At 36.3% G+C, this 72,089-nt stretch overlaps 2 protein-coding genes across 9 annotated transcripts; both read left to right on the forward strand.

Moving 5' to 3' along the window:
* The first annotated feature begins 2,226 nt into the window (after positions 1 to 2,226).
* LOC129745454 (uncharacterized) lies at positions 2,227 to 25,786 on the forward strand. 7 transcript variants are annotated; one of them, XM_055738555.1, is made up of 7 exons: positions 2,227 to 2,300; positions 14,303 to 14,357; positions 14,426 to 14,464; positions 14,525 to 14,708; positions 24,835 to 25,057; positions 25,141 to 25,192; positions 25,446 to 25,786. In XM_055738555.1, the coding sequence occupies exons 2-7, from the start codon at positions 14,309 to 14,311 to the stop codon at positions 25,562 to 25,564; spliced, it is 666 nt and encodes a 221-aa protein (XP_055594530.1). In that variant the 5' UTR covers positions 2,227 to 2,300; positions 14,303 to 14,308; the 3' UTR covers positions 25,565 to 25,786. The 7 variants fall into 7 exon arrangements, with proteins under 7 accessions (XP_055594530.1, XP_055594525.1, XP_055594528.1 ...); XM_055738553.1 differs by lacking the exon at positions 2,227 to 2,300 and adding an exon at positions 2,414 to 2,614; XM_055738554.1 differs by lacking the exon at positions 2,227 to 2,300 and adding an exon at positions 13,936 to 14,087.
* Positions 25,787 to 33,960: 8,174 nt separating this feature from the next.
* LOC129748936 (hornerin-like) lies at positions 33,961 to 58,356 on the forward strand. 2 transcript variants are annotated; one of them, XM_055743745.1, is made up of 6 exons: positions 33,961 to 34,193; positions 55,889 to 55,937; positions 56,107 to 56,127; positions 56,222 to 56,347; positions 56,411 to 58,058; positions 58,123 to 58,356. In XM_055743745.1, the coding sequence occupies exons 1-6, from the start codon at positions 34,142 to 34,144 to the stop codon at positions 58,276 to 58,278; spliced, it is 2,052 nt and encodes a 683-aa protein (XP_055599720.1). In that variant the 5' UTR covers positions 33,961 to 34,141; the 3' UTR covers positions 58,279 to 58,356. The 2 variants fall into 2 exon arrangements, with proteins under 2 accessions (XP_055599720.1, XP_055599721.1); XM_055743746.1 differs by lacking the exon at positions 56,107 to 56,127.
* The last annotated feature ends 13,733 nt before the right edge of the window (positions 58,357 to 72,089 follow it).

Genomic DNA, 72,089 nt, shown 5'->3' on the forward strand with positions numbered 1-72,089 from the left:
TTTCCATGGGAGAGGGGTGCTCAGATTCTTTTATGAATGATTAGAATCAGCGATGCGAATGTCATACAAAAGACAGTCGGGATCGTAACAGTCGCATAACATTGACATTTGACGGTCATCCAAAAAAAAAGTGTTTTTTTTTTTCAACAAATTGTTTATTTAAAAAAAAAGTGTTAAAGGACTGGAGAAAATGTTATTCAGTTTTGCAATGACAGTCGCTCAGAAAAATGTCATCGAATTATTCATCTCGATAATATTTTCGACTTGTAACAGTCGAAGATTCTGTTGGTCTTCTGACTGTCGGAGTGACATTTTTGGATTTTAAATTGTCAAAAATGTCATGATTTTGACGGTCATGGAGTTCATTGGCCACGGCCAATGTGACCGGTTCCGGATTTCGAAAATTCAAAATAATCAGATTTAAACTTGCGACACATGAAAAAAATTGCTCTTGATCTGTTCATAATGCGAAAAAATACATGCTTTTTTACATCAGCGACATTAAACTAGCGAACTTTTGATGCCTATGAGTGTATTTGGAAGATTTTGGCGTCCTGAATTCGAATCATTTGCCAGATTTTGTCTATCAGCTCTTGTTCCAGTTATATGGCGTGTGGAAATTTAGAAATTGATAGAACTCTGACGGCTTGAACAAACTATTTTTTGTGTTTAGGAAATAATTGAGTCCAGAGCATTGATTTCGACTTGAAATTTAGAGGAAATACACTTTGTGTTGCTATGAATCTTTCATACTTTCAATGTGTGTTTTTTTAAATTCATTTATTTTTTAGAGCCATAAAAATGGTAAAAGGACAAAAATCGAAACAAAAAAAAGTTATTTTAGAAAAAATGCATTGATTTTTGGATTTCAACAAAATCGTTATCCTTTTTATTTACCGTACGAGTATGTCCACGTGTACATGACTGAAATCCTTACCCCCTCTCCGTTTAAAAGCGGGAAAATTTGAAAACCTCCACCCCAATCAAAATTTTTCACGTGGTGTGTGGATGGCGTTTGCCTAGAAAAAGTTGCCAGAACTTTGATTTGACTTTTCACCTTAGTTCCCGAACCACTTTTCCTATCAAATCTCATCATGTACAGATCAAGAGCTTTTTATTCATGTGTCGCAAGTTTAAATCTGATAAATTTGATTTTTCGGTTCCGGAACCGGTCAGATTGTCCACTACACATGGGCAAAGTCTCACTTCTAAAATTCTCTTGAATGAAACCAATGAAACTAGCAAGGAATCCTTCTAACTGTCGTGACATTCATTATAATAACATTTTATTGAGATTCCTATGAATGTTACGATTATGATTCTGTGACATTCAAAACACGCCCGGCTTAACATTTTTTCCTATGACTATCACAATCTCGAAGTTGTGACATTCATCCCAAATGTCATTTGGGACATTTTCTCGAGGGAATTCTTAGCGATGAAATTCACAAAATCCAAAAAGGACATGATCGTTTTCATACCGATGAATGTCGCTCTAGGCTTTGGAAAAATGTCAAATGACATTCTGACAGTAACATTCCTGATTATAATAAATACGGTGAATTCAAGTTGAACAAGTCATTTGTTTTTATTAGTTAAAAAAGTTCCTAAATTATCTATGGAGTTTATTGAGACACAACTAAGTTCAAGTGCTTTTGTCTCGAAACCAGCTGTTATACCTTTATACCATACCCATATACCACCTCACATTTATACCAAGGATCTCATATAAATTTGTTAAAAAATATTTAAACAGCGCAAACAAATTTCTATAGAAAGGTACCATTCGAAATAACACAGACCGGCACTAAAAGTTTCTCATAAAAGCTATACTCCAACTAGCTTTTGCAAAATGGTACCAACGCTTTCTCCCTCTCAATTTAGTAGAAGAGAAACAGCACTTCCTTCAACAAAGCTGAATGAAGCAAGGTGGGTAGGAGCAAGTGAGTAGATACTGACTTATCCGTGTCATTCAACCGACATAAGGATGATCGAAGCTTTTTGGATCATCTTTCTATGATGGAACAATATCAATGAGAAAGTCTTTTTGTTTCATTGACTGTTTTAAGTGAACTTAACCAATTCAAAGTATATGATAATTTGTAATTTATTTTTGTTAAATTCTGTCTAGTTGGAAATGTTTCAATGAAATTCAGCCAACGTTCTCACCTTTGGGTATTTATCTTTAAGCTGTATATAACTTCCATCCATTTCACCTCTCCAGCTCATTGTAGTGTCGATCTCGATCGAGTGATCATCCTAAAGTGAAGTTTATTTTTCTTGCTATTTTGTTGCCAGAAGTAAGTCGAATCTGATTCTCTTTCAGTGTTCTCCTCCCCCTGCCAGTTGCCCATTTTTCCGGTCGGATTTCCAAACAACCAATCGTTAGCAAGTCCGTGAACTTGAACTCCTCTTTTGCTCGATCAGTCAGTCAGTGTGCGAAAGACCTTTGCCGAGAGCATATGTTTGAAAAGATCCCTCCGCGTGAGTGTGAGAAACAAAATAAAAAACTTTGCAAACGGACTGTGATCTATCAGCCCTATCTCAAAAAAGTCAATCAATCGTCATTCTGTGATTGAGTATCGTGCAAGTGATTTGTGTCCGTTGATTTGCGGTAATGTACAAAGTTGTTTTTCATACTCTTGGCTATATTTCATCTCTTGGGAACGGAAGTGGAAATGTGAAACAATGGGAGGGTGAAAATGGCGCCTGAGTTTGGCACACATTTGAATGTCCCAGCACCTGAGACTGCACAGTTGAAATCAGTGGACTGGGTTGTTTTTTTTTTCTACTTTAGTTTTTATCTTTTTGTGGCCCTCTCCGCGAACTTCTTTGAGTGGAACAAGTTTCTTGATCGTGCCCGGAGTTTAAAGTGAAGCGTCTTGTTGACCAAAGGTTGGGTTTTCTTTCACCAAACTGTGCCAAAGTTGGAAATACCCGGATTTCAAGCCGAATGACGCCGATCACCGAAAACTCTGAGGCTGATGCCAATTAACACATTTGGCAGTGGCACATGTATGCAGACATAAATTTTAATAAGGAAGCAAGAAACTTTTGATTGTGCATCGACTTATACCCACCTAGTAGTTTGATAACATTCGAATCGCTTGGTTAGTCATATATTTACCTTCCTTTGCTGTCAGATTGTTGTTGGCAGAGCAGAGCAGATCTTCGGAAGACTCATCAAGAAAGACCGGTTTGGATTCAGCAAATAGCGTTATACAACGTTCTTTGTATTCCGGATATGTTTCGGTTGACCCAAGGGAGATTTGTGTAAAATTAGCAATTTTATGCAATGGTTCGAGGAAGCTTAGTAACGAATTTACATTTTTAATATCAAGAGGAACTACATAAACGGAAATCAAAACAAGGGATAAATACACACGTTTTTTTCCCTGGCTGAAGCTTTTTGAAGAAGTGTTTGCTTTTGGACTATGGATGGAATGATTCACAAAAAATGATAACACTAATTTTCATAATTTAAAAAAAATCGTGAAGTTTATTGATCGATCTAATTTTTTATATGTCAGATAGGGCGCTGTATCCCAAAATTAAATTCATAAAAATCTCATTAGAATTTTCTCAAAATTTTCTCTGAATAAATGCTTTTTTATCATTTTTCTATCATAAATTCACTAATATCAACCGTACTGTTGATCATACGCAAAAATTAAGTTCAGATGATCGATAGAAATTAATTCAAAAAAAAAAAAAAAGATTTCAATTCAGTGTTATGCATTCCGAGATATTTGAATCAGAATACATGTATTTTTTTTAAATTTTTCCAAAACTTCATATTTAAAGCCTAACATAAAAACTGTTCTACTGAGATTTTTTTTAAATTTCATTTTCGGATTCAGCGGCCGATTTCACATTAAAACTGATCTTCAGTTTACTTAGTTGGGGCTTGTGATATAGCGCAGTTGGCAAGTCTGTTGTCTCCTGAGCCGATTTCGCGAGTTCGAGCCCAAGAGCGAACACAATTGTACCGGGTGAGTTTTTCAATAACGATCCGTCAACTGCACCGTTGATAAAGTCGAGAATGCCATGAAGTTGGTAAAACGACTATAATCGAAACAAATAAAAAAGTTTACTTAGTTAAAAAAAACTAAACTTGATAAACTAGTATAATCGATCATTTTCAACTCCTATCACTTTCTTCTAATTCTTCTATCAGTCTTTAATTTGAAAAACTTAAAACTTTCTCAATTATAATCAATTTTTCGATAAGTATGTAAAATTAAACAGGCTTTCCAACGTTTAGTTTTCTACATCACCTTTATCAAGGAATTTAGCGGTATTCTTTGAAAGGTTATATAAAACCCAAAACGCCTGATGATGTGATAATAATTGTTTCCTAAATCATCTACTTGACTGATATCATAGAAAAACAATTTTTAAACACTAACCATACTGTCGATAAATATTTCAAATTAACAAAATTAAGTTGAAAAACACTGAACCCTTTTAATACCAAACGACGATGTTGTGGTAGTGATCTCCATGCGCTATTTAGCTCTCACCAGAAGTCTTATTTTTTTTAGAAAATGAAATATACAATAAGCATTACCATTTCTTGTACTACACATTGCTTGTTTAATTTTGTAGGTAACACTTCTACTCCCGGTTTTATCAGACTTTTTTGCAAACCAGAAAGTGGGGCGATTCGGCTCGGTGTTGAAAGGTTTACCTTATCGTCAAACTAAATAAATCAAAGAAAACATCCCTCTCGGTTTAGTCACGGTTCGATTCCAAAACGAACAGTTTTCTTTCATGAATAATTGAAAATACAGTACTCGCTCATTAAACGGACGCTCTTGGGACCGAAGGTTGCGTCCGACTATCGAAAACGTCTGATTAGGGTAATCTCTTCAGAAACATTTTTTTGGTCAACACCAAACCCCAAAACCCCATTTTTTCCATCACAATTTTTGATCCCAAGTAACACAGATCAAGCCAACTAGCATTAGGAAGTTTTATTATGGTTTAATTATGGCATTTTTTGTGCAGCTCGTTTTATGACGGTTTAATTATGGTCATGAAAAATGCTTATATTTTTGTTTTGACCATATGTTTTCAGATGGTTTTAAAAACGCTAATAAAACTTTTATTAAACATACTGTTTTAGTTATTTTAAAAGAGTTATGAGTGCTCTTTTTAAACTTTAATAAAACACAAACTTAGAAGTTTGCTTCAAGCTTTCTTTTGCATGTTCTATAATAGCACTCAGTGGATGATTATTAAACCGCCATAAAACTTAGTGACAGTTCTCGATCAAGATGTCAAAACAGGACACGCTCAGGTTAGATAGTACATATTTGAATTGGAAATCTCATTTTTACACATTTTTGATAAGTTATGTAGGTTGGTTTTGAGTTGAAATAAAAAAAAATATATATATATATATATATAAAAATCTCTGAAAACTTGAAATCACCGGAAGTGGTATGAATATCTTCACAATATGAGTATTGAGTGAAAGGGCCAAAATAGTAGGAAAAAATTTGTTGCTTGACGCCGTCATTAATCCAAGATGGTGGCTTCCGCTTTTATTTTCAAAGCTGTAAATTACTGAAAATATCATGAAACCTTCACAATATGGTAATAAGGTGAAAATGATACATAGTAGAAGTCGAATTTCGTTGTCCGTCGCCATCTTAAATTCCAAGATGGCGGCTTCCACTCAACTTGAAAATACTGTATATGACTGAAAATCGCATAAAACCCTTACAATATGGGTGGGTATAAGTTGAAAGAGATCAACCGGTAGAAGTCGAATTTCGCTATCTGACGGCATCTTGAAATCCAGGATGGCGGCTTTAGATAAACTTTAAAAATGCTATAATTAATTGAATATCGAATGAAACTAAACAAAATTACCGAACTCGGTAATTTTCGTTTACTGTGTTTGGTCCTTTCACCCAATACCCATATTTTTCAAGATGGCGTCTAATAGAGCAATTCCTCTTAAACTGATTAAGCCATTTTACCGAATGACCATATTGTGGAAATTTCAAGTGACTTTCAGTGATTTCAACCATTATAATGTTCAGTGGAAGCCAGATTTGGATTTTAAGATGAAGCCTGATATCGGAATGTGTATTCTACTCGTTGATCCTTTTCAACTTATACCCATATTGTGGGAGTTTCATGAGATTTTCAGTGACTAACAGCATTTTTAAGTTCAGTGGAAGCCGCCATTTTGGATTTCGAAATGACGTCCGATAGTGAAATTCGACTTCTTCTAGTTTAGCCCACCATTATGGTTGCTGGAAAAAAAAATAAAAAAAAACTCCGAGAACGCACAGAATCGAAAAAAAAACCAAAATTGCTGACATGTTTAATATTGCTTTATAAAAGCTTTGGTGACCAACATTGTTGACCTACAATGATATGTCTTGAAGACGTTTCTAGGGTAGGGCCAAATAGCCTGATTTTGGCTTTATTAGAGTCCAGGTGATGTTATAGATTGCGCTTTAGCTTTATATGAAGATTAATGCTATAATCCAAATGAAATTTTGCTGACCATAATAAAGCTAAAATTGTTACTTGGGATGTATAATTAAAGGTTGTGTAAAAAATAGTGCGAAAAACTAGATCCAATGAGTTTTAAGAGCTAGAAACATTTGACAACAAATATACGAAAATAACAGTTTTGGCTAATATTTTAGCCGAGCACATAAAAACATTAATAAATAATCAGGAAAGAGTTTGAGGGAAGAATACCACGGTGTGATAAATTCCTGGAAAAAAAATCAGGAAAGAGCCAGATTGGTAGAGTATGAAAAAAACTTAAATTTTTGGAAGTATTTCAACAAAACGTCCGAATATTCTGTAAAATGGGCTTTAGATTCAGCTCTGAGCGTGCCCGATAACAATGCGTCCGATTAACGAGCGAGTACTTTATTATTAGCATTTGCTGGATCAATATAACTTGAGGTTGTCAGATTTTTTTCAGCAGCTATCCGGGCCAGAGAAAACCGGGCTATTTCATCTTAAAACCGGGCAATACTCGGGCCTTTGATTTCAAAATTGTCAACGTAAATTCTGGCAAAATTCGATCAAAACCCCAGGATATACTCAACAAAAATCAAGAAAAAAACTATAAAAAAAAATTATCAAAATTTGTCATGATTATTTTTAAAAGACTTGCTAAAACCTATTCGTTTTGGACGCATGAAGAAAGCACAATAAGAGTTTTATTGTTTAATTTGACAAACAAAGTGAATAAAACCGGGCCTTATCCGGGCTTTTTGACGAATTTCGAGCAATCGAGTCGAACCGGACTTTTCTCAAATTTTGGGCAATCTATCAACCTAAACATAACTTTTACATACACCAAATATAAGTGTTAAGTATCAAAAATATGACGTAGTAAATACAGACTCCTTTCGATTTTGACAACATTCGATTTTGGCAACATCCGTGCTAAACCGTTCGTTTTTGGCAAAATAAAAAAAAAATGGTACCAACTTTTTAGTTTTAATTTTTTATAAATCGAAATTAATGTAAAACATAATAAAAGCATCTCAATTTTTTTTTCTCAATTATATTACTTTCTAACAGTAATTCTCTTGTGAGCTTTCATTATGTCGTATAAAACATCTCAAGAATTCACAGAAAACTGCTACAAAAGTTATCAAAGCAACTTTAAAATTAGTATTTCACATATTGTATACGTTGTCCAGCCAGGCTATAAATATTCTAAATGGAAAAAAAGATGAAACTAGTTCATGTCTGATATTTTCTCGTAATAAAACTGTTTGTTACATTTTGTTTCATACGACGAAATGAAAGTTCACGAGAGAATTATGCATTTTATTACTGTTTAAAATTAATATTATTGAGCCCATTAAATAAAATTAAAGCTAATTGTTCTAGCCGATTGGTCTTCAGCTTGAAGAATTTAGTGTTTCCAGAATATTCCACAAGTTTTTTTTTTGTTTCGATTATAGTCGTTTTACCATCTTTATGGCATTCGCGACTTTATCAACGTTGCAGTTGGCGGATCGTTATTGAAAAACTATCCGGTACAACTGTGTTCGATGTTTACTCTTGGGCTCGAACTCGTGGACATCGGCTCAGGAGGCAACAGACTTGCCAACTGAGCTATATCTCAAGCCCGTATATTCCACAAGTAATGACTCTAGAATGTTCCAGAAGTTCTTCCACGTGCTTTTGAATGTTCTGGAATTATTCATAATCGATTGTTCGAAGGTTCCAAAACAATCTGATTTTTTCTTACCTTCGTGTTCCCGTTCCTTCCAGAACATTCGATGCACTTATAAAGGATGTTTGCGTAGTGAGACGAGTTAGTTATCTTTCAAACTCCGTGCGCATTACATTATCCGTTTAAGAACAAATCCGTGAATTTAAGTAAATATCCACCTTGTTAAGACATCATTCCTACAAATTTGAAGTGTGATAAATTCCTAATAACCATTGGAAATCGAGTGATTGAGAAAATAAAAACCCTTTTAAGTTAGAAACCAGTGCGTTTCCTTTCTCCGGAAAAAATACAGTCCACTCGGCCTAAATACTAATGTTATGTTTTACATCAGAAGGCTCTTATTATAGTTTGAGACCTCTTCCCTCTCTCTGGAAGGAGGGAGGGGTCTCACTGAAAATAATAAACATGTTGAAATAATGAAGCAAACGGAACCAAATTTGGCTTGCGAAGGTATGTGGGTAGACATAATATTTTAAAGATGGTTTGTTACCTCTCCCTACTTCCACTGTGAAGATAGAAAAGGGAGAGGGCTCCCATACATTTTTTGCACAATTCGAGAACCAATCAAGCAAATGGAACCAAATTTGACGTGAGTGGTCTTTTGAGTGCGAAAAACGGCTCTATGATTATTTGGGACTCCTCCCTATTTGGTTTGGGAAATACAAAGGAGGAGGGGGTCTCCCATATAGTTTTATGCATCCCTCGAGAACTTATCGAAAAAATGAGACCAAATTTGTAATGGAAATATATTTGAGTACAAGAAAGAATTTTTTTTAAGGTTCTGGGACCCCTCCCACTCTCCAATCAGAAGAGGGGAAGGAAAAGGGAAGCTTTCATACAATAGTTCCTCAATTTTCACCAACATTAAAATTTTTAATTTTTCACTATAGGTAATCAATTTTAAAACGCGTTTTAACATTAGCTTGTTGACTCGGGGCGAACTGAGCACCATTGATCGGGACACGATGAGCATTTTGGGCTAGTTTACAAACTTCAGCCCGTGTTTGCATGAACAAACACAACGTTACTTAGGAAACGACAATGTGAAGTGTACATTCAGTTCCGGAAGAATTTTTTATCAACTTGAAAGTGGGAATGAAGTAGAAATTAAGAACCGGAAAGTCGTTTTGAAGAAAATCATCACATCAAGTAAAACCCTTGTCTACTCATGGTGTTCATGTAGAGCAGCAAGTATGTAGCTCGATTTTGAAGCGGTGAGTTCGAGTTCGAGGCTTGGTAAGAACATGTCATTTAAAAGTGAGTTTAGTACAAATATGATTGATTAATTTGAATCAAATAAAGCGGACTTTGAGAGAACTTCAAGCCATATGCGGGAGCAAAAAAGTATTTTCTTCGATTTTTTTTACTGCTTATAAAAGTTTTTTTTGAAGCTAGTTGGAAGTTATTTAGCAATGTTTATGAACTCTTTGTCAACTTTAAAGTTTGTTTAGCAGCAGAAAAGTTTCACGGATCTTTTTTACAGCTCTATGTGAACTTATGAGTTCGTTCCAAAAGTTGTATTCAAACTTATGGTTGCTGGGGTAATTACTTCAGTGAGAATCTTAAAAAGGTCGCACACAAGAGTATTTTACTACAAACCTGACCAAAAACTCAAAATTTAAATTTTTCAAAAATCTGAATGTTTTTGGATTTTGGTTTGTTAGATATACTTTTGCATATAAGTATTTTTGGATTTTACTTTCGGCCATGTGTGTCAACAAAAAAAGGGTTGCATTTTTTCAGATACAGTCCTTATACTATTTTTTAAATTATAAATTCTACCCCATTTTCCTTAATTCCCTTGCTTAAATAATTTCTTCTATTAAATTATTATGCATTGCCACCGCATAAGAAATAATTAATTTTAATTACTGCAGAGTTCATAAAGAACGAAAAAAGCATTATCGATTGATTCGTTCATCCACTTTTTTGTAGAGAAATTGTAAAGTAAAATCATAGTACGTTTAAATACTGAACCCGGTACCCTTTTTTCTTCTATGGCGACCGTCAAAAATTGGATCAAGTATGTAAACAGTCAAAAGAATGGTGATTGGGAATAGCAGCTCATTCTCGTTGCACAAAATTGATGCTCTCTCTTTGAACATCTACAACGACTCCGGCCACGTCCTAGTAATCAAAAGGTAGTGAAGAAATGAAAAAAAGAGATGAAAGATATGGTGCTTTAACACCCAGATCACCTCTGAATCCTAGTGAAAATTTTGTTGTTGGAAGTATGGAAGTGAAAGAATATGAACGATTTTACCACATGGAATCTTGATTTACATTGATCGTACCCAAAAGTATCTGTCTAGAGTGTTGCAATCCTCAGAATAAAGTCATGACTCATAAGATTACTTGATTCAGAAGACGTGATTCTTAAACATTTTTAAGCAAACAAAACTGAATTCTTAATCTGAAACACATAGGAAAAAGTGTTCCTTAATGCGCCTCCGGCCGTTTGACGAAATGACTGCCTAGACAAAATATCTAATCAATGCATTTTTTGGATGGTACGCTTTGAACAAAAAGAAATTTTATGAATTTACCAACTAAAATAAAAAAAAAAATTCATACAAGGTTTCTTAATGATTAGAAAGTGGAATAAAAAAGTGTTTTTCTAAAATGTTTGTAAAATGCCTCTCTCCTAAAATAGCAGATTAAATAGAATGAATATATGATTTTTGATAAATGATTGAACTTTTACAATGCGTGCAGAACGTGGCCATCTACTATCCAGCTTCCATTTACTGTATTTAAAAAACATCCGTTACTTCACAGATTGACTTGATCCTTGAAGTTTGCTGTGTCTCGGATTAAAAACCTCGTTAGCAAAATTTGAACCTCGGCATAATACAAGGCAAAAGTAATAAAAACACTTCTTCGGTACTTTGTGTTAGGCATCATGCAATCGGGCTTAAAATTTTTGGATTTTTGAGATGTTTTCTGTTTTATGAAAAATCATGGCCTTCTCTAAGAGCCAATTCGTGTTGGGAAAAAGTGGTAAAAACTTTGACACTAGTAGCAAATTTTAAAAATTTTATTATTTTACTACAACACTGATTCAATTTCAGCCATGTGTGATAAAAATCGAGCTATTTTTGCATCACAGCATGCGAAAAAAGAACACGTGTTGAAAAAAAAACTTGAAGGCCGCAGATCTTGAAAATGTTTTGCATGGTGAAGTTTTCAAAATGTGCTACAAGTGTCAAAATTTCTATCACTGTTTCCCAACACAAGTGAACTTGCTCTAACAGGGAGGGCAGTTGTAAAAAAAGCTTTGGTTTTTAAACATATAAACAAGACCAATTGGTTTCTGGACAATGTCTCAGGTGGAAAATTTTGGATTAGTCACCTTCTTATTCATGGTCAAACTGAAGGCATTTATATTTTATTCTATTCTATCACCATCAAAAGTTCAGCATGGCTCTGACTGTTATAATAAAGCTTTTGAATGTGCCGCCACATGTGTATCACTTTTGACTGGTGTTAATTGATGTTAATCACACCGTTACCGATAATCAATTCGAAGGTCAGCGAGTGATGATTAATTTTGGATTCTTCTGAAACAAGTTTGATTTGTGACGTTTATTCTTATTAAAAATACACCTTACACTTTTCAAGTAATTACACTAGTTTACAGCATTTTTGAACTCAGTAAACTGAAGGTCATTTTTAATGTGAAATCGGGCGCTGAATCCGAAAATAAAATTCAAAAAAATCTCAGTAGAACCGTTTTTGAGTTATGCTCCAAATATGAAATTTCGGAAAAATTAAAAAAGTTCTTGTACTAAGATTAAAATATCTCGGACGGCATAACAGTAATTTGAAATCCCTTTTTTGAATATTGAAGGTGAATAAATTTTCTATCGATCATCTGAACACTGTTTTTGCGTTTGACCAACAGTATTGTTGATATTAGTGACCTTATGAGAAGAAAAATTATAAAAAACGCATTTTTTGGAGAAAATTTTGCTTCAACGAAAGTTTTAGACTCGATGGTAGCATTTAAAAAATCTGATTTTCTTTTGCGCTTAAATGTCAATTTAAAACAAAGATTTCAAGTGGTTATTTATCAAAATCGGTTGAAAATTGAAGAAGTTATGGCTACTTTACCATAACTGAATTTTTTGTAGTTTTTCCTAATTTAACGAACCGCAGTACACTTATCACGGTATGGGAAGAATGAAACATGATAAATCTCTCTCGCTTCAAGTCAAAATTATTTGTTAGCTTACCAGAAGGTCACATGCCAAGTTTCAGGAAGATCTGACCATTGGGAGGGGTTGCTTAAGTCTCAAACGTTAATAAAATTTTGAGGTATTTTGCCCGGAAGGAACGAAAAATACTGGTTTTTCATCAATAACTTTTTTCATCACTAGCCGATTGTTTTTTATGGTTGATTTTCTTAAAGTCTAAGTTGAGACAAATATTTCACCCGAAGACTGTAACTCGATTGGATTTGAAACACAAAAGTTATTGCGGTTCAAAGATTGTATTTTGGTCGAAAATTCTCGTATAAAACGCAATGCGTAAAAAGTACTCATTGCGTGTTGGACAAAATTTGCGGCCTTTGAACTGCAATAACTTTTTTACTTCAAGTCCAATCGTGTTGCAGTTTTCGGGTGAAATATTTGTCTCAACTTAGGCTTTAAGAAAATCAACCATAAAAAACAATCGGCTAGTGATGAAAAAAGTTATTGATGAAAAACCAGTATTTTTTGTTCCTTCCGGGCAAAATACCTAAAAATTTTATTAACGTTTGAGACTTGAGCAACCCCTCCCAATGGTCAGATCTTCCTGAAACTTGGCATGTGACCTTCTGGTAAGCTAACAAATAATTTTGACTTGAAGCGAGAGAGATTTATCATGTTTCATTCTTCCCATACCGTGATAAGTGTACTGCGGTTCGTTAAATTATGAAAAACTACAAAAAATTCAGTTATGGTAAAGTAGCCATAACTTCTTCAATTTTCAACCGATTTTGATAAATAACCACTTGAAATCTTTGTTTTAAATTGACATTTAAGCGCAAAAGAAAATCAGATTTTTTAAATGCTACCATCGAGTCTAAAACTTTCGTTGAAGCAAAATTTTCTCCAAAAAAATGCGTTTTTTATAATTTTTTTTCTCATAAAGTCACTAATATCAACAATACTGTTGGTCAAACGCAAAAACAGTGTTCAGATGATCGATAGAAAATTATTCACCTTCAATATTCAAAAAAGGGATTTCAAATTACTGTTACGCCGTCCGAGATATTTTTATCTTAGTACAAGAACTTTTTTAATTTTTCCGAAATTTCATATTTGGAGCATAACTCAAAAACGGTTCTACTGAGATTTTTTTGAATTTCATTTCCGGATTCAGCGCCCGATTTTACATTATAAATGTTCGTCAGTTAATCAAGTTCACGATTTTTTTTTTAAATTTTGTAAACTAGTGTTACCAACCTGAAGATGGTACCATTACCCTAAAGTCTCATTCTTATGGTTGTCGTTTGTTTCGAATGGAACCGGTAATAACAACAAATTTAATTAGTACAAGCCACAATGAAGAAGGATGACGATTTAGCCAGGCTATAATGGATGAAAACATCTTACCACAAAAACGATGACATCATCTGCTTTTGAAAATGTGGAAGTGTATGTTCTTTTTTTTATTGACCAGCCACCACAAATGAATGAAACCGGTGTTGAAGCTCAGTTGCGACTTGATTTTGAGTCAGCTGAGACGTTTTTGAAGGTGGAAAAATTGTGAACTGTCATTTTCTGTTTTTGTGACACATAAAGTTTGTTTTATATAAGCATAAAGTTTTTTGGAGGCGGTCGTCGATTACGATGGATCGACATTTTCAAAGGTGAAGTTTTTAAATCAATCTTTTGGAAATTAACGTTTATAGATATGTGAATGTATTTTTGTCAACAATCAATAAAAATTGTCATAATTTTTAATTGTTGTTGTTTTCTTTTTCCGGGATATTCATCCTTGCGGATGATTCATCCCATATCATTTTTTTTTAATTTCTGACTTGTTAGAAAAAACACATTAAAATAATTTATTTTCTTTTCACAGGTAAACATGTTAAAATTTGTGTTACTATCAGTGCTCGTAGCTGGAGCTAGCGCCGGTAAATTTGAAACTTATCTATAAAAAGGATTCTTTCTAATTTTCATTTTATTAATTTCTCTCTTCCAGGCTACGCCAGCAGCCAGTACGCCGGTACGTCCTCGAACGGTCTGTATAATCAGATCAACGCCGATTCCTATGCTGACAAGTACCCCTACACCAATACAGGTTTCAACGGGGGCTTCGCCCAGAACTTCGCTGGCCCCAATGGGGTAGTGGGTGCGGCAGCTGGAGTTGGAACCGGAGCCGGAGCTTTTACGCCCGGATTCGCTCCCTACCAGCCGGTTCCGGCCTTCCCGAATGCTTTCGATTTCAACGGTTTCTTCCAGGGGCTGCAGAACAATTTCGCAAAGTAATGCGCTGTGTTCCTCTTTTTCTAAATTAAAGCTGGTGGTGGTAGGATTTGTGCTATTCGTGGATCAACTTTCATCCCTTCTCTTGCTTTCTCTTAACTTTTGCTTTAAACTCGCTGTTTCGGTTTTTGGTATTCTTCCTAAGCATTGGTGAAATTTTATTGCTTCATCCTTTTATAGTGTCTGTAATAATTTGAAATAACTACTCGGGAACCTGTTTCTGTATAGAAGATTAGCTTCAGCACTGCTATGAAAATCGCTGACATTAGCTGATTTTATTTGCTTTTTTTTTCTCTCGCCATTCGACAAACAGAAAGAAAAAACTTAAGATGAGTGCATTCGGATGGTTTATTTTTAGTCTCATCCTGATTAGAGAAGTTCAAGGTTGCAGTTGATGCAGACGTTTTTCGCCAATCATCATAAATCTTTCAAAGCGTTTCATAGGGTTTTCATGAGACATAAAAATATTTGACACAAAGAGCGTATAAAATTTACAGCCGATGACACGAAACCGACTAATAGCGTTCAGTTCAGCTACGCAGGCTCACGCGACGGGAGGATCTTTTGCGACCGCAGCCTCCGGATCGTACGCGTACCACTATCAACTTCCGGCAACTTCTTCACAGCAGCAGCAACAGTTGCAGCATCCGTATCCGGCACCGTACACAGTCCAAACTAACTTGCAAGATTTTTACAACAGCTTCCACAAGTAATTTCAGTAATGATTGCATGTGCTAGTTTAGTTCAGAAAATTTTACGACCTTAAATATCGGGGCTTGAAATTAAAAAAAAAAAGCACAGAATGTCTAATCATAAAGAATTTTCTTTTAAGAATCGGGGTCGCCTGGCTGCATTGAAAAAGATATTCAGGAGTTATGTTGAGGTTTCAACTTTTTTTTTATGTTTAAATACAGCGCAACAAAAAATTTACTAACAATAAGATAATTTTTCACTTCTCGTATGTAAAATTAGTCCTCATACAACCATCGAAACAGACCATTAATCTTATCGAAACTCACAAATCATTTTTATCACATCTTTTCAAACGTGTTTAACGAGGGATTAATCACACTATATCTTATGAAACACAACCGGATAGGAGGGCGGTGATAGGTTCTTCAGTTAAAAACGAACCATCCTGTTGAGTGCCAAAAACTAGACTAAATTTTTTGGAATATATATTTTGTTCTAAACTTTCTTTGGCTTCCGAGTGCGGCTTCTCGGGTGCATCAGCACAAAATATGCATTTTCTTTTGTGCCATCAGAACCTGGATGGTGGTCATGTTGAGATGATCATACATAGCAGCGCTCGTGTTGTCCAGGCGCGATCGCCTCTGGCTCAGCTCCAAGTGTTGTATTCTTTTGTCGTTCCTACGCCAATGGTACAACAGTATAGCGATTATTATCGCCAAGATGACGATTCCGTCCAAGGAATACGACGCTATGTCGTGAACGAAAATATTGTTTTCGACTCCTCCAAATGGCCACATGATGCTAGGGTAAATGCGCCTAATTTCGCTATATTATGTCAGAGGTTTTTAGCATTGATATTAGTAGGCCGAATCTTTAATTCTTAGATTTACAATTTTTTGGTAGCTAAGTTCCAAATTCTTTTCTGAACTCTGTTATGGCTTGAAATACTCATTTCAAGCCTATATTTACGAGAAATATCATGTTTTATAAAGTGTGTCGATGTTCCTAATTTGGCAATAATTGTTCCTAATGTTAACATAGGGGTGTTCCTAATGTTAACACATGAGGAAAAATGTATCCGCGTACCCAATATTACACTATTTGTTCCTGATTATTCATATGGGTCTGTTTTTTTAATACTTTAATGAGAAAAATCTCAAAACTCACCTTTTTATAAATTTTACAACGTTTTTGGAATATGAATAGATAAATAGGACTATTTACATCCTACATAATATTCCTTCACGATAGTTTTGAAGAAAGTAGTAGATGCTGAGCTTATTAAAATTCAAACTTTACCTTTTCCAATGGATACATTTGTTATATTTCAAAAAGAAGGAAATTCATTGTATTGGATACAAATAAGATACAGTCAAACAGAGCATCATGCAACAGCATGGTTAGATGCAACATTTGTATACCACAACACTTATTTAACTTTTATTTTAGTATAATAAAATTAACATTTTATGATAACAAGACGATGATGCCATATTTCTCACACTGTGAGATAGTTTTTTGAAATCTTTCATTCTCATAGAGAATTTGAAAAATCGAAATTTTTACATTTTTTGATGCCGTAAAATACTTTACACAGTATGACGGATTGGTTTAAAAATATCATTTAAAAACTTTATATTGATTTTATTATCCTATATCAACACTGTTGGTGTATAAATATTTTTCGGACAATCATTTAATTTTTTGAATAAATATTTTCAAATTTCAGTTACCAGTTTGCGCTAAAATGCATCGACATGCAAATCAATGATTCAAAGTTTAAATCTTGTTTCCATATAATTGAATATGGTTTTAATTTTTTTATAGTAGTTTTTATCCCTTACTGTATACAGCACCCTTAGGCTTTCTTTTTTAAAAAAAAATCCTTGACCGAAAAAATAAGTATCAAATTTAATTTGAACATAATCAAAAATAACTGCAGATCATGGTTTATGCGTAAAGAAATCACAAATTAATTAAAAACTATAACTTTTCACACTTTCTCATTTGATTTTTCATTGAAAACCAAGGTTTTTGCAACTTACCCCTTTTTCTTAGTAGGGTGAAAATCGTATGTTTTGTACATTTAAAAATAATTGGGGAAACCAATTATTTTTCTGACTACGTTAATTAGATGTCACTTTAACCTTAAAACTTTTGATGTACAAGCGGTATGATTATCTGTGGACATTAGGGTTTAAGAAGTCATTGAAGTTGAAAAGTATTGCATGATGCCCCATGTGGCAGTATACAACGTATTTTATTTAGATTTTTTTTTCAATTTTTCCTTTCGACTTTGTTCTTGTTGAGAAACTCTCTGTAACTTGATGGTTTCCTTTTCTGTCACGTAGGGTGCGTTCTTTAAAACCTGGCAAAAAGATTTTCTCAACATTTTTAGCTTTGAGATACACTTAAGCAAAAAAAAAATCATGTTTTCTTAACTCAAAACAGTTTATTTAAACAGATCGTTGAAAATTAAGTTAAAACACAATTCAATCAATCAAATTTATTTCAAATGCATTCTATGACTTTGATATAGTTTGGAAAACTTTGACTATGTCCATAATTAGGAACACATTGAAAACAGTGTTCCTAATTGTGGACATAAGCTTTTTTTAGTTTTTACACGAAAAAACCATGGTTCTAACATACTAATTACTAAAATCATGATAAAAAACAATCCGACAAAAAATTTCAAAAAACTCGGTTCACAAATTCAGCTTTTATCTTCCATTTCTGAATAGGTGTTTTTTTTAGAAATTTGCTAACAACTCCATTCAATTTGGACACACTTTGAAACAATCCTAATTTTACTATTAATCCCGTGAGTTAGAAAACTATTTTTCCTGTAAAATGAAAGTTCAAATGATTCTTTACATTATCATATTTTTTATAATTTTGATAAGTGGAAAAAACGCCACAAACAGTCAAAATCGAACGGTATGTTAACATTAGGTACACATGCCATATTAGGAACACCTACCCTACTTCGTTTGGTACTTTGAGGCGCATTTTATTGTTAGGTAACGACCACTTTCTGCTTACTCTAAATTTGTTTTGGGAACTCTGCCGACTACAATTTCCCATCGATTTTCAAATATGTCAGCGCTTTTCAAAATGGTTTGATTGACGCGAAAATTCTTTCTAAACTTTGTTTAGGGATGATTTTACCGGCTCGTTTTCATATTTATTTCACTTCCAGTAGAAATCAGTGCAAGTATTTTGAGTAAATTTAGTTGGGCGTGTAACGTTTACACGTGCGAATAACGCCATTATTTATCTACTATCAAGTGGTTTTTGAGTATGCTTTTCGTTTTTCTCACATAATTTCTTCGAAAGCTTCTCGTTTTGAAGACCACAGCTTGTTCAATTTGCATTTAGTCACAAACACAACTTCTTTAGTAACGAACCGTTTTAGTACCACCAATTCAATGTAATAGTACGTTGCCAGATGTAACTAAACTACTGATTCAAGTTCGTAAAATCGGAGGAAAAGCGGTAAATGTTTCTGCAAAAATTAATTGTACCGATAGTTAAGTACGGCTTAGTAAATCTGGTGCACCCTATGATAGTCTGCCACATTAAGTACTGCGTAAAACATCTATAAAAAAAATTCTACTGGATCTTTTCTGGAACATCTAATGAAATATCCCAGGCCTTCTTGGAATGCGCTTTAATCCACGTTTAACCGTCAATTAGTATTAGCAGCTCCATTTTCTTGATATACAGCTTAATGGCGCGGTAATCAGCCACCATATTCTGCTTGTCTAGGCTACTTCTATTTAAATACATCAAATGTGGCCTACGATAAAGCAAACTTATGACAATCGGTATAGGTATGATATTTCAGTGAAACTCAACTCAACTCGAGTGGAAAAACATTTATAATCAAATTCTTTTTCCGGATGACGATTTGAATGCAGCTGATGTGCTAGGACAAATAATTTGTATGTATGTATGTTGATTATCCACCATGGGTGCACGGATTCACCGCAGTTTCTGCCTAAGTATGTGCTCACATGCAGTCAATCAGGAGGGTTAGTTTACTTACAGGTATTCTGGCATCTGTGTATATACCTGGCCATCTGGCAACTTATTGAACATTCTTATTACATAAGTAGCCGGTTATCAGAGGAAACACATCTTACTTGTCGGCAACGTATGGGATTCGAACCCAAAAGTTTTCTTGCCTACACCGGGAATGGAACGCGGTACACCTGGCATACAAAAACCAGACTCGCGTCAGCCTATTCGCCATACCATATCGGCGCTAATGTGCTTGGAAAAAGAATTTTAATTTAAAATAATTTTCATAGCTGCTCATATTGCCTTCATTTTCCAACATACCCAATATACCCTTAAATAATGCAATCCCTGGGTAAAATAAGCAGATTGAGAGTCATTCCAGTGTCGCTTCATCCCTTAGGAACCACGAGATTCTTCTTAAATATCTCTCAAAAAAGAAGTCATTTTACTTTGATATGTAGTCTATGTCTGGCCGTGATCTGACTGTGAAGATTCTCTCCTAAGTTCCTCTATCATATCCCACTAGCTTTGTGAATTTGTATCCTTGTTTGCCGATCTTAGATTCTCATTTCCTGATGTAGCACGATAGCGTCTGTACTAAAACCACTTTCCTTTGGTAGGTTGGTCGGATATCACTTATTTCAGCTTTTTTAGCCTTTCTAGCTTCCAATATCTTCTACATACATCTATAATTCTAGATGGATTGCGTTCTCACGCACACACTAATCCTGAAGGGATCAAGCCTAAACCCTCGAGTCCCTGGTCGTTGCTCTGGAGACTCAGTGGAGGGTGGGCACACAAAGCCTTCTTTTGATTGGCTGAACTCGAGCGTGCGATAAGGGAGAGCTCAAGGTCAGCTCCTGGATCTAATGGACAAACCGGAGTTCCTTTTAATAATTTGACAATGCTTAATTATACTTCCAGATGTTTTTTTTTCTCTTACCTTACAGAACTTACTTGTGTATGTGTGTCAGTTAGACTGCCAGAAATTTGTATGGGGAATTCAAAACCTGTGAAATGTTATGCGCTGCAGGCTAAAATTGATCCTAGACCAAGTGCAACATCTCATGCTAATTTGGGCCAGATCGGATGACGGGAAGGGGTCGCTCAACTAGCCTGAAGTATGTATGGGATTTTGAAACATTTTCTTCTGGAGAAACATTAAAAACCAGTTTCTCCAGTTCTTCTTTGTTTTTTTTGTTTGGATTATAGTCGTTTTTTTTTTTGAGCAGGGAAAAGCCCCCTCGAGTTTATCAACTTTATCAACGTTGCAGTTGGCGGATCGTTATTGAAAAAATTATCCGGTGCAACTGTGTTCAATGTTTACTCTTGGGCTCGAACTCGCGGGTTTCGGCTCAGGAGGCAACAGAGACTTGCCAAATATCACAAGCCCTTCATCCAAAGACTGCATTTCGATAAGAGTTAAGAAAAATATGTGAAGGCTTCAAAATGAGCTAACTTTTTTAAGGGTGGCATTCATCAATGTTAATGAGTCGGGGCGGTCAAACATATTAACGCCTCATTACCAGAGATGAATACCACCTTTAAACAAGTTAGCCCATTTTGAAGCTGAATAAAAATTTTATCTTAACTCTTATCGAAATGCAGTCTTCGGATGAAATATTTGCCATAATTTGGGCTTTAAGAAAACACGTATTCAAAAGAAATTGACCGTAGGGTTCTAAATTTATTGATGAAAAACTGGTTTTTCATGTTTATCCAGAACAAAATGTCTCAAATCCCATACAAACTTCAGGCTCGTTGAGCCGATCTGGCCCAAATTTGGTGTCAGATTTCGACAGATCGTACAGGTTGTGGTAAATCGTGGTGGGTGGATAAAGGTATGAGACTAGCAAGCCCGAAATGATTGTCTCTAGGCTATCGAGCTATTCCCGGGCTGAGACTGATTTCGATCCTCTAGCTGAGGCAGGCCGATATTGATTTTTCAGCTATATCTCAAAACTGGAATGTCTTACATAAATTGAATGTTCTAGAAAAAAATGCCAAATGAAACAAAATAATCTTTTTATCTCAAAAGTTTTTATTTAATTTATTTTTTGAGTTATTGCACTTTGTTTGAAAAAGCTAACAAAATGTGACTTGATTATCTTTTCTTATCACTTGAAAATGTTTTCCACACTATAAAATTATAATAAAAATACTCATTCCAATATGTCAATCGTTAGAGTATAATATGAATTTCTGAAAGCCATATTTTCAAAGCAATAGTTAACTCTCAATTATTTTTAGGAAAATTTTTTAAAAATGTATATTATGGGATCACTTGATCCATCGAGTCCATAAAAAAAATGTTTTTCTTCTGAATGGATGTTGATCATTGTCAAGTACTAAATTATTAAAATTTATCCAATGACTTATATTTATTAAATAATATCCTGATAAAAAAAATTAAAAAAAGTGCTTTTATCTAAAAATTAGAAAATTTCGCCTTAAAGTATGCAATGAAAAAGGGTAGTAGACAAACTTAAAAAAATGTTTTGTATGAAACTTTTAAAATAAAAACTATTGTTGCCTAAAAAATCAATGGAACTTGTTTCTTTAGATTTTGCATGATTTTTGCTAAAGCTTAGGGCACCCTGATCGCAGGATCAAGTCTTCTTTATAAACGGAGCAAGTCTCCATTAACTTTAAAAATATCAAAAAAAAAATAATCCCACGCTTCCAGTTTATCAACGGGTTCATGTTTCGATCTGACTTTTGCAGCATATAAAATAACACGCTTTCAGAAAATACACAAGACGACTAGTATTCCCATTAATCCTCCCCTATTGTTTTAATTCCCCAAACATGCTAAGGGGCCAGAAATGATTCGTTTTCTCACCTGATCCTTTCTCAAAACATTTAATCATGCTCAACTTCCCTTTTAGTTCGAATAAGAAACGCTTCGAATTCTGCTGCACTGAAGACCACCATTAAGAGACTGCCTAGCCGTGTTCGATATCTTATCGAACCCTCAATTTTCCCTCCTAAACCTTTCATCTCCCTCCTTCCGTTATCTTGCAAAATTTGAATGACCTAAACGCAAGGAAAAACGAGCACAAACTCTGTACTCCATAAAGACGAACTGTAACGGATTCAAAATAGTGAGTCCAATGGTGAAGTCAAGGACCTCCTAAAGCATGGATGGCCAAGCATTTAAACAAAATGGTTTTACTTTGAAGCTATCGGACAGCAGAAATTTAATTTCACGATGCGAAATTCCGCCTGTAGCCTTTTGAGGAATCTTGAGGATTAAAAAACTTTATGGGCTGCAGGCAATATTGATTTTGACTTTTGAAGATCCCCGATTTCATGCAAACATTTTTTCTTTCGAATTACATAAAGAGCCTACAGGTGGATCCATGATGCGAAATTTTCATAAGATATTCAATTTTTGCAGTCTGAAAGTTCCAAAATAAGAGTTTTGATGTAAATTGTGGCCACCCGTGTCCTAAAGGTTTATCAGATTCGGACGTGAGGGATTGTGATCAGATAAAATCACATGTCTTGAGTTTAATTGATTGATTCTTGTATAGATCGGGTTCACAATCCATTGACTACATATCGGTTTCAGGCTGGGTACAATGATTTGCCAAGACTCAGCTCCTGTGAAAAAAACAACAATTTTCAAAATCAAAGCTTTGGTTTTCACTGTTTTTTTTTAACTTTAAAAAGTTCTCTTGTATGTACATATATTTCGCAACCTATTATCATAACTAACTGATTATAGTTGAAGTTCAATCTTATGATGATTTTGCTTTGTTTTTTAGATTTTGCCAGCAAAAATTTCAGTTAAAACTTTTTCAAGTGGCACATAAATAACTAAGTTTTGTTAATTTCGAAATTTCCCTCAGTTTCCTTCAAAAGAGAAATATTGGGCAAGAAAGTAGCAGAAATTGAAAGGGAAGGATGAAGTTTGGGTAGCTTAAGCAGATTTGACAAAGTACATATAAGGGTGAAAAACTGATTAATAACATAACTGAAAAAGTGTGCGATGGGACTTCTCGTAGTTTTGCATTTTGGTTTGTTGAGCAGCTCTTTTCCCAAGTGTTTATTAGAGGTGTCTCGACAGGCTTGTGGTTTAGGGATACACCTTAGTTGTGGGGTCGGTTTGTTACAGATAGAAGTCAAACGATCAACAGGTTCGTTGCCAGTTATGACGTTATGCCCTGACTTTCTTTTTGTGTTAAACCCGTTTGTGTTATGAAGTATATCCGAAGTGTTTCTACTATTACCCAAATATAAGGTTGCCAGATTGCCCGGTTTTATCCGGGTTTGCCCGGCAATTTAATACAAAATTTGGGGAAAATCCGGTCCGGTTGCCCGGATTTAATTGAAAACAGCCCAGATTTTGCCCAAATTTATTCACTTTATTTGCCAAATCAAACAAAAAATATACAATTATGATCCATTTTTTTTTTATTTATGCGTTCAAATTGAAATTTTCAGAGAAATTTTTATAAAAATAATCTTGAAAGATTTTTAAAGCCTAAATTACAATATTAAATAAACTGATGAATTTTAATGAAAAAAATATGTCAAGTTTTTTTCTTGATTTTTGTGGAGTAATTTCTGGGTGTTCAACAGATTTGCCCGGATATTGCCCGGATTTTTGGTCAACCAGGTTTTTAGATAAAAATGCCAGGATTTATCCGGCCCGTAAAGATGCCTAAAAAATTCTGACAACCTTACCAAAATAGATATACGATATAACGATAACGCAGTGCGGTTCCTTAAAAGATATTTAGGGGCAAATAATTGTATTAAATAAAAGTCATGCTTTTGGCTATTGGTGTGAGAAAACCTCGTAGATTTAAAAATCTACCAAGGGCTTAGCTCAAGTCCGATTGATGTTTCTGTTATTACACCATTATGTCATCTAAGGGTTTTTGATATATTTTATTTTGTTTGATATTAGCTTTATAGCATACTTATTGAACTTTCTAAATATATTATTGTAACAATGATGGTACAAATAGTTTTTGAGAATTTTCTTTTTTTTTAAACTTCGAGTTCCAGTTTGTTCTCGTTTGGTTCCTTTCCATTATATGTTTATATCTGTCTGATAATTATCTCTAACGACACCATCACCAAAATACTAAGAACCAGACTAGACTGTAAATAATTCCTCTGTTTCCAAACAATGACGCTCGTTCACAACATCCGTCATCCGTCTCGTGGGGAAACCACATTAATTCATCTCCCGTAATCTGAAACTGCTCCATCACCAATCTTTCACGTTCGATTGATGACTGCATGCAGGACTTGTGTGTTTAGCAAAGTAAATTAATAACCGACATTTATATCGTTTCGAATGCTTTTCCTTCTTCCATGATCTCCACCACAATCGTGTATTGAATGACGCCAACCACGACACGATGCCGCGTTGATGATAATCGTAATCAGTTTGTATCAGCAGCAGCTAAACCACCAGAACGCCCTCTTCAATAGCTTCCGGCAGCAGCAACAGGCATTCGCAGCGGCCGCAGGAACCCAAGGAGCTCAGGGACAGCAGCAGCACTTCGCCGGTGGTGCTCCGAATGGAGGTCAGTACGGATTTGCTGGATCATCGGCTTCCTATGGCCCAGGGGGTTTCCACCAAACTGCGCAAATCTATCCAGAGAATCCGGTTTGTTTTTGTGTTTTTGTGTTTTTGTTTGTCTTTTTTGGGGATTTCCTTTCTTATATATATTTTTTTTTTTACTTTTTTAGGGATCGCCAAACATTGATACCCGTTTTGGTGGATCTCAACAAGGAGGACCAGGTATGTGATCATTGTTTGAGAAAGTAATAACTTGATTGATTGTACACCATTTTCGATAAAAAACTGTGAATCAGATAGACGATGATTTGTTTTTCACGTTATGTTGTTATTTGTTTCACAAGTTTAGTTTCATCAAAATCACAACAATCATCAAATGGTTTCAAAAATCCATTTATTGAATTGCTAAAAAATTTCTGATATGATTTTTTCCAAAATTATTTTGATTTGTAACAACATATTTTTTCTATTGTAGGTTTCGTCGGAGTGTCCAGTTTCTCATCGTCATCGAACATCAACGGTCAAACCCACCGTGAAGCGGCTACTTCGGTCAATGACAACGGCAAGGTGACCACCTATCATGTCCGTTCTTAGATCGGCTGAGAGCCCTATCGGTCAGAGGATCTTGCACAGGACGACAGTACATGACTTAGTTTTTGGGAGACTGTTTTTGTGATTTTTCTAAGTTCATATCACAATTATACGGAACCCATCCCCTTCAATCATCATGGATCGCTAGGCGACGATTATCCCCAGTGCGTACTTACAGTGAGAAGACAATAAATTTTATTTTGAATAAAATTATTACTAATCTGATTTAGTTTTTGATTATTTGATGACAGAAATCCCATTAAAAGGAAACATTTGAAATCAATGCAACGTTACTTAAAAATCATTTTGAGATCAAGTTGCAAAATTTTTAAAACTAAATCAACATAACATTATGGAAAAGGATTTACAAATAGAAAGATCAACTGGATAAGATGAAACATATGAAATAGGGGAATGATGTTTTTCTTCATTATTAAGCTTTTTCATCATTTATTTGATAAAAAGCTTACAAATATTGATTTAGTTCTTATAAACAGAAGAATAAATGGAATTAGCGTGAAACTTGTAATTTTTCATTGGTTACATATAAGGTTTTATAGTAAATCAGCCTTGCGCAATCGGATGAAACTACAGTTTATTGTTTGCCACTCGTATGGACTTTGGGAAGACTTTAAATATTTTATTGTATTTTACTAACTTCAAACAAATTTTGGTTAAAATCAATCATATCGAAATTGGGCCAGAATGCCCACAAGACCACGTGTTTTACGCTCAAATTTTGAGAGCTGTTGACTTATGAGAAAACCTGAATATCAAAACAAAATGAATTTCATTTCATTTGCTGACTTATAAATTACGATAACAATACATATTTATAACAAATTTCGTCCTTTTTTTATGAATCTCAATTATTTGGAACGGCTCGAACGTTTAATTTAACGGAGTCAAAATCAAGTTTCTGTTTATACAATCAAATTCTCATAACTAAAAGTAGGTAAAGCGACGAATAGAGGAAAAATTTCGTCCTTGTTCGAGTTAAAAAAGAGCACCAATATTCGTCTCGAGAAAATTATCTGCCGCCATGTTTGCTGCGATATCAGTCAAGAAATTGAATTTCGTTGCCTACTTCAAGGCGTTTTACCTGAAAGGATATTTAAAAAATTGTATTTTGAAGAGCGAAATTATCGATAAGTTTAGCAATAAAAAATGATTTTTTGCCAAAGTATGGTTAGTTTACAAAAATACGATTAAAATGTAACTAAACAATTTTTCCGTAAAAACATTGTCCTATTTCTCACCACCCGTTCAGTATGGACAGAACCAAACAATATTTTTATTGTTATTACTACTAAAGAATTGAAGACAGAAATGTTAATACAAAAAAATTAGCAAGGTATTCTTTATACTCTACACTCAAAATTTTGAATACATAATCAAATTATGATAATAGAGTAAAGTAACTGAACAGTAACAATCTAGCCTAATAACTATTGAAAAAACCTCAAAAACCCATCCCAAGTTCAAAATTCTGCTACAGTTTTTCAATTTTTTTTTTCTCTTGATCATAAAAATTTAGGTCTGAATATTAGATCACACTAATTTTGTAGGCTCTGGTTCCATTTTCCAATACCCAAAATTGTGTTTCTATTTTCGTATTTCGGATTCTGTATCCAGTATCTTGACTTTCAGTTCGAATAATCATAAGAAATTAGAAATAAAAAATTGCTTTGAGATCCTGGTTCGAATTTGGTTTTGCATTTCTTATCAAATTTTTATCATGTTCTTCGAAAATCACATGCATTTTTAATATTTTGATATAAATTTTCCGAATATGAAAAAAGAAAAATTTGGTATTTATATAAGGTTCGAATGTCCTCAAACTCCACAAAATTCCAACATTTAAAGCTTCTCAATAGCGATCTCAAATTGACATCTCAGATACAGATTCATCATTCGAAATTCATATTTTAAAATTAAAAATAAATAATTTTAATAATGGATTTCGATTAAACTACAACTGTAGAATTTAAATAATAGGAGAACTTACAATTTTCTTATAAGAATTTGTACAAGCTCACGTTCGTAAAAAAAAGATCCAGATTGACTCTAAGTCATCCATTTCAACTTTACGTGAACTTGATGCAGCAGTTACTCAAAGTACGTGGCGTTTGCATGAATGTCACGTGAAGTAGTTAATAAAATACACAAGTAAAATTTCATGCGATGCATACAAATCTTAGTTTATTGATCATATGATTTGATGAAGACGATTTTCGATCACCGTTAATTGTTATTATCGATTTTGGTTGATAGTTTTCGGTGAAATTATGCCAAATCCAAACAACTTCTTCACGTTTCGACTTACTTTTTTGTTTTGGCCATCTTCAGAGAAACTGTATTTCAAAAAATCTTTAAAAAATAGTATTAACAAAATTAAAATGCAGGCTTTACATAATTTTCTGTCACTTTTATCTACACTACAAGAACATCCAATTGTTTCGCCGTGTGCTTTCCTAACGGCTGTCTAATTTATTTTGAGTCAGATTTTGAACCGCTTCTAGTAGCTTGCGTCTTGCGTTCTTGATGACGTCGTGAAGTCGGTTGTTGTCGTCGTGTTTGGGGTCGTCGTTTTTAAATTCTTTCTTGAAAACTGTAGCGTCGCTCTTAGTTTTTTTTTTTAATTATTGCGCTGTATATTTAAGAGATCTTGATAGCGTCTTGTTTTATGTTTACTGTATTTCCTTTTTTCAGTGTTATATGTGTAATGTTTCATAAGTCTTTCTTTTTACTTCTTGGTTCACTCTCTCTCTAAAATATAAGCCTTTTCAAAATGAAATTTGTGGTTCTGTTCAAGAGCATGTTGTGTCTATCCTGTGGCCCTGGATTTTTTTTTGTCTTTATTTCAGATGTTTTCAGCCGCAGGCTGGTTCGCATCTGTAAATGTGAACTATACACTTAAGAATCACAGGTCATTATACAAACTTGATTCTTTGAGAAATTCTAACAATTTTTCTTCATTCACTGGATCATTGGAAAGTGCGTTGCGGATAGAATGGTCAATATCGTATGTTTCTCTGGTGCCATGGAAACCGGGAAATTCGGTGATGATGTGTTCTACCGTAAGTCTCGTGTTGCACTGCTCGCAAATCGGTGTGGATCCTCCGTCTAGAGTGTGTCGATGGGTAAGCCTTGTGTGTCCAATGCGTAATCGTGATAATATTGGTCTTTTCTGTTTTTTTCTGATCAGTCCAGATGTTGGGGTTCCCCTTGATTTTCGCCAAAAAAAAAATTTCTATTGGAAGACCAGATGTTCGTCCAAGCTCGCCAGATCATGTTTTGACCCACAAATGAAGGTCTGAGGCTGGGATATTTGTTGGATTTGGTTGTTCATCTCTACCAAGTGATGCAAGTCTATCTGCTTCCTTGTTGCCATGAATTCCGGTATGGCCTGGTATCCAGCAGAAGGTAATATTCGGTGGTTGAAATTTTTGTACCCTTTGAATCCAAGGGTGTCGATTTTTTGGGTTTTCTAGGGCAATCAAAGCGCTAGCGGAGTCTGTGAAAACGACGATATTTCCAGAAGATGTATCTTGGTGACTGATTGCAAGTAGAAGCCGCAACTTCAGCAGAGAATACAGAAACTTGTCCAGGTAAGTTTTGTGCTATTGCCACAGAGGGGCCGTAAAGTCCTTCTCCTACTTTATCTGATAATTTTGAGCCATCGCGCATCGGTGAAAAATTTGTCAAAAAAGAAAAAAAAAATTTGCTCTTCAACCGAATTGTAATGGGCAATTACTTTTCTCAGAAGGTCTCCAGCACGAACGTTTTTTCTTATTTCAGAATTTATCTTTATGTTGCTTGCATTCCACCTTAGATCCCCTAGTCGTTCTAGGCGTTCTGTGCTTGGCAGTTCTAAGTCCGTGTATTTTTGAAAAATTTCTTTGGCACGGTTGTAGAAAATTTGTTCTTCTTGGCTTAATGATTTTTCGGATATACATACTTATGGCTTTTTTTAACAGCATGAAGGGCCACAATCAAATAGAAAGGCAAGACTCCAGCTTCGGCACAAGCAGAAAGGGCTGGAGAACTAGGTAATAAACCTCCGGCGTTTCTGATCATGCTGTTGTATACGGGACTTCAAATATCTTCTAGTTTATCAAAAGCTGTACTTGTGATTTCCAGACCATATAGCAGTTTACTCGTTACTACGCAGTTACCAACTCTGAGAATCGTACGGCGATTGTTCACATTGTGACGTTTGCTAATAGTTTTAATCAATCTCGATCGGCTTGTTATTTCAGATTTCACTCTTCTAAAGTGCGGTTCAAAAGAAAATTTGCGGTCAAACGTTATACCAAGTATTTTTGGCTCTTTGCGATACGGAATTTCTTTTCCGTCAAGTTCTATTTTGAACTTCCATGGATGATGATTTTCTTGAAATACATGACTTCTAACACTTTTTCAGCTGACATGCAAAAACCTATTGACTTCGCCCATTTTGAAATTCGATTAACTGCTAATTGCAACTTCCGTTGGTTGATTTTTAAATTTCCTGTAACTATAACAATTATGTCGTCAGCGTATACAAAAACGTGAACTCCTTTATTCAAGACAGAAAAAAATTGAGTTCATTGCTATTAAAAAGAGTGTAACTGCCAATACTGATTCCTTTGGTACGCCATTTTCTTCGCGTGTGATTGATGAGAATGATTCTCCAACAACTACTCGAAACGTTCGATCAGATAAGAAATTAGATATGAATTTCCCAAGGCGACCATCTATTCCCCAAGATTTTAATTGCTTCAGGATTCCCAGCTTTCAGGTTCTGTTGTAGGCTTTAGAAATATCGAGGGAAACAATTTTTACGTGGAAACCGTTTGAGATTGCTTTTTCAATGATGTCGCCCACAATGGCTAAATAAGTGCCGGTTCCACGGCCTCGACGGAAAGCATGCTGTCGATTGTCAAGCCATTCGTTTTCGTCCAATAGAGTTACCAAACGCCGATTTCCTGGAGTTTTGTTTAAGACTTGTTTTATGGCGTTTTATGCGTTTTTTTTATCCTAGTTTACATGAAACATCTCGTTTATATAATTTCTCAATTACTTTGCGTGTATTTACATCTTAGAAAAATATTTTTTAAGATTGCTTCTTAAAAGTATCCAGAGCACTAAACCTATCTGGCATTCTGGGCTCCTTTTTTGTCTTATTTATTTGAAGTCGTTTAAACCGACCATTAACTCAACCATCGTCTTTAATTTCAAGATGATCTGTTTCAATTACATAACGAAACCTAGAGAATTCCATTTTAACTCTTCGGTTTGAATGGAGAATACCTTTTTCCGACTTTATATATAGAATAATGCTTCTTTTTCACATCAATAATGCCAATTTTTTTGATTTTTTCGAAAGAGTTTCTTTTTTAAATCAAATGTATTCAAATGTATCACTGAGTTTTGTGAATAATTTTGAATGCGTGGAAAGGTTTTGGGGAAATTTCCAGTAGTAGATTACTAGCTGTTTTTTGGGTCTCTCGCTGGAATTTTGGTTGATTAACTTTTGTATTGGACGCTATCTCATCTCAACAACCACTCGACAGCACGTAAGGAAAATTAGCACATGTAAACATTACATAACTAGGTAGCTTCACTGAAAATTTAATCTATTTCTATCCATGCATTCAAAAGTTATTTTCAAAACAAAGTGTTGATTTTTGTTTCGAATACACTCCTTATGCAAAGGATCGAGCTTCCATGATTTTTTTGCAGAATTTTTTAGAACGTCTGAATAAGTCAATTTCAATTTTATGGTTCGTGTGGGAAACTTGCGTATTTTGTTCTAAAAAATCAGCATTAGTTTTGTTTCTTCTGGGGACGCGAGCCTGTTAATGATTTGTGTGCAAATTTTTAATGATTTATATAAAATTTTCCACTGAACAACTTTTTCAAAGTCGGTAACTTCATATCTTATTAGGCCAAAAAGTTAATAGCCTTCGGAAAAGTGTATGTCTTTTGGTATGGAAAAAAAATTCAATTCAACTGACATTACTGTTGGTGCCTATCAAGATATTACTTGCAAAGTATTCATACGAAGTTTACATTTTCGACAAAGTTGTTCAGCGGAAAATTTCATTAAGGTTATGAACACAAAAAAAAATAATCAAGCTTCACAGAAGAACTAATAATGATGTTGATTTTTCAGAAGTTTTAGCCCAAAATCACCCTATGCATAATTGTTGTCGTGTTTTTAATGAAGTGTCTAACATTTTTAAATTTTAATCGATCCAAAGATGTGTTTTGAAATAATATTCGTAGTCTTAGAACATAACTCATGTTTAGTTTAAGATATGTATGTCTGTATGGTTTATATCAAAGACATTAAATATATAAATAAACAAAATATTCAATGGTTCTCATTTACTCATGTAAACGTTACTCGAAAATTATGCAAAAAAAATCAATGGGTGAGTTTTGAGCCTCGACTCAGTCTAATGGGCAACCCCATTTAAAAGGGTCGTCTAGCAATTGGATAACATTTGAAACTAAAGCTTACGTACCCGGTATGAACTCTCTTTTTTATACAGTTTTTTAATTTTTATGTTACCTCTGATTTTTTTATTTTTAGACCTTGATGACCAATCCCGTATGAGTACAATCGACAAGAAATCGAGTAAAATCGGTTTAAATTACTAAAATGTAATAAACATTAATTTCTGTCTATCTGTCTGTTCCCTAGGGGAGGCTTCTTCGTCCTTCCAGTAGGGAAATTGAAGGCTCGCATAAAGATTTTTCAACAACTTTAGAATAAGCCGAGCAAATCGAACCAAATTTGGCATGGGAGGATCTTTGGATATGGGAAAAAGTTCGTTTAAATGATATATTGTAATTTAAGTTTAGATTGTTTTTTATTGTTGAAATATGTAAATTTGGCAAACTTCTGATTCAGCTGGAAGTGGTCGACGTTCCTTTTTCAAATGGTGGCCCCGCTGCTAATCCACTGTTAGCGATTAAAATTGCCAAAATGCAACATTTTGAGTCCTTTTTAACAGGTAATTAGAGGATAATTATTTGTTATTGGATTTTTTTTTTAATAATTTCGTGATAATCAATGATCACGATCCATTCGGAAGAAAAATATATCTTTTTGGACTCTAGGGGTCAGCTAAACCCATTACATAAATTTTGGAAAACTTTTTCTTAAGAAAATTGAGAGTTTACTATTGCTTTGAAAATATGGCATTATGAAGACCATACAACCATCTTACGATTGACATATTGAAATTAATGTTTTTATCTTATGAGGCAGTGATAAAAAAAAGATCTTCAAATCACATTTTGTAAAAAATTTCATACAAAGTTCAATAATTTGGAAAATAATTTTTTTTAAATTTTTTTAGATGCCAGGTTTGGTATATTATTCTGTTGGCAGATTTTTTCTAGAACATTTGATATTTGTAATACATTCCGGTATCGAGATACAGCGAAGGAATCAAGTATCCACAGGGATCAAATATTTTCATTCTCTTGTATACAGCAAAATCATTTGTCGTTTTGTTTTTTTTTTCAAAAAAATCAATGGCGAATTTGTGTTTGAACAAAGGAAAAACATCTGTAAAAACTGTAGAACAGTCAGCTTTCCCTTATTCTTTGAGCTCCTTGAAGAAACTTCCACTGATAAGCAGCATCGGTTTAACAAACGACCTAGACCCAGCGAGAAGATTCGCTTCCGCCACTATCTGTGACGATGACCGCAAATGTCCGTGGACAGATGCAATCTTGAAAGAATGTTGAATGAAATAATAATGTTTTTTTTTTGTGTTCTTTGACAAAATTTGCATTCCCAACAATTGTTTTGTTGTTAACGTCACAGCGATGAGCTCATAGCATGTTTTTAAGACATTTTTCAAAACTCTTACAGGAGTACATTCGTTCTCGGACCTGAGATGATCCGGCGAGTCAAAACATTCCCCGAAGTGCGTTGTTCTGATGTTCTTCAACGTGGTCATTTACGTTGTAACCCTTATCAGCAACTTCAATGTGTGTTGTTTGTTTAATAATGATCTAGAAACAATGAATGGGATTGTTGCGAGGTTTAAACAAAATAATTAAAAAATATTCATCAATCTATATCACATGAAATAATTGAACGAGGGTGAAATTCTAAACATAGAGTTGACTTTCTTCCGAACACAAGCTTCGAGATTGTTGATTGTTTTTGTTTAATATTTTCTCTACATATATGGCATCGTCATCGACCACACTTCACTTCCGCAAGGGTCATCGCGTTCCTGGAGCAGGGTCAGCCAGCTCATCTCAAGAACAAACGAAAACAGTGCTCCTGGCCAAGCTGATTATGTGGAAATCAGCACCGCGCACATGCGAAAGATTCTGCAATCTCGAAAACTGAGCTGAGGCTTTATAATGATTGTTCCACGAGCTGGCGGCAAACAGATCAGTTTCAGTTGGATCGCGTTTTAAAACGGATGCTGGAAGAATTTCCGTGAAAAATTTAAAAGTGGGGAAGTGAAAAACATTTGGATAGTGACAGAAAAATATTTGGACTGAGTGAATTAATCAAACAGTATTTTATTTGAAAAAAAAAACAGAACGTGGGTGTTCAAAATGATAACGTCAACACTTTTGGGTGTGCTACTTATAGGATCATGTTTCGCAGGTAATTCTTGGTTTATACTAAGGTTTACACGTAATCAGAAATGTGTCAAATTTAAACGGGTTAACCTACATTGCTCGCGTGCTTCAGATTCGTATGTAAATCACGTGAAGTATTTTGCATTACAATACAAAAAGGGATGCATTGCGTAATCAACTTAGAATGCGTTCTATGGGGTTCTGGGGGTTGACCAAGTGATGTAAGCTAGGTTATGAACTGTTTCAAAAACGGGCTTGAATGAATAAAATTGTACGTGTTTAGGTTGCCGGTTAGAAATGGTCAACAAAGTGCCGGTTAAGGTACGTGCTCAAACTTGCTCACATTGATAGCGGTAGAATATAAAAGTTTAGGGTGTTGACCAGAGTCAGTGTCAGTTGCAGCTCTTCTGGGTACAATGAGAACTACACTTATTTCGTTAGTTTGCTTCGGAATGCTGGGGTCCCTCATGGCGATTCCAGATTTTCTGGAAACACCTCGATCGAAAAGTTTCGGGGACCTTCAACAACAATGTGCCGATTACCTTTCGATCACCAATGAAACTCTCAGCCGATACGTCTCCAGTGGATATCCGGATGAGTTAAGTGTACGAAAACTTCTGAACTGCATCTTGGTTAGTGCCAATGCCTGGGATGAGGAATCCCAAACCATCAAGGACAACGTATTCCGTTTTTTCTTCAATCCTTCGGAATCTGACTGCCAGTACGACAAACACACCATTGATTGTTTGACTCTCAAAGTCCCACGAATCTGCCGTGATGATCGTCTAGCCCGAGTCTATCAATCATTCGTTTGCTATTACGACAACTACGGAGGAATCAGCGAGGAAGAACAATTCATCCCGTACGCACACAAGGAACTACAACAAGGTCTGGTCGATTCCATGTTGATCATTCCGCATCCCGAAGCCGCCATCATCGAATACTGTCAAGGAAGGGTGCTCGAAGTTCCGGAATACCCAGCCCTGGCCTATGCCTACACTCGTCGATTCGGAATGTACAACCATGATGACGGAATTGACCTCAAAAAGTTCCACATCCAATTCGGTCCCCGAGAGATTCTGAGCGAAGAAACCCGTCAGTGCACGGAAGCCGTTGCTGCTCAATACTGCACTGAACCTCAGCGGGTGTTCCAGACCATCCTCAAGTGCTTGGCACTGCCTGGATATGTCCCCGTGATCCCGCTAGTAAGCTCCAGTGCTGAATGGCTTGTGGGTCACACAGGACTGTGTGGTATTCAGGAACAACCGAGACCGGAAACGCAACCTTGCTACAATAACAAGTGTGGAGCTCACAAAAATTAATCGAGTGTTCGAAGTCTAGTTTAAATTCATTAGCCAAACTCACAATAAAGCAATTGTTTTTAAAAATGATTTGAAGTATCTTTAGGTATCGAAAATGTTATCAAAATTCACAGCTGAATCTACTTATTTTAAGCCAAGCGTAACTCTGGAGAAAGCAGAGATTTTAAAATTTTTTCAGGAAATATGAAAATACTTTATTTGCTGCATGTTACATTTCAAACTCAAGTAGAAACTACCATTCCTGTTTCCATCATAACAGTTACTAAAAGGTTTGTAAAAATTGTGCAGATTTTCTAGCACTTTTATTGAGGGAAGTCGAAAGTGAAAATCGGTGTTGTCTTTAAAGTCAGGGTTTCAAAACAACAGGATTTGAATATTTTCGTTTTTTTTTATTTGAGCCACGTATACACTTGTGGCAACAAAAACAGGGACTAATTTTCAAAGAGAGGGTTTGAAGAACCTTTCGGCAGAATGAAACTTTGATTTTAATTGGTATTCGATGAATTTATTTGAATACTTTGGATAAATTAAAAAAAAATCATCAATTTACTTTTGAAATCGAGAATTAGTGCTTTTTTTTTTAAAAAAAAAATCAATAATGAGAGAAAAGTAACGTTTGAGTAAAACACTTTTTGGTCGATCCACTCTTTATGTGTAGTTGGTGATTTCAATATGCCCGGCTTGAAATGGTACCCTAGCCAAGGTGTTTTTTTGTTCATGGATTCCATACGTTCTTTTATCTGGGCTCCCTCCAACGCCTTCCTAAATTCTTTGAGTGAAACGATCAACAGATTCGAAAAATAGAAAAACGGCCGTTTGCTCGAGCCCTTTTTCTTCACTCACGCAGGAATAAGGATTTGATTGTAAACAGTCCCGGAATATGCGATTTTGACTGAGCTCATTTCTCCTGAGCAACTGAATTTATGGCTGTTAGAAATGTCTCTTACTCTAGTTTTTTGTAGATGGCATTAGATTCTTTTGATTTTTAAAAGCAACTGCCTGGCTAAAGAATTCTGCCACTATGGTTCGGGACTGGATACTTGCTTTCTTTTTGAAACGTTAGTAAAACTAACGTGTTTAAGGGAAAATAAAAAAGTGTGAAATTTGTCACAAAAAATGCGAAATTGTAAAAAGTGTCGGTGTACCAATGACTGCTCACTTCTTATTTCTGGTTTATACAGTAACTAAGGTGTCCAAACAGTTTAAATTGTTATTAACATGGCTATCAGGCTTATTGCGAACATTCTACAGTAAAGATTTTCAATAATCACACATAAAACACCGATATGTTACGATTGTTTGTGAAACTAGTCTGGTGTAGAATTAGTATCCCAAGCAACCAAAAGTCCCATAAAACAGGTACAAAACGCTTACTCAGCCCCATTATTTATATGAAAAACGTTCTTTGCAGCTCAAAATTTAAGTTCTTATTGATACTTTCAAGTTCCAAAACAAGTCTTCATGATCTTCTATTCAGCTTCCAGTGGCCTCTTAATTCAGCTTCCAAAAAATCGCAGAATGAGCAAAAAATCTCTCTCTATCTCAACTGAACCCTTGGCTTCGGTTCATATCACCACTGACCACACTGACATGACACTTAGAACAAAAATTCAATCATTTTCTGTCTAATTTTTTGTTGTCAGATTTTGCAGGTCCGCAATACCGGCGGCAGGTGGCGAACCTGAAAAATTTGACAAAAAATGCCCAGTAGGAAAAATGGTCCTGTTTAGCCCGATTTTATCGAAGAAATTGCGTGTTTTATTTTAAAGTTGGATGGCATTTCCTAACTGGGATAGCATTTCTTCAAATCGATCGATGCGCACTCTGGAATCGACATTGCGTACTGTTGGAAAAATTATCCAGAAAACGAAATCGAGTGTCCAGTCAGTATGGTCAGTGATATCACCTTCTCTTGATAATTTACTGTGTTCTGTACCGGTCTGTACATCATGGCGGCTGCCACGCGCCGGGTTCCAAACTTACCAAATTGCTCAATGGCATTTTCCCTTCATTTCGTACATATATCGCATCAGAATGGTCACTCAATTACTAAATTACATATTGAAAAAAAAATTGCCCGGAATGGGGATCGAACCCCGACCTTCGTGGTGAGTATCGAACACGCTACCACAAGGCCACGCCTAGATGTTGTTCTGACTGAAACTAAAACTCGGAGTGATGATTTAATTTTGGAAGCACATCAATGCACGTTTTGTGACTTGCTAAATCCCGTTTTGAGCACTTTTGTGCCCTTCATGTGACTTACAAAATCCCGTTTTGAGCACTTTTGTGCCCTTTATGTGACTTAAGTCCCGTATAACGCACGTATAGATCACTTTTGCAACTTTCAAGTCCGTTATGAGTACATATCGTTCACTCATGGGAATTGGGCAAAACAAATCGCATACAACGTACATATTCATCACTTTTGCAACTTTCAAGTTCATTAATGAGTAAATAAAGTTCACAAAAAGGAATTGGGCAGTTGATTCGCTTTGTCAGCCAATATGTAACTTTCAATGCCTTCATTCAAGTAAATTATTATTTTTATTTATTTACATAGTATTCCGTCTCACGACATAACTTGACGAACATAATTCCTAAAATTCACTCGGTCCATGGCAACCGTTCTCCAATTTCTCGGGCACCCCACGTTCGCCAGATCACGCTCCACTTGGTCTAACCACCTCGCTCGTTGCGCCCCCGCTCGTCTTGTGCCTACCGGATTCGTAGCGAACACCTGTTTTGCAGGACAGTCGTCCGGCATTCTCGCAACATGTCCCGCCCAGCGTATCCGGCCAGCTTTCACCACCTTCTGGATACTGGGTTCGCCGTAGAGTCGCGCGAGCTCGTGGTTCATCCTTCGCCTCCACACTCCGTTCTCCTGTACGCCGCCAAAGATGGTTCTTAACACTCGTCGCTCGAATACCCCGAGTGTACGCAGGTCCTCCTCGAGCAATATCCATGTCTCGTGCCCGTAGAGAACAACCGGTCTAATAAGCGTCATATACAGGTTACACTTCGTGCGAGGGCAAAGTCTTCTTGACCGCAGTTGCTTGTGGAGTCCATAGTAGGCACGACTTCCGCTGATAATTCGCCTCCGGATCTCACGGCTGGTGTCATTGTCTGCCGTCACCAGTGAGCCGAGATAGACAAAGTCTTCGACTATCTCCAGCTCGTCGCCGTCGATCGTGACCTTGTTATTACTGGACAAGCGGGTTCGGTCGGTCTCGGATCCGCAGGCCAGCATGTACTTCGTCTTGGACGTATTAATCATCATTCCAATCCTTCCTGCTTCGCGTTTCAGTTTGCGGTAGATCTCCTCCACCGCCGCAGATGATCTGCCGACTATATCAATGTCATCGGCAAAGCAGATAAGTTGACTGGATCTGTTGAAAATCGTGCCCCGCATTTCGCCCACCGCTCGTCGAATAGCACCTTCTAGCGCCACGTTGAACATCATGCAGGATAGACCATCACCTTGTCGAAGCCCCCTGCGCGATTCGAATGAACTCGACAATTCACCCGAAATCCGCACACAGCACTGCGTTCCATCCATCGTCGCCTTGATCAGTCTGATTAGCTTCCCGGAAAAGCCGTTCTCGTCCATGATTTTCCATAGCTCGTTACGGTCGATCGTGTCGTATGCGGCTTTGAAGTCGATGAATAGATGATGCGTAGGGACTTGGTGTTCACGGCATTTTTGGAGGATTTGCCGTAATGTGAATATCTGGTCCGTCGTAGACCGTCCCTCCATGAAGCCGGCCTGATGACTTCCCACGAATCTGTTTGCTTGTGGCGTGAGGCGGCGGAGTAGGATTCGGGACAACACTTTGTAAGCGGCATTGAGGACAGTGATCGCTCGGTAGTTCTCACAGTCCAATTTGTCGCCCTTCTTGTAGATGGGGCATATTACCCCTTCCTTCCACTCCTCCGGTAGCTGTTCTATGTCCCAGATCCGGATTATCAACCGGTGTAGGCAATCGGCCAACCTGTCCGGGCCCATTTTGATGAGTTCAGCTGCGATGCCATCCTTCCCAGCCGACTTGTTTCTATTCAGCTGGCGAATGGCTTCCTTAACTTCACTCATCGTTGGGAGTGGCTCCTCTTCGTCGTTGGCTACGCCGGCGATATACCTTCCCCCACCGTCTTGATCTCCTGCATGTGCGCCGTTCAGGTGTTCATCGAAGTGCTGCTTCCACCTTTTGATCACCTCACGATTGTCCGTCAGGATACCCCCGTCCTTATCCCGGCACATTTCGGCTTGCAGCACGAAGCCTTTGCGGGATGCGTTGAGTTTCTGATAGAACTTTCGTGTTTCTTGGGAACGATGCAGCTGCTCCAGCTCCTCGAGCTCCTCCTCCTCCAGGTGGCGCTTTTTCTCCTGGAAAATTCGAACTCGCTGCCTCTTCCACTGTCGGTGATTTTCCACATTTCGATGGGTTCGTCCATTACCCTCCTACACTCCTCGTCGAACCAGTCGTTCCGTCGAGTACGCTCCTCATAACCGATGACGTTCTCCACAGCACTGTTGATGGCTTTCTTGATGGTATCCCAACAGTTCTCGAGAGGGGCTTCGTCAAGCTCGCCCTCTGCCGGCAGCGCTGCTTCGACCGATTGCGCGTAGTCTGCCGCGACCTCAGGTTGCTTCAGTCGTGCGATATTTAACTGAGGCGGGCGTCGGTTTTGTGTGTTGTTCACTACGGAGAGTTTTGGGCGCATCTTCACCAGCACCAGATAGTGGTCTGACTCGATGTTGGTGCCGCGACAGGATCTGATGTCGATGATGTCTGAGAAGCGCCGACTGTCTATCAAAATACGATGATCTCTTGGTGTACTTGTGTAGAAAGCGGTACGGGAAAAAGGTACTACGTACGGCCATTTGTTTGATTGCTGCGGAATGAATCTTAGACTGATTTCGTTGGTCAGCTGGTGCACTTTGAACCTTCTAATTGTCTCCTCCTGGACGACCTGAGTGTCTGATCTCTGATCATTTTTTAGGCAGCGGTCCTATTCCCGTTCAAGCTACGCGTCGAATTGGTCTTTTTCGTCACATGTACTTCCTAGGTGAGGGCTGTACACGTTGATGATGCTGATGTTGAATAATCGGTCCTTGGTCCTCAACCGGCACATTCGTGGGTCGATCGACCACCACCCAGTTACACGCTTCTTCATCTTCCCCATGACTATTAAAGCTGATCCAAACTCGTGTGTGTTGCCACAGCTCTGATACAATTTTTTAGAACTTTAAATCGTGTTGCCCAATATTACGACTTCGGCGTACCTGTATAGGTTTAAGTAGTTCAGTGGAATGTTCTTAAATGTCATTTAAACATACCCTGGAATCCTAGGGTGCAAAAAATACGAATATTGCATATATTTACATAAATTAGAATCAAGTACCTTGTTTATTTTGTATGTTGTGGTACAGAAATTGGATAATATAGTATTTAATAGGTCAAATAAAGAAGAATGGTTTCTGTTAAACATTCTACAATCAGTTTTCTTTTTGTTGCTTGAGGTCAACGAAGCAAGTTCCACTGAAAAACTGCATCGGTTTAACAATTGACCTAGACCTAGTGGAAGATTCGCATCCGTCATTATCTGTTACAATGACCGCAAATGTCCGGGAAAAGATGCAATCCAATAAAAATGTTGAAAAAAAAATCAAATTTCTATTTAAAAAAAAAAAAACTTTTACATTCCTTTACACAGCGATTAGTTCATGGAATGATTCACATTTTTTTTGAAAATTGTGACAACCGCATAAGTATTCTCGAAACTGAGATGTACCTCAGCCGAAACATTTCTCGCGATCAGTGTGTTAATTACGTTGTGTCAGTGATTTCGATTGTTGTTTTTTTTCCTTCATTTTAATGACCTAAAATCAATGAACGGGATTGTTGTAAGTGTTGAATAAAATTGTTTTATAATGTGTCACACGAAATTCTTGAACAAGGATGAAATTGTTAACATACGAGTTTACTTTATTTTGAACACAAACCCCGGGATTGTTGATTGTTTTTGTATGAATATGTATAAATATTTTTACATAGTGAAATAACCGAACAGTATCTTATTTTAAAATTAATCATAACGTGGGTGTTCGAAATGATTAGATCAACACTTTTAAGTAGAATCATGTTTCGCAGGTAGTTCTACACAGTAAACGTTTAAACTGAGGTTTACGCGTAGTCGGAATTGTGTCAAATTTGAAACGGCTCAACCCACATTGTATGCGTGTTTTGGGATGCGTAGATCACGTAAACGTTTTGTATAGCAAAAAAAAATGAAATCCGTTGCACAATCAGCTAAGAATGCGTACACTGGAGTTCTGGAACTTGACCAAGTGATGTAAGTTAGGCTACGCACTGTTCTAAAAGCAGGCTTGTACTGGACAAAATATGCGTGTTTGAGTAGCCAGGTAGAAATGATTCATAAAATGTTGGTAGATGAACGTTTTTAAAGCTGCTCGTTTGGATAGCTTAAGAACATAAAAGTTTAGGGTGCGGACCGGAGTCGGTGTCGGTTACAGTTTTACTGGGTACAATGAGAGCTACACTTGTTTCGTTAGTTTGCTTCGGAATGCTGGGCTTCCTTTTGGCGATTCCAGACTTTTTGGAAAAACCTCGATCGAAAAACTTCGGAGACCTCCAACAGCAATGTGCCGATTACCTTTCGATCACCAATGAAACTCTCAGCCGATACGTCTCGAGTGGATATCCGGATGAGTTAAGTGTACGCAAACTCCTGAACTGCATCTTGGTCAGTGCCAATGCCTGGGATGAGGAATCTCAAACCATTAAAGACAGTGTATTCCGTTTTTTCTTCAATCCTTCGGAATCTGACTACCAGTATGACAAACATACTCTAGATTGTTTGACTCTCAAAGTCCCACGAATTTGCCGCGATGATCGTCTAGCTCGGGTTTACCAATCATTCGTTTGCTATCGTGATAACTACGGAGGAATCAGCGAAGAAGAGCAATATATCCCGTACGCATACAAGGAACTACAACAAGGTCTGGTCGATTCCATGTTGATCATTCCGCATCGCGAGGCTGCCATCATTGATTACTGTCAAGGAAAGGTGCTCAATGTACCGGAATATCCAGCCATGGCGTACGCCTATGCTCGTCGATTCGGAATGTATAACCACGTTGACGGCATTAACCTCAAGAAATTCTACATTCAGTTCGGTACCCGTGAGATTCTGAGTGAAGAAACACGCAATTGTACCGCAGCCATTGCTGCTCAATACTGCACTGAACCAGAGCGAGTCTTCCGGACCATTCTTATGTGCTTGGCCCTGCCTGGATATGTTCCCGTGATCCCGCTGATCAGCTCCAGCGCCGCTTGGCTGGTCGATCACACAGGACTGTGTGGTATTCCGGAGCAACCGAGGCCGGAAACGCAACCTTGCTACAATAACAAGTGTAGTGCTCACTTAAAACCGTAGATTGTTTGAAGATTTAGTTCAAGTCCATTATCTTAAATAACAATAAAGCAATATTTTAATATAGTCATTAGCACCCTTTCTTTTTTGTAAAAAATCAATAAAATATTTATCATCAAATCAAATAATTTATTCGTATTTTTTTTTTTTTTTTTTTTTATTTAAAAAAAAACCTTTATTCAGTATTCACTTAAAAGCTAGATACAAACATTTTAAATCTAATTAATGCTATCCTGGGTTAATACAGTTATTTCTAACAAATATTAAGATTATTATCAAAATGTTTCCTAAAAACATTAAAATTATTCCATCTTTGCTCTCTTATATGTTTTTTAAATACATAAAGACTGGGATTTTCAAAATGGACAACATTGTATACAATAGCTTCTGATACCAGCCACAAGGCTGCCTTATTTTTACAATTATCATTGGATATTTTTATATACAGAAGTTCCTCAGGTGACTTAACTTTCGTCTTAAGCCTTTGGATCACCATTTTTTCTATCCACTTCCAAACAATGCCTGATTTAGTACAATACTTGATTCTATGAAAATTCGTGTCTGGTTGATTACATATGTCACATAGATTGCTGTTTACAATATTCGTGTAGGTATACATTTTGACTCTATTTGCAATCACATCATTGAAAATCATATATAGCATAGATCTTGTATGTAACGTAAGAAAATTATGATTGATATTTTCCCAAATAAAATCCCACTCTAAAGTAGGATACTTTTCTAAGACATCGGGAACTGTATTAAGTTCTTTCAAAAAAGAGATGTAGATGTTTCTATTGGATAGTTCAATATCTTGATCCTCTAACTGTTTAGCTGCTTCTATCCATTTTTTGGCATTTAGAGTAAGACCTTTAACATCATTTAGTTTGATCAAAAAGTGTTCAACTTTTTCTCCACTTTGAATCAAAAGATTCTTCACAAACAGTGATTTGCATTGAGTTTCAGGGTCTAGCAGTTTAAGTCCACCTTTCTCATATTCTAAATATAGTTGATTTCTTTTGATTTTGAAAAATTGGGAACGCCATAGAAAATATCCTGCAGCTTTTTTAATTTCTGCTATGTGTGCATTCGATGGTGGAATGATTTGAGAAATGTACCATAATTTCGAGAGCATGTAGGTATTTAGCATTATTACTCTTCCTAGTAACGATAAGTGACGCGCAGCATGGATTGCACAGGTAGCTTTGAATCGGTTGATCAGCACTTGATAATTCTTATTCACCATTTCTTTCCAAGTTTTATTCACAATCAATCCAAGTATTTTTAGATCTTCTTTTTCCTTTACCTTTTGAGGTCCTAATTGGCAGTTGTTAAATCTTATGAACCCTGATTTTTTCAGATTAATTCGAATTCCAGCAGTTTTTGAAAAATCATCAAAGTATGACATTATTAAGTCAAACTCTTCATCGTTTCTGATTAGGAGCGTTAGGTCATCTGCGTAAGCAGAGATTTTAATAAACTTATTGTCAATATTTAGTCCCAACAGGCAGTTATACAACTGTCTTATCAGAGGTTCCAAATACAAAGAAAAAAGTTGCATGGATAAGGGACAACCTTGCCTGACAGATTTTTTTATCGGGAAAGAAGATGTAAGTGAACCATTGACTAACACTTGCGATGAAGCATTAGAATACAAGTTTTTCAGCAGCTGTATAAATCTTGGTGAAAATCTGAATTTTTGCATAACTTCCCATAGACAGATGTGATTAACAGAGTCGAAAGCTTTTTCTAAATCTAAAGTGAGAATAGCAAATTTAACTCTCTTAGATTGTTGAGCTTTTGTTATCAAAGTTCTTATTTGATCGAGATTTGAGATACATGATTTTTGCGGAACTCCAGCTGTTTGCCCTTCTCCAAGGAGCACATTCATACACTTTGCAAGACGGAAAGACATAATTTTGGCCAGAATTTTGTAATCAGTGTTCAAAAGACTTATAGGACGGTAATTATTGATATCTGATTTGTTTCCTGTTTTTGGCACTAGAGTGATAATACCCTTTGAAAAGTTATCTTGCACTGGTAATTCACCGTTTATCAAACCGTTAAACAGTCGTAACATGTCAATTTTCAAAAGATCAAAATAATGTTCGTAAAATTCATATGTAATTCCATCAGGACCTGGAGCTTTTTTCTTGGTTGCCTGTTGAATAATCGTGCGTAGCTCTTCTTCTTCTATTTGTTTTGTTAATTCATCATTCATAACGTCTGATAGGGATGTATTGATAAAATTAAGAGCCAAGTATTGTCGATTATCTGAAATACTGTTTTCCCTGAATAACTCCTGGTAGTGTTGGTAAACATACTGTTTAGGAGTTTGATTTAAAGTTGAAAAGCCCAATAACGGTGAGTTGTAACCTCTTTTGACAATTGCGGACACTTGATAAATGCTCATTTTTTCTGATTCCATCATTGTTGATGGCTGAAACCGGGTTTGATAAGAAGCTAACCGACGATGTTCAGCTTCTAAAATTTTTGTTTTAGCTATCTTCAATTCGTCATCTACGATTTCTCCATCGGCTTGTTTATCCATCAAATCGCTCAATTTTTGATACCATTTCTCTTTGTTCCTAGCATTTTGCTGATTGAATTCAAAGGATTTCGATTTGTAGAATTGACGCACTTTAGCTTTAAAATCATAGGCCCACCATTCTGCGAAACTATTCTGATATTTCCTCCGTTTTTTCAAATCATCATAAACTTTACTGAAATCGACCGAGTTTTGTTCAACTTTGAGCATTGCGTGGTTTATCTTCCAATAGCCTCTACCCATAACTGGCATAACTGCTGATCTTTGTATAGTGTAATTCATGATCACAGCGTGGTGATCCGAAAATGGTACCCCTACAACTTCATGTTTTCCAACTCGTTTAGCAAAATCACTATTCGTGTAGAACCGATCTAACCTAGAGCCTGAGTTACCTCTATGGAATGTATAACGTCTGGCAGACGACCCGAGATCTACGAGCTTGAGAGAGTTCACTACAATCTTTAATCCCTCACACAATGGTCCGTTTCCGCTTTTGAAGTCTCTCTCATCCAAGATACAATTAAAATCGCCACCCATTACAATTTGGGCGGAAGTTGCTCTCCCGATAAACGGAACAATTTTCTCTTTAAATAACTCCTCTCTTTCAGCTTTGTACTGAGAGCCAGAATGGCCATATACATTGATGATATTGATGTCTTCGTGTATAATTGATGTTATGCGACCAGAAGGATCCAACATAAGGTGTTCAAAATTTAAAGTTTTTCTGATTAAAATAGCTGTGCCAAGATTCGAATCACTTCTGTTAATAATAGCATGATGCGTTGGAATAAACGAAAAATTACAAAAGGCTACCTCCTGCAGAAGTATGATATCTAAATCATACTGATTTATGAAATCTCTGAGTAGATTCTTTTTCGAGCTGATTGTGATGGAGTTAATGTTGAGCGTACAAATTTTCCTTATGTAATTCATATTTCAAAGAAAGAGGAATCAAATTGGTAAATGAGCTGTCATCAACTTTGCTTGAAACAAAGTGGACACAATTCAGGAAGTCATCATAGAACATGGGTCTCATAAGAAACGGCAGCAGGAAAATTTTCAACAACTACTTACTACTTTTCCGTAGTCCTTTTTTCTCCATGGCGATGGAGCTATCAGCCATGAATTTAAGCACGTTCGTCGATGTTCGCTCGTTGCTCCTAGCAGCTTTCCGGCTTCGCGACTTCCTGGCGGTTTCCACCTCTGTAAATCCTTTTAACAGCTCCTCTTCGCTGTCCGTTGTAGATCTTCCATCAGAGACGTGTTTCCTCTTCGTTGTTTTGTCCGCATCATTCACCTCGGCGTCCATGGTACTATCCTCAGCAGCATCGATTCTCTCGGGGTTTTCCTCATCTTTCTCTTGGGTAGAGCAGCCTTGCTCTGGGGCACTCGCAGGTATCCCATTTCCTTCCTCCATAGGTTTTCCACTCAGTGACGAAACTCGGTTTCGTGGGGTGAGAGCAACCAAGTTCAGCTCTTCTTTCTCTCCAGCAGTAGCAGCGGTGGGTTTGCTCTTGAGAGCATCAGCATACGAGCTACCAGCACGTGGTACGCTAGTTTCCGGTTGGATGATAACTGTTGCTGACTTCCGCGGACAATCAGCTTTCAGGTGGCCATCTTGTTTGCACAAGAAGCATTTGTGTCGTAGGCCCTCATAATATACTCTTCCCCTGCGGTGTTGAAAGTATAAGGTGGCTGGAATTTCTTTTTTAATGACCATGTACACTCCTCGCACACCTGTATACATGTTCAATTCAAACTCAGCAGGGAATTTTTCGCGCACTGACCTTTTAATCACCCCATATTTTCCAAGGACGAGTGAAATTTCCAAATCGGACACTTCCGGCGGTAGATCGAACACCCTGACGTACCGCAGGCAACCTCCAGCAACCGACATCGTGATCTCTACAGCAGTCCCATTTGAGTATTGGAACTGCTGCACCTCAGCGTTCTGAAGTAAAGCGTCCTTCATTGCAGCCTCCGTCGCAAACTTGATGCACATGCATCTTTCATCTGTGATACGATATGTGCTCTCCATCGCAGTAACATCCGCGTTTAGCACCTTAACGAACCGCGCCATTTCAGCCAGTGATGGGGCAGCTGATTTTTCTGGGAAACTAAACACTAACGTGTTCTTCACAATTCCTTCCATTGTATTCCTTCACAATTCCAACCGCTAAACTATGCGGAAAAAAACCAATGGCCGCTACAACGGCAAAGTCTACACAATAGCCTCAGTGATAGTCGAAAGCGTCCTCTCACTACGAAGTCTGAGTGTCAACTGAATGTATTGATTAACCACTTTTCTCACTAAGCAGTTCTAAACTGAGCCTTTTAAAAAGTTCCCAAGTTGGTAGAAAATCGGACAGACACTGCTTAAACGTTTGAAACAAACGTTCCGGTTCGCTGCAAAATTGCCTTCGAACAGCCACCTGGCACCTTTCCGTTTCCTCCCGAAGCACTTCCGGTGTTCCGAACAGTGGGTAAAACATATCCAGCTGATTGCCTCGTTTGGGTTCGTAGAATCCAGTTCTCATAGCAAAAATCATCTTCAGTTCCGGAAAATCCTCGGCGTCCAAAATGGTTCTACTGCTTTGTGCAGTGGCGAAAATCTCCAACGATTGGCGGCTGGTATTTTGGATCCACATCGATTCCAGCAAGTTCCCGCGCCGCGTGTTTTCATTGAAGGGCACGAATCGCTTCTCCTGGCTTGCGATTCCGTAGTGTCGGTTGTAGCAATTGTAGTAATTGTACGATTTCTCGATTTTACTTTCCACTTTCGACGCTAAATTGAGACAATTGTTCAAGCAAGTCTCATCGAAGGAATGATTGTTGAATTTGTCGAAGTACCCTTCCATGACGTAGTTTTTGAAGGCGTTATTTTCGTCGTAAACGTTCAAATCGACCAAAACACAGTGGATTAGATTTTTACCAATCGGTTCCCAATTTCGAACGTCTCGCTCAGGTAGTTTGTAGTATTTGGAACATTCTTCGAGTGATGATGCAATAGATTTAAAATTAGGAGACCTCCAATGTTCTGCTATGGTTAATGGAACCAAAGCTATAAGTACAATGTAGGGGTAGAACATTTTGGAGATAACCCCTGTCTCTGTTAGTTCTTTCAAGAGTAAATAGTTAAGATTACTAGTTAGAAAGCAACAAATTTCACTGATGACAGTCCAACTGTGAATGTACATTATCTGATGGTAGTTTATGCTTTTAACTTTGTTTGTAACTCGACTCGAAAGTATTTTTTGCTTTGAGGTGTTACTTCATACATGTTAGGATGATTCACATAAATCAAAAAATAAAGAATTTGAAAACTTGATTGATTGATAAGTTTAAGAGGAGGACAACACCAAAATAGTCGTACCAACAAAAAATATTTGAGACACAAGAATGTTTGAAATCTTAAGATTTTCATACGAAATATTGAATAAATTTTTCAATTAAGAAAACTTTTAATCAAACAATAGCCAAAATAAAGCAATTTTTATCAAACAGATTTTTCAAAAAACTAATTTTTTTTGGATGATGTCAATTGCAACGAAAAAAAGTCTTAATAATCAAAGATGCGGAAAATATTGAACCAGACTGCTTCACAATAGCAAATTGTTTCTGTTGGTAAACAGTTCACCTTCGTTCTCAAAACAACCATTTTTGTGTAGTCTTAAAGCCTTGTTTATCAACACTCAAGTAACCAAAAACAAAACAAAAATAACACATGACTAAATATAGGGTTTGTAGTGTAGAATTTGGAAGTAAAGAGCACATAGACTTAGACAAATCAAAATGATGAAAACGACAAAAATGACAAAAAAAAACAAAAATGACCGAAATGACAAAAATGACAAAAATTACAAAAAAGACAAAAAAGACAAAAATGACAAAAATGACAAAAATGACAAAAATGACAAAAATGACAAAAATGACAAAAATGACAAAAATGACAAAAATGACAAAAATGACAAAAATGACAAAAATGACAAAAATGACAAAAATGACAAAAATGACAAAAATGACAAAAATGACAAAAATGACAAAAATGACAAAAATGACAAAAATGACAAAAATGACAAAAATGACAAAAATGACAAAAATGACAAAAATGACAAAAATGACAAAAATGACAAAAATGACAAAAATGACAAAAATGACAAAAATGACAAAAATGACAAAAATGACAAAAATGACAAAAATGACAAAAATGACAAAAATGACAAAAATGACAAAAATGACAAAAATGACAAAAATGACAAAAATGACAAAAATGACAAAAATGACAAAAATGACAAAAATGACAAAAATGACAAAAATGACAAAAATGACAAAAATGACAAAAATGACAAAAATGACAAAAATGACAAAAATGACAAAAATGACAAAAATGACAAAAATGACAAAAATGACAAAAATGACAAAAATGACAAAAATGACAAAAATGACAAAAATGACAAAAATGACAAAAATGACAAAAATGACAAAAATGACAAAAATGACAAAAATGACAAAAATGACAAAAATGACAAAAATGACAAAAATGACAAAAATGACAAAAATGACAAAAATGACAAAAATGACAAAAATGACAAAAATGACAAAAATGACAAAAATGACAAAAATGACAAAAATGACAAAAATGACAAAAATGACAAAAATGACAAAAATGACAAAAATGACAAAAATGACAAAAATGACAAAAATGACAAAAATGACAAAAATGACAAAAATGACAAAACTGACAAAAATGACAAAACTGACAAAAATGACAAAAATGACAAAAATGACAAAAATGACAAAAATGACAAAAATGACAAAAATGACAAAAATGACAAAAATGACAAAAATGACAAAAATGACAAAAATGACAAAAATGACAAAAATGACAAAAATGACAAAAATGACAAAAATGACAAAAATGACAAAAATGACAAAAATGACAAAAATGACAAAAATGACAAAAATGACAAAAATGACAAAAATGACAAAAATGACAAAAATGACAAAAATGACAAAAATGACAAAAATGACAAAAATGACAGAAAAGACAAAAATGACAAAAATGACAAAAATGACAAAAATGACAAAAATGACAAAAATGACAAAATTTACAAAATTTACAAAATTTACAAAATTTACAAAATTTACAAAATTTACAAAATTTACAAAATTTACAAAATTTACAAAATTTACAAAATTTACAAAATTTACAAAATTTACAAAATTTACAAAATTTACAAAATTTACAAAATTTACAAAATTTACAAAATTTACAAAATTTACAAAATTTACAAAATTTACAAAATTTACAAAATTTACAAAATTTACAAAATTTACAAAATTTACAAAATTTACAAAATTTACAAAATTTACAAAATTTACAAAATTTACAAAATTTACAAAATTTACAAAATTTACAAAATTTACAAAATTTACAAAATTTACAAAATTTACAAAATTTACAAAATTTACAAAATTTACTAAATTTACAAAATTTACAAAATTTACAAAATTTACAAAATTTACAAAATTTACAAAATTTACAAAATTTACAAAATTGATAAAACTTACAAAATTTACAAAATTGACAAAAAAATTTACAAAATTTACAAAATTTACAAAATTTACAAAATTTACAAAATTTACAAAATTTACAAAATTTACAAAATTTACAAAATTTACAAAATTTACAAAATTTACAAAATTTACAAAATTTACAAAATTTACAAAATTTACAAAATTTACAAAATTTACAAAATTTACAAAATTTACAAAATTGATAAAACTTACAAAATTTACAAAATTTACAAAATTTACAAAATTTACAAAATTTACAAAATTTACAAAATTTACAAAATTTACAAAATTTACAAAATTTACAAAATTTACAAAATTTACAAAATTTACAAAATTTACAAAATTTACAAAATTTACAAAATTTACAAAATTTACAAAATTTACAAAATTTACAAAATTTACAAAATTTACAAAATTTACAAAATTTACAAAATTTACAAAATTTACAAAATTTACAAAATTTACAAAATTTACAAAATTTACAAAATTTACAAAATTTACAAAATTTACAAAATTTACAAATTTTACAAAATTTTCTAAACTTACAAAATTTACAAAATTTACAAAATTTACAAAATTTACAAAATTTACAAAATTTACAAAATTTACAAAATTTACAAAATTTACAAAATTTACAAAATTTACAAAATTTACAAAATTTACAAAATTTACAAAATTTACAAAATTTACAAAATTTACAAAATTTACAAAATTTACAAAATTTACAAAATTTACAAAATTTACAAAATTTACAAAATTTACAAAATTTACAAAATTTACAAAATTTACAAAATTTACAAAATTTACAAAATTTACAAAATTTACAAAATTTACAAAATATACAAAATTTACAAAATTTACAAAATTTACAAAATTTACAAAATTTACAAAATTTACAAAATTTACAAAATTTACAAAATTTACAAAATTTACAAAATTTACAAAATTTACAAAATTTACAAAATTTACAAAATTTACAAAATTTACAAAATTTACAAAATTTACAAAATTTACAAAATTTACAAAATTTACAAAATTTACAAAATTTACAAAATTTACAAAATTTACAAAATTTACAAAATTTACAAAATTTACAAAATTTACAAAATTTACAAAATTTACAAAATTTACAAAATTTACAAAATTTACAAAATTTACAAAATTTACAAAATTTACAAAATTTACAAAATTTACAAAATTTACAAAATTTACAAAATTTACAAAATTTACAAAATTTACAAAATTTACAAAATTTACAAAATTTACAAAATTTACAAAATTTACAAAATTTTCAAAATTTACAAAATTTACTAAATTTACAAAATTTACAAAATTTACAAAATTTACAAAATTTACAAAATTTACAAAATTTACAAAATTTACAAAATTTACAAAATTTACAAAATTTACAAAATTTACAAAATTTACAAAATTTACAAAATTTACAAAATTTACAAAATTTACAAAATTTACAAAATTTACAAAATTTACAAAATTTACAAAATTTACAAAATTTACAAAATTTACAAAATTTACAAAATTTACAAAATTTACAAAATTTACAAAATTTACAAAATTTACAAAATTTACAAAATTTACAAAATTTACAAAATTTACAAAATTTACAAAATTTACAAAATTTACAAAATTTACAAAATTTACAAAATTTACAAAATTTACAAAATTTACAAAATTTACAAAATTTACAAAATTAACAAAATTTACAAAATTTACAAAATTTACAAAATTTACAAAATTTACAAAATTTACAAAATTTACAAAATTTACAAAATTTACAAAATTTACAAAATTTACAAAATTTACAAAATTTACAAAATTTACAAAATTTACAAAATTTACAAAATTTACAAAATTTACAAAATTTACAAAATTAACAAAATTAACAAAATTTACAAAATTTACAAAATTTACAAAATTTACAAAATTTACAAAATTTACAAAATTTACAAAATTTACAAAATTTACAAAATTTACAAAATTTACAAAATTTACAAAATTTACAAAATTTACAAAATTTACAAAATTTACAAAATTTACAAAATTTACAAAATTTACAAAATTTACAAAATTTACAAAATTTACAAAATTTAAAAAATTTACAAAATTTACAAAATTTACAAAATTTACAAAATTTACAAAATTTACAAAATTTACAAAATTTACAAAATTTACAAAATTTACAAAATTTATAGAATTTAGAAAATTTACAAAATTTACAAAATTTACAAAATTTACAAAATTTACAAAATTCACAAAATTTACAAAATTTACAAAATTTATAAAATATTCAAAATTTACAAAATTTACAAAATTTACAAAATTTACAAAATTTGCAAAATTTACAAAATTTACAAAATTTACAAAATTTACAAAATTTACAAAATTTACAAAATTTACAAAATTTACAAAATTTACAAAATTTACAAAATTTACAAAATTTACAAAATTTACAAAATTTACAAAATTTACAAAATTTACAAAATTTACAAAATTTACAAAATTTACAAAATTTACAAAATTTACAAAATTTACAAAATTTACAAAATTTACAAAATTTACAAAATTTACAAAATTTACAAAATTTACAAAATTTACAAAATTTACAAAATTTACAAAATTTACAAAATTTACAAAATTTACAAAATTTACAAAATTTACAAAATTTACAAAATTTACAAAATTTACAAAATTTACAAAATTTACAAAATTTACAAAATTTACAAAATTTACAAAATTTACAAAATTTACAAAATTTACAAAATTTACAAAATTTACAAAATTTACAAAATTTACAAAATTTACAAAATTTACAAAATTTACAAAATTTACAAAATTTACAAAATTTACAAAATTTACAAAATTTACAAAATTTACAAAATTTACAAAATTTACAAAATTTACAAAATTTACAAAATTTACAAAATTTACAAAATTTACAAAATTTACAAAATTTACAAAATTTACAAAATTTACAAAATTTACAAAATTTACAAAATTTAAAAAATTTACAAAATTTACAAAATTTACAAAATTTACAAAATTTACAAAATTTACAAAATTTACAAAATTTACAAAATTTACAAAATTTACAAAATTTACAAAATTTACAAAATTTACAAAATTTACAAAATTTACAAAATTTACAACATTTACAAAATTTACAAAATTTACAAAATTTACAAAATTTACAAAATTTACAAAATTTACAAAATTTACAAAATTTACAAAATTTACAAAATTTACAAAATTTACAAAAATTACAAAATTTACAAAATTTACAAAATTTACAAAATTTACAAAATTTACAAAATTTACAAAATTTACAAAATTTACAAAATTTACAAAATTTACAAAATTTACAAAATTTACAAAATTTACAAAATTTACAAAATTTACAAAATTTACAAAATTTACAAAATTTACAAAATTTACAAAATTTACAAAATTTACAAAATTTACAAAATTTACAAAATTTACAAAATTTACAAAATTTACAAAATTTACAAAATTTACAAAATTTACAAAATTTACAAAATTTACAAAATTTACAAAATTTACAAAATTTACAAAATTTACAAAATTTACAAAATTTACAATTTATAAAATTTACAAAATTTACAAAATTTACAAAATTTACAAAATTTACAAAATTTACAAAATTTACAAAATTTACAAAATTTACAAAATTTACAAAATTTACAAAATTTACAAAATTTACAAAATTTACAAAATTTACAAAATTTACAAAATTTACAAAATTTACAAAATTTACAAAATTTACAAAATTTACAAAATTTACAAAATTTACAAAATTTACAAAATTTACAAAATTTACAAAATTTACAAAATTTACAAAATTTACAAAATTTACAAAATTTACAAAATTTACAAAATTTACAAAATTTACAAAATTTACAAAATTTACAAAATTTACAAAATTTACAAAATTTACAAAATTTACAAAATTTACAAAATTTACAAAATTTACAAAATTTACAAAATTTACAAAATTTACAAAATTTACAAAATTTGTAAAATTTACAAAATTTACAAAATTTACAAAATTCACAAAATTTACAAAATTTAAAAAATTTTCAAAATTTACAAAATTTACAAAATTTACAAAATTCACAAAATTTACAAAATTTACAAAATTTAAAAAATTTACAAAATTTACAAAATTTACAAAATTTACAAAATTTACAAAATTTACAAAATTTACAAAATTTACAAAATTTACAAAATTTACAAAATTTACAAAATTTACAAAATTTACAAAATTTACAAAATTTACAAAATTTACAAAATTTACAAAATTTACAAAATTTACAAAATTTACAAAATTTACAAAATTTACAAAATTTACAAAATTTACAAAATTTACAAAATTTACAAAATTTACAAAATTTACAAAATTTACAAAATTTACAAAATTTACAAAATTTACAAAATTTACAAAATTTACAAAATTTACAAAATTTACAAAATTTACAAAATTTACAAAATTTACCAAATTTACAAAATTTACAAAATTTACAAAATTTACAAAATTTACAAAATTTACAAAATTTACAAAATTTACAAAATTTACAAAATTTACAAAATTTACAAAATTTACAAAATTTACAAACTTTACAAAATTTATAAAATTTTCGCAATTCACAAAATTCACAAAACTCTAAAAATTTACAAAATTTACATAATTTACAGAATTCACCAAATTTCCAAATTTACAAAAATAACATGCATTATTAAGTTTTATTGTCATTTAACAATTTTGATTGATTTTTTTTTCAGATGTAACCACGTGGAACAACGACCAAAACACCGGCTATCGATACAACCAGTAAGTGTTATATTTCATGCATCTGAGAGACTTTCTATAAATTCAACGTGGTAAATTTTTATTTTTTGATTTATTCTTTACCATGGCTTTCCATTCGACTTTGTCATACGCATGCTTTGTTCCTTTCAACCAACCAATTCATTTGGGCTTTGGATTCTGGCTCTTCCAGCTTAGATAATATAAAGGGACTGTAAGTACGGATTTTTGTTGGGCGATAAACATTCGAAACCCGTAAATTTTCTCATAAATAGACTTCGTATTGATTTTTTCCTCCTAAATTTTAGACACTATTCCCAACATGAGGCCTCCGTCCACGCAGCAAGAAAGGGTGCTGCCGAAAGATTGTCTCGCATCGGTGGATCAGCCCCTTTAACGGATCCCTGTGGAACACTTTGCTTCACTTCTACTGGGTGAGTGATTTTTGAAGAAAAAAAAAAGAGTAACGCCGAACTAAAACCTTTTAAAATTTTTAGATTGTCGGATGCCAACGATGCTGAAACTTTGGGACAAGGAATTGTTGGATTTACCAACACCGGTTCCGGCTCAAGCAGCAGCAGCAGTAACTCCAAGTATCAGGCAAGCTCCCGTCAGGAATCAGCCGTGCACGCAGTTCAGCCTATCGCAGGAGCTTCAAAATCGAGCTACGTTAGCTCATCTCATCGACAAAGCTCTTCCAGTGTGGCTTCCGGTGGACAACCGCTGAATTTGATTGTAGACTCTGAGGGCGTTAAAACTAGATCCAACTTTGGCACTGCTTCCGGTGCGACTGTTGTTCAGCCAGTTTACTCGGCTGCTTACCCAATTGGACAAGAATCGCAAAGCGGAAGCTACAGCAGCTCCGCCAACCGTAAACTAAGCACTGGAGCATATCACGTCCCAGTAGAAACAGGTAATGCATACAGTTCTAGATCTAGCTATGCTGCAGCCTCTGAAACAGCCTCAGTTCAGCAGCCGGTTATTCCTGTTCATTCCACTGCAAGTGATCATTCAGCTAAGTATGCAGCTGCAGGTCGACAAGACAGTTACCAGAGGTATGCTCCCTCGGGTACTTACGTAGTCTACAGTAAACCTGTTCAAGTTCCCATTTACACGAGTACCTTAGATACTTCGGCTCGTTTTTCTGACGCGGAAGGAAATGTCTATACTCCAGTCAAAGTCGTCTACCCTGCACGTACTTCATCTCATTCTAGCGCTGTCGAAGAACAACAGTACAGTTCCGTTGCTGGACATCAGCAGCCTGTTCAAGTTTTTTCGAACAAACAAGATCAAGCTGCCCAGTCGGCTTCCATCTATCGTGGGACTTATCGTCCTGTTTATCAACCCGCTTACGGTAGCCACGCTGCATCATCTGAGCGTACGGCAGAATCTCAAGTGCGATCTTCGGAAGTCAGCTCCGTGTCCAACCGAGTTGATGAACGCCAAGAAGATTATGCTCGTCGAGGCTCTGTCTACACTCCGATTCCTTTGAATCAAGGCTCTGGCACTGTTTCCAAATACTCCACTTTTGATCAGAGAAATACTCAAACAGCTGCTGGTGCCTACGCTCCAATTGCACCCATCGCCGGTAGCTCTTCTTCGGAGTCATCCTCTAAATACACCGCGCAACAGCAACATCAGCAGAGAGCTTCGTACACGCCGATAGCCGTTCAACCCGTTTCTAGTAGCTCCCAATACACTGCCCAAGAACAGAGTCGCCAACAAGCGTCTACTGCCAGCGGAGGATCTTACTACCCGATCAACCAAGGACGCTACTCATCGGCAGACTCACAGCATAGCGCCTACCGACACCAACAGGCCTCCAAAACGGGCAGCAGCTACCACCAGCAGCAATATCCGATAGTGAACGACGCCCTCGGAATGCGCTTCGGTGCCAGCGGAATGGAGTTCGGAGACAACAACGACCTCACCGGGCTGATGAGCGAATCCGAGCGGTTGGCTAAACTGCAGGCCAAGAACGCCTACAACGGAGCAGTTTCGGGGAGCTCGGCCATTGAAACGGAGAACCGTTTCGGAGCAGGAGCCGATGGAGATGGTGCCGGAGCAACAGGTGGATTCGGATCGGGAGCTTTCCAACGGACCAAGTCCTGGTCCAGCAGTTCCAAGTGGGCTTCCGGACAGAAGGTTCGTTAAATACTGTTCTCAACTGTGATAATTTTTGACAATAAAGATGTTTTTTTTCTTGTAGTTTGGTGAAGATGGCAACATCAAGTCGTACAGCTCGCTGTCGACGGCGGAAAGCGAACAGCATAATGTGAATGGAAAGAAAACTGGATACAAGGCCGCCACGACTACCCTGGAAGATGATGGCAAGGTTAGCACATACAGTTTGCATACGCCGTAAAGTGGTATACCAAAACAGTGTTAGGGACTATTTATAAGCTTGTTGACTGAAATATAATTTAAAATTGAAAGAGAATAATTCAGTTTTCATTTTGGAGATATTCCGTGGAAATCCATCAAGCATTATACAGACGAATTTGTCTGTTTGACACTCTTGAATTTGGAATGATATTCTACTGATTCTACGATATGCATTGAGGAAGAAAGAGGACTGTTGCATATACAATTTGGTTTTTGGACAGGAAGATCTACCGCAAAACTACCCAAATGGTAATAGAGTACACGGAACGCTTAACCTCTGAAAGGAGCAGTTGTTCAAGCCTTGTAATTTCTTTGTTTGAAATCGTTCATACCTTGAGGCTTTGAGGAGCCATATTCGTTTTGTATGTATGTTTACATACAATTGTTTACTTAGGTCTAGAGCATCATTTTTTGAAAAAAAAGCAGGAAATAGATAGGACAATATGAAAATAAAAAGAATTATAGTGGAAGATCAATAGCTACAGGGTGGTTTTCCTCGAGTTCGAAGGAAGTCTATTAAATTCTCTCTTGCGGCCAGGTGGACCTCACATGACCAAACGATATGCTCGATGTCGTGGTAATTTTGGCCACAGCCACACATCGTATAAATGTTGCTGCCAGCTACATTTATACGATAGAGTACCGCATTCAAGGAATAATGATTGAACATGAGACGGGAAAATACACGAATGAAATCACGGCTCAGGTCCAATCTATTGAAACAGGGCTCCCCACCAGTTATTGATAGGAGAAAATTAATTGTTTTTTTGGCATTTTCCTTTCATTTACTCAATATGGGCTCTCCAGGCACTCTTCGAATCCAACCAAACACCCCAAGATACTTGAAACACCTCGATTGACTGATCGTTGTGCCTAGGAGTTGAAGCTTAGGTTGAGCAGGTCTATGTTTCTTGAAGAGAACAACTTTCACTGTTTTATGAGGGGAATAATCAATTCCGGTTTTTTTTATTAGTTTAATACCCAGGTGGTAAATCCCTTTTACGGATTGCATTCCAAGGCACGGCAAGCGACCGAGTCCCCCCAGTATGCTACTCAGGGTCCATGGGTGCAATTGGTCGACTCTAGATGCTATGTACCTCTAAAGTCATAAAGTCCACCTGGCGCCTCTGGTCATAATTCCCATCCAGACCTGCATCAAAGGCTGTATCCGAGATAAGAGACCAAGTCCGAGCTTAAGCGCTCATCGGCTTACTCAATTTGAAGTCAAAACTCCAGCATAATACCCTGCCTCTTGTTACGATTCAAGACTAAGGACCCCTCCTCTGATGACTCGAGGTCCGGCCTTTACTCGTAACTCGAGGCTCGCTTGGTTTGCACGACTATCGTGCGCTGCGCCTGTGTTCGAGACCACTGCAAGAGACCAATGACCTCTCCTCTAACGACTCGAGATCTTGGCTCCGCTTGGTTTGGCTAGAGGCCCTCTCTTCTTTGCCCGTCCGTGTGCCGAATCGAGAGCTGTATTTCCTGGGCTCGCGTTTGTTACAGCACACTACCGGGGCTTTACGAAACTACTCGGATGCTTTCCGGCGAAGACGTCATCCTACACCGACTCGAGTGACTCACCCGCCGACGACATGAAGCCACTCTACCCGAGAGTACCCCGCAGCTTCCCTCGTAAGGAGCGCGTTCTACTGAGATACTCCGCGGCGTTGGAGATATCCTACACAACGTTCGAGACGTACCTAACAGCTCGGCACACGCAGAAGGTAGAGTCTTATCTTTGTATACTTTACTGCTAGGATCGGATGCACACTGCCCGAGTGCCTCCCGCCGACCGTGGTCCGGTCTTTCTCCTTCTTTTTGGCTGGCTACCCTCGGCTTTTTGCCCGCCTTTTGCCGATTCGAGAGCAGCTTATCCTAAACTTGCGCCTGTCACAGCACACGTACGGTCTTTAACGCTTGCGACTCAGATGAATCCCGACGGTGATGTTATCCTACCCGACTCGAGTTGCTCATCCGACGGCAACGTGAGACCACTCTACCCGAGAGTATTCCGCGACGTGAATACTCTTCCTCCTACGAGTTCGACTGCGGAGAAGGTCATGGCTTATCCCCGCAGCCTCCGTGGCAGAGGGCGTATCCTGCACACAGACGCGCGACGTACCAGGCAGCTCGGCATACGTAGAAGGTAGAGTCTTATCGTTGTATGCTCCCCGACGAAGCAGTCCGGTCGCGGACTGGTGCTGGTTCCAACTCCTCACACATCCTCCGCACGATGTTGTCGGCTGTCGTGTCTCGTCCGCAGGCGGCAAGCATGTTAGCGCGTCCCCCTTCGAACCTCGGACAGTTGAACACAACGTGCTTTGGTGTCTCTACTGTGTCACCGCAGGTTTGGCAGAATGGCGAGGCCACGTGTCTAAAATGATTGTGGTGGTGGTATTGCATGAAGCATCCGTGACCAGTCAAGAACTGTGTCATGCAGAAATTCACCTCTCCATGTCTCCGGTCCATCCAGGATCCGATGTTGGGGATCAAGCGATGGGTCCATCGGTCATGTTCCGAGCTATCCCACTGGTGCTGCCAGTTGGACATCGAGGCCTCTCTGGCATGTTTCCGCACATCGGGCATGTGCCTGTGCTCGTAGTAGAAGATATCTTCCTCTAGCAAGGCCGAGATGACCCCCGCCACAACATCAGCAACTACGGTATGCACTGATTACTTGCAGGTTCATCAGCTGCTACACACTACAGAGCTTTTGCAGGTTACATTGCGTGCTCAAATTTGCCTTCCAGGGGGCTCGACGTCAGGACAACCACGTCATAGGCGTATCCCACAAGTCTTACTACCGTGGGGAGACGCAGTCTCAGCAGTTCGTCGTTGACAATACCAGGCCAAGTATCGATCCTTGTGGAACCCCTGCCGAGACACTCACGGTTTCCAGTCCTTCGCTGGTCATATACTGTAGTTGGCGGTTACGAAAGTAACACTCCACCATCCTACAGATACATATATGCCGGAATCCTCATATGAATGAGCGACGACGCAATCGCTGCCCAACTGACGCTGTTGAAGGCGTTCTACACGTCAAGGGTGACCACTGCGCAAAAGCGGTCTACTCTCCTCGTCTTCAGTCTGGCTTCGTCTGCCCCTTCGATGACACGTCGAATGGCATCCACTGTACTGCGGCTTTTCCGAAAACCGAACTGTTTATCGGATGGGCCGTTCGCACTTTCGATGTAGAGCTGGATCCTGCTCTGTACCACCTTCTCTAACACCTTTCCAGCAGTATGCAGGAGACATGTCGGGCGATATGCTGATGGGTCACCTGGTGGCTTGCACGGTTTTGGTAGGAGCACCAATCGCTGCCGCTTCCACACGTCTGGGAAGATCCTATCATCCACGTACTGTTGCAGTGACGACCGTGTTAGAATCGTTTTGACCCTACTTCCCTGCGCTAGCTCAACAGGGAAACAAAATTGATCACCGGAGAAATATTTAACAAAACTTAGTAAAAGTATGATTTATGAGCGGACTTTACAACCTAACCAAATTTTACCACAAGAAACGGAAACTTTAGAAAATCTAGGGAATGCACATATATTTAAAAGACTCAACAATTCGGATGAAATTTTAGACCATACATTTATTTAAGTTTGTTTGGCTAATTCAGTTCTCGTTTATTGAACTTTTTGGTTTCCTTGGGCAAAAGCCAATAAGAATTAGGGGTATATTTTGAATTTACCCATGCAAAATATTTTAACAAAAAATTACAAAAGAAGGTTTTTCATGTTTGGTACTTGCGCATATATTCTTTGTATCTCGAGGATCTCGTTGCGGCCGTTTCTCGGTGGTCGACTCGTTGGGGGACTTCAGCTAGACGTCAACGGGATCAAAGGTGAAAGCAGGAACAGGGCAGATTCAGGAACCGGTCAGATCGCCCTTTGGGCAATCCGAGCAACTACTCGGCCTGTTGGGCGTAGGCCTATCGTTTCACAACGCGGTCCGGGGAGCTTGGTTTCGTGCACTGGTTACCACGCGAGTGTCTCACTTCAATCGAGGGGCTCTAGCTTTTCGGTCGGCACAAGAACTCAAGGGGGGGAATTCCCACCAGGCCTCACCACAGCACGAAGTGCCCCGAAAGGGGTTGTAACGGGTTGGGGCACTGGCACTTGCACGACCTTAGCACTCACGGGACACCGGTGTGTTCTCGAGAAGGCTGATGGTGATTCGCGGCACTGGGGGAAGACTATTGTCCCTTGGTTCACTTCACAGAAGCCACACTCGACCGACCAACCGGGAAATAACGGTGTGAAGTCTTCCAGTTGGCCGTTGTTTTTTCACGGGGATCTCTACTAGATCCTTACTAACGGGGAAGGGGGTCAGAGCCACCCAATTACGGTTTGAAACGATTGTCACGTTGGGTTTGTGACCGCGCAGTTGCTGCTCAACCTCGGACCGGAACTTCATCAAAAAGCCTCGCGTCTTGCGAGCTCCTCCTATTTATACCTTTCACAGAAAGGCATGCCTCTCATTTTAGCCCTGTTCCCATTTCCCGTCTGTGATGTTCTCGTCCCCTTCGATGACAGCAACATGACAGCAACATGACAGGAACAATACAGGAACTGACATATAGAGGGCTGGTGTCTTATTTTCTAACATCTCTTTTTATGGCGTGCATTCCATAACATAATATATTAAATAAACAAACAAACTAATACCTAACAAATAACTAACTAGATAAATAATGAACGCGAAAATAAATAAATAAGCAAATAAATAAATAAATAAATAAATAAATAAATAAATAAATAAATAAAACTAAACAAATAAATAAATAAACGAAAACTTTATCCCTAGGTGACACCAGCCGATTGCTATTAAAACTAGGACAAGACACCACACCAACATGTAGATATCTTATCCTAATTTTAGACATTTACGAACAATAATTTTTTTATTTACAACTAGCTGACCCGGTAAACTTCGTTTTACCTTCTAAAGTATAAATCGTAATAAATGTTTAATTTCATCTACACGTCCTTAACTGCATTGTGCTCGCCAATAGATTCTTATGGAAATCGTAACAAATAAAGTTTAATTTGTATTGGGACCCCCTATCATCAAAAGTGAGATCCTTGAAACTATTATACAAACCATCTCTGACCCAAAAAACCCTCGGATACCAAGTTTCACTTCATTCCGACCGACCATTCATACGTGATGTTATCACAAAGAAAACGCCTCCATTTTTATATATAAGAAGATGTGAAGAAGAGATAACTTTGTATGGGGACCCCCCTTTCATAAAAAGTGAGATTCTTGAAAGTATTATACAAACCATCTCTGACCCAAAAAACCCTCGGATACCAAATTTCACTTCATTCCGACCGACCATTCATACGTGATGTTATCACAAAGAAAACGCCTCCATTTTTAAATATAAGATGTGAAGAGATAATTTTGTATGGGGACCCCCCTTTCATAAAAAGTGAGATTCTTGAAAGTATTATACAAACCATCTCTGACCCAAAAAACCCTCGGATACCAAATTTCACTTCATTCCGACCGACCATTCATACGTGATGTTATCACAAAGAAAACGCCTCCATTTTTATATATAAGATGTGAAGAGATAATTTTGTATGGGGACCCCCCTTTCATAAAAAGTGAGATTCTTGAAAGTATTATACAAACCATCTCTGACCCAAAAAACCCTTGGATACCAAATTTCACTTCATTCCGACCGACCATTCATACGTGATGTTATCACAAAGAAAACGCCTCCATTTTTATATATAAGAAGATGTGAAGAGATAATTTTGTATGGCGACCCCCCTTTCATAAAAAGTGAGATTCTTGAAAGTATTATACAAACCATCTCTGACCCAAAAAACCCTCGGATACCAAATTTCACTTCATTCCGACCGACCATTCATACGTGATGTTATTACAAAGAAAACGCCTCCATATTTTATATATAAGATGTGAAGAGATAATTTTGTATGGGGACCCCCCTTTCATGAAAAGTGAGATTCTTGAAAGTATTATACAAACCATCTCTGACCCAAAAAACCCTCGGATACCAAATTTCACTTCATTCCGACCGACCATTCATACGTGATGTTATCACAAAGAAAACGCCTCCATTTTTATATATAAGATGTGAAGAGATAATTTTGTATGGGGACCCCCCTTTCATAAAAAGTGAGATTCTTGAAAGTATTATACAAACCATCTCTGACCCAAAAAACCCTCGGATACCAAATTTCACTTCATTCCGACCGACCATTCATACGTGATGTTATCACAAAGAAAACGCCTCCATTTTTATATATAAGAAGATGTGAAGAAGAGATAACTTTGTATGGGGACCCCCCTTTCATAAAAAGTGAGATTCTTGAAAGTATTATACAAACCATCTCTGACCCAAAAAACCCTCGGATACCAAATTTCACTTCATTCCGACCGACCATTCATACGTGATGTTATCACAAAGAAAACGCCTCCATTTTTATATATAAGATATTTACAGTTTTCATCCAAACTGGCCCAAAAATCACAATTTTCATTGTAACCATTAAATGAATGGTTACAATCTTCCCGGAGTCGGGGGTGAAAAAACCCGAGAACCAATGCATCGTGGTAGCTCCCTTAGCCTTAAAATCGCAACATATTCTAGAGTAATTGAGTCATAGCCAACCAGAGGAATCTTCCCATGTCGTCGATTCTAATGCCGGGTTACAACACACCATGTGTAATCGCGTAACATATCGCCGCTCCCTTAGCATTAGAATCGCAACATATTCTAGGGTAATTGGGTCATCATTGCAGAGGAATCTTCTCACGTAGACGATTTTAAGGTCGGGTCACTAAACACGGTTGCAAAGGTCCTGTCTCGAACGAGGGTTTTTTCCTTGGGTTCTCCGCTGATTAACTTCACAGAAATGTAACGGAATATCCTCATAGCCATTGTGAAGTAAGAGTGCAAGCACTTCACATACCGTGGCTCCCTTGGTCTTCAATTCGCAACATATTCTAGAGTAATTGAGTCATATCCAAGCAGAGGAATCTCCCCATGTCGTCGATTTTAATGCCGGGTCACTATGCACGGCAGGAATTTGCGCCTTACCTACCGCGGCTCCCTTGGCATTAGGATCGCTACATTAATTTGTTCATGCTTGCAGAGGAATCTTCTCACGTAGCCGATTTGAAGACGGGGTTACAAAGCACGGTAACAATGACCCAAGGTTTTTCCCGAAAGACGCCCATTTCTGTTCGTTCCTCAACGGAGTCATCCCGAACTGGTCGCCAAAACAAAGTCTTCCCTCCACCAAATCACGAGTCCATAATAGGAATTACTGATCACTGACTACAATTTTGCGTCATCTCAGAAAATGTTTCCCTCTTTCTCTCCTCTGATCCAAATCGTTTCTCAAAACCAAAAGTGTCCCCCCAATCATTCTGTGTGCGATCTCATCCAATAGGCTCTCAGAAAATTAAGAGATGATAAATTGCCAAGACACCTCTTATCAAATGTTTTTCAATACCAGATTTGCAGTGACGACGGATTTATTTCCGTATTTACCCAAAATTAGCCTAAAATAAATAACTAAACTACCTATTGCTACCTGAAACCACGCATTCTTTCTGCATTCATCCGACTAGTATTTTCTTTCGTTCCTTTAATCATTCATACTACCGTTCATGCTATCATTCAACCTTCAATCCCTATAACTAACATCCAACACTTAATTACATTATTACTAACAAAAAAACTTAAACTTATTCATCAGTTTCAGTTCGTACGCAACTGAAACGATTGATTTTATCATAAGAATTACCAACTCGAAACGTTATTTCATTTATCGCTCAATTTTGAGAGCAAAATAGCGAAATAACGCAGAATTGGGTTTAATTCTTTCATCGTGTGAAAACATCGCACAAACTGGCTGCTCTCAGGTCGCAGCGCAAACTGAACGAAACTCGCTTTCGTTGATGATGACAGCTGGTTATTGATGATGACGGATCGATGATGACGTGGCAAGCCAACGTCAGTCGTAGGTGGTTTGTTTCGGTTGGGTCAGCATGTGGTGGACGACGATTGGACCAGTTAGAGTAAGTTGAGAAATTTCATACAATTTTAGTGTTGTTTCCTGACAAGATATGATTTTAGGTGATGTGGAAGCCGACCTTAGTATACTCCTAGTCGATGACTTGTTGGTATCTCCGGAGGAAATGGAACATAGGTAGGAGATTCGATATTCTCGCTGTTCGAAAATCAACTTGTGTATTTTCAGGTTTCCTTAATTTGTTGCTTAACGTGATGGATCTCGGCTGAGGAAATTTTCTCCCGAAACTACGCGCTAAGAATGCACCAATTTAGGCCATGGAGGTATTCCAATGCAAGGATGCGTATTTTGAGCCTTTTTCGAAGCTGGATAATGCCTCCTGCGGTGCTCCTATGTAGGGAAGTGACTCGATGATACCACGATACCAAACCAAGAATCTTGGAGGTGATAAGCTGACGATTGAAGTTAGCTTACCCTTTAATGGAATATTGCGGGTGTACTACCATAGGGGCCCCAATAATTCCCCGTCTCCGGAGTGGAATGTTCCCTCCTTCGCCAGGCTGGATGCGTTCCTCGCAGTGCTGCTGTGTCTGGGAGAAAATCGACGATAAGGACAACAATCAATTCCTTTTTAAAGAAAGAAGCGGGTGGTTGAAGTTAGCTCGCCTCGTGACCGGTGTTCTACCTAGGTAAGACGTTTTTTTTTTCTATTCACGCTCGTTCATTGTTGTCCAGCGGCTATGCTGGCTTTATGTGGGCTGCAGGCCAAATTCCCAAGTCCTTGCCATTCAAATCCTCCAACTGGTAAGAGGATGTGCCGCGCACACTTTTGATTCGACAAGGAAGAAATTGCGAAGCTAATTTGGAGTTGTAACTTTCCCCCGCGTTGGAAAGTTTCATATTCCGACGATAGACTAATTCGCCTTTGGAAAAAGGTTTTGCGGGACGTAGGCGTAGATTGTAAGTTCGTTGCGAACTCGCGTATGCTTTTGCCAGGTTTATTTTCACCAGTTCGTAGATGCGTGAAAATAGTTCTTTTCGGCGCTCCTCGAACTGCTCGGACGATAGCATTTCATCGTGGCGAGCCAGCCGATAATCTATTCCTAGTTCTGCGTACTCATGCCCATGAATTATAAAGTAGGGTGTAAGTCCAGTAGGCGAGTGTATACTAGTATTCAAAATCATTTCTATTTCAGCTATTTTAGTGTCCCAGAGCCGCTGATCCTCTTTGACGTAGGTCCTGATAGCAGCGTTGATGTTTCGGTTCACTCTCTCTACGGGGTTCGCCTGTGAATGATATCGTGAATTCAACCAGTGTGTAATTTTGAATTTGTCTAACAAGGATTTGAATTCTTTTGACAGGAAACTGGAACCGTTATCGGTTATTATAATTTCAGGAACCGAATTCTTCAAAAACCATTGCTCTTTTAAAATTACACACATGGTTGAACTGGCGATTTTCTTTACAGGCTGAACCAAAACCCATTTCGAGAAGTAATCCGAAACCACCAACAAATGCTGATTACCTTTACGACTTCGAGGAAGGGGACCAATAAAATCGACCGAAATTATTTGCCAAGGTCGATCTGCTAGTCGCATTTTTCCCATTTCGGGTACTGTGGCGACGTGAGATGGTTTCACTTCCTTACAAGTCGTACATTGTCTAACCAATTTACGAATTTGAGCCGCCATTCGCGGCCAGTAGAAACGCTGCCTGATCCGTGCTAATGTTCGCTCGTATCCCGAATGAAACGACGAGTTGTGGGATTCTTCAATTATTTTTGGAATATCCTCCGAGCGTGGTATCAATTTCCATTCGAAGTTCGAATCGTGTGGAAAGTCAGGTACTGAGATGTACTTAAAGAGATTACCATTTTCGACTCTAAAATCGACAAATTCATCCGGTTTACTCACAACTTTACGCATCATGGAATCGTACCAAGTTGTAGGTGAGCCGTCAATTGCTGCAATGCTACGAGAAAGTGCATCAGGGACAATATTTTCCTTGCCTTTCCTGTGCACTATTCTCATATCATATTGCTGCAGAATGAGCGCCCACCGACTACAGCGAGATCCGACCTTCCACTTTGCGTTTAGTATGTGAGTAAGCGCGGATGAATCTGTAATTAGAGTGAAATGATAACCTTCAATGTAACCCCTAAACGCGTCTATTGTTAGCATAGCTGCTAATGCTTCCTTTTCGGCGGCATGGTAGTTTTTTTGTGGTGTGGTTAGTTTGTGGGAGTAGTATGCTATAACACACTCTCCGTTCTCCTGCTGCTGCGTTAACACTCCGGCTACTGCTACATCGCTGGCGTCGGTCTGGATAGTAAAAGGGCGGCTGAAATCTGGACTGGCCAGGATGGGTGAGGAAATCAAAAGCTCCTTAATCCGGACAAATGCACTTTCGGCGTCTTCATTCCAGCGAACCAGCTTCGATTTGGTTTGCAGGAGATCAGTCAGAGCTGCCGTGGTTCCGCTGAAGTCTGGAATGAACCGCCGGTAGTAATTGGCCATTCCAAGAAACCTTCTGAGCTTTGTTACCGTCGATGGCCGTTCGTAGTCTAAAATCGGTCGTACCTTCTCTGGATTCGCTCGTAAACCTTCCGTTCCTAAGAGGTAACCTAGAAAAGGAACCTCGGAGACCCCAAATCTAGATTTTTCCCGATTGATGCTTAGGTTGGCTTCGCGTAGACGACGAGAGATCTCCGTAAGAAGCTGTACATGATGCTCGAATGTTTCTGTAACCACGACGATGTCGTCGAGGTATACAAAAACATTCGGTTCCAGTATACCATGACCCAGCACGGAATCCATGATTTTGGCCAATGACGCAGGACTGTTGACCAACCCGAAACACATCCGGGTATACTGGAACAACCCTTTACCCTGCACGCTGAAAGCTGTGTACCTTCGGGACTCTTTTTCTAAGGGAACCTGTAAGAACGCTTCGGACAGGTCTATTGTAGACAAATATTTTGCCTTTGGTAACTGACTTAATATTCTTCCAGGGTGGGGTAGAGGGTAAGCATCACGGACAGTTCTTTCGTTGATCTTCCGTGCGTCTAAGCAAAGCCGAACCTTGTTGGGTTTAATGACCGGCACGCAATTCAACGACCAGTCGGACTCGCTACGCTCAATGATGCCAGCCTCGAGCAACCGTTCCAGCTCGACAGCTACCAACGCCTGGGTTTTCGGAGACATCACGTACGGGAATTGACGAACTGGTGGCTTGCCTCTGAATTCCTCCTTCAAGACGATCCGATGAGTGGCCATAGGAGTAATGGTGAGTTTGCCTTGACCAGCTGCTAAGAAACTCTTTTTAATTTCCTCCAATTCTCTTTCTTCTTCTAGCGACAAACATTCGGCAGACGAAGAAACCTTTTCCAAGAACGCTGTATTCACGGAATCTCCAGACAACATAGTGGGAACGATCTGAAATTTGGTCCAAAAGTCCATCCCACAAATGCAGTCGATGGACAAATTAGCCACCACCAGAGTGGTGATGACTTTGGTTCGTCCATCAAACCGGATTGGCAGAAAGGCCTGGCCTAAAATTTCTATCGAATCACCACTTGCTGAACGGAGATCCAGCGATTTGGTCAATGGATTCAATTTTTCGTGTCTCGACTTACGGAAAACATTCTGATTAATCAAAGTGTAATTACTGCCACTGTCTAAAAGGGCACAAACGGGAATATCGTGGATGCGAATATCTACGAATGGACGGTGATCATTGGGGAATGGATACGAAATGTGACAGATTTCAGTATCTGCGGAATAACAGTGGTTTGGGACCGTTTCCCAGAACCACGGAGGAGCTGACGAACCGTCAGAAGAAGAAGTTACGCCTGGCGTTCCTGCGAACCGCGGTTTTGGCTCGCAGTACCGTGGTTTTTTAAACAATACGGACACATAGCAGTCGGAAATCCACGAAGCCCGCATTTGAAGCAAACGATGATTGGTGATTGACGGCAAATTGCTGCATGATGTCCCTCCCGATTGCAGTTGTAGCAACGATTTGATGGCGGAGGCTTGTGGTTGTTTACCACCATCTCCAACGTGAGTTGAGGTTGTGCCTGACTACCAGATGGTTCCCCGACTGCTGTAGGCTTACTGGCTATTTGCCGTGACGGGCCAGGTAAATTTTGCGCGAACTGGTTCTGGTTCTTCGGAACAACATTCGCTTTAGGACCCGCTGAATTACCCCTTGGATGTTGCTGAACCGGCACGACGAAATCAGAGCTTGATGCCTGCTTCTTGGTTTTGGTCGACCTCGGCTGCTCCAGATCTTCGTCTTCGATCACGTGAACCACCTTATCAGAGCCGAACACCTTACTATACGCAGAAAAATTAAGCGCATCAAGCTTCTGACCCGCTGAGAGTAAGGATTCCAAGTTCAAGATGGGAATGAAAGCCATGAACTTCTTGTAGTCCATCCTCATGTTTTGCTGAAGAATTTGAATTTTTTCGAATTCTGGTATCGGTACGCTCATCGTGCGGATCAGCTTCTCTACCTCGCTGTAGAATTCGTGAAAGGACTCCTGCTGCCGTTGACGCCTTTGGTACACCTTCATTTTGATGAGAGCGTCCAAGTCTGGGTGCATGTACGTCCTGCGGAGCTCGAAAACTAGGTGCTGCCAACTGACGAGGCGGCCCAGGGATCGCTGTGTCATGTACCATTTAAGGGCAGATCCAGAAAACAAATGTACAGCTGATTCAAAAAGCTCCTGATCGGACACCCTTTCAGCCATGGACAGAGCATAAACGACTTCCAGGAATTCATTCAGTTTCAACCCTTGATCATCTCCGCTGTACTTTGCAATATTCCATTTGGATACTGGCAAAGTATGTCGGGAATGAAAAGGTGTCTGAAACTGATGCGAAAACCCAGGATTCCCGTAAGGTGATCCCCAATGTCCTTGAGGTTGACTGGATGGTCCCTGGTACTGGCCTGGAAACGCGTTATATTGGAGCTGATGCTGAGGAGGATTCGGATTTGGACAATTGTTTGACCAGGAATTTGGCTGTCCGACATTATGTGAGAAATTCACATTGGGAAGGGATTGATTCGGGTTGCTAGGATTTACCGGAATTTGATTGGTAGGAGTGGGATATGGGTTTTGAGGATTGATAGTGTGGTTCAGATGAAAATTTGAAATGGTGGGCTGGTTGGAAGGAATATTTGGAAGTTTATTTTCACTGTGGGTTTGAGAAATATTTGCTGTTAAATATGGATAAGGATTGGTAATTTGATGGTAAGATAAGTTTTGTTGAGGATAAGTAGGATTATGGGAAATTTGAGGGAAAGAATTGTTCTGAAAACTGGAGATAGCAGAAAAGTTTTCAGAGTGGTTTCTGAAATCTCTTTCCAGTGGGTTCGAAACATTGAACACTTCTTGTTCCGTTTGAGTCTCAACTTCTCTTCCTTCTTTTCGTTTTGCCAATTCTTCTTCCAGGCCAACTATCCTCGCCTGCAAGCTGTGGATCCAATCTAGGTCGTCCTGGCCCAGAACAGAGGGTGATGGAAGCTCGACCTCCGCGTTGGTGTTTGCCTCAGTGATAGCCTGCGATGGATTTTGGACCACGATTTCCTTTGTCGCGATACCCGATGGATCGTAGGCAGATTGCAAGAGTTGGACTAACTCAACCAACATATTTTGCATCTGCGTTAGGAGATTAGGTGAACCACGCGACGAACACAGAAGGGTAGCCACTCGTGTACCCACATGGGCTAGACGGGCTAAACAAATCCTTTTCT

Source organism: Uranotaenia lowii, chromosome 2 (genome assembly GCF_029784155.1).
Source record: "Uranotaenia lowii strain MFRU-FL chromosome 2, ASM2978415v1, whole genome shotgun sequence".
Classification (NCBI taxonomy): domain Eukaryota; kingdom Metazoa; phylum Arthropoda; class Insecta; order Diptera; family Culicidae; genus Uranotaenia; species Uranotaenia lowii.

Coding starts and splice junctions, on each gene's coding strand:
- LOC129748936 (XM_055743745.1), top strand. CDS start 34,142: ATGATAACGTCAACACTTTTGGGTGTGCTACTTATAGGATCATGTTTC. Junction 55,938..56,106: donor ACCGGCTATCGATACAACCA/GTAAGTGTTATA, acceptor TGGCTCTTCCAG/CTTAGATAATATAAAGGGAC. Junction 56,348..56,410: donor CTTTGCTTCACTTCTACTGG/GTGAGTGATTTT, acceptor TAAAATTTTTAG/ATTGTCGGATGCCAACGATG.
- LOC129745454 (XM_055738550.1), top strand. CDS start 14,309: ATGTTAAAATTTGTGTTACTATCAGTGCTCGTAGCTGGAGCTAGCGCC. Junction 14,358..14,425: donor CGTAGCTGGAGCTAGCGCCG/GTAAATTTGAAA, acceptor TCTCTCTTCCAG/GCTACGCCAGCAGCCAGTAC. Junction 14,709..24,834: donor CTGCAGAACAATTTCGCAAA/GTAATGCGCTGT, acceptor AATCGTAATCAG/TTTGTATCAGCAGCAGCTAA.